This window comes from Indicator indicator, chromosome 27, assembly GCF_027791375.1.
Source record: "Indicator indicator isolate 239-I01 chromosome 27, UM_Iind_1.1, whole genome shotgun sequence".
Classification (NCBI taxonomy): domain Eukaryota; kingdom Metazoa; phylum Chordata; class Aves; order Piciformes; family Indicatoridae; genus Indicator; species Indicator indicator.
Genome location: NC_072036.1, coordinates 9,786,544 through 9,857,698, shown reverse-complemented (window position 1 = coordinate 9,857,698; position 71,155 = coordinate 9,786,544). Strand labels below are relative to the sequence as shown.

General features: G+C 43.3%; 2 protein-coding genes across 3 annotated transcripts; both read left to right on the top strand.

The window, feature by feature from the left end:
- Window positions 1-15,051: 15,051 nt before the first annotated feature.
- On the top strand, window positions 15,052-29,793 carry AMD1 (adenosylmethionine decarboxylase 1). 2 transcript variants are annotated; one of them, XM_054393010.1, is made up of 6 exons: window positions 24,596-24,731; window positions 25,287-25,329; window positions 25,423-25,567; window positions 26,567-26,659; window positions 26,743-26,898; window positions 27,664-29,793. In XM_054393010.1, exons 1-6 carry the CDS (start codon window positions 24,608-24,610, stop codon window positions 27,802-27,804), a joined length of 702 nt encoding a protein of 233 aa, XP_054248985.1. In that variant the 5' UTR covers window positions 24,596-24,607; the 3' UTR covers window positions 27,805-29,793. The 2 variants fall into 2 exon arrangements, with proteins under 2 accessions (XP_054248986.1, XP_054248985.1); XM_054393011.1 differs by lacking the exons at window positions 24,596-24,731; window positions 25,287-25,329 and adding an exon at window positions 15,052-15,226.
- Window positions 29,794-43,567: 13,774 nt separating this feature from the next.
- RPF2 (ribosome production factor 2 homolog) lies at window positions 43,568-56,225 on the top strand. The gene is made up of 11 exons (XM_054393067.1): window positions 43,568-43,604; window positions 44,576-44,718; window positions 47,068-47,200; window positions 47,991-48,028; window positions 48,811-48,850; window positions 49,397-49,478; window positions 49,580-49,656; window positions 51,161-51,260; window positions 53,942-54,044; window positions 55,434-55,578; window positions 55,855-56,225. The coding sequence occupies exons 1-11, from the start codon at window positions 43,599-43,601 to the stop codon at window positions 56,032-56,034; spliced, it is 1,047 nt and encodes a 348-aa protein (XP_054249042.1). The 5' UTR covers window positions 43,568-43,598; the 3' UTR covers window positions 56,035-56,225.
- Window positions 56,226-71,155: the final 14,930 nt, after the last annotated feature.

The window sequence follows — 71,155 nt, the reverse complement described above, 5'->3', positions numbered from 1 at the left end:
AAAATATACAATATTTACAGGTATTTACAATTGATAAACAACACAAGAACCCCCCTGGACAAAACCAGGGGGGCTAATAGCTTCCCCTTCCCTGCTCTCTACCCTCCCCCTGTACACAAGGGACAAGATAAAGAGCAGAGAGTTATTTGTTGAGATACTCATCCACAACAAAGAAAACAGCAGAAGGACAAGTTAGTATCTGCCAGAGCGAGGAAGCTGAAAAGAGAGCAAGAAAGTTAGTCTAAACCAACTTTGTTAGTAGCCTACCCAATGGGATTGTTATCATTCTTTTCCTTTTTACATCCAATGGTGACTTATTTACATTCTACCACTTTCTGCTGGAGATCTGTGGAAAATTTTCCAGGCACAGCCTGAAACCACCACAGATGGGGAAAGTGCACATCTTCTCAGCTCAGGAATCCAAAACCCACGAGAAGGACTCTGAAGACAAACTACCCCTGAGGCAAACCTCCAGTGCTTCCTGTTAGAAGCCAGGACACAAAGACGACTTGACTTCCACCCTGACTCGGAAAGGGTCTGACAAAACACATCTCCACGCTGGGCTGCAGCTCCCTGCAAGCAGAGCACTCGGTACCCTGGCTGGGTTAGGCTGCAGCAGATCCCATTGTTGCTCACTCACTTCCGGAGGAGAGGCCACCTTGCACCATCATCCTTGTTGATAGAAAATCAGGGAGTGGTATATCCCTCTTCTTCAAAACAGATGAGCTCAGCTCCTGGCACAGAGCGTTTCATCTGCGTTTCTCACTGCCCTGACTTCAAGCAGATCAGTATGTGGCTGTGCTGCGCCGGGGACCGCAGACCATCAGCCTTCACACCATCTGGGTGAGATGCCTGTCTGCTCCTGCTGCTGCATCGATGCAGGAAATGCAGGAATGCTCACTCAGCTGCTCCCAGGTGTGTCCCTGACAGATGTAAATACCTTGCAGCCATTTGCATAGAGCCTCCTATGCTGCCAGCACAGGGAGCTCCGTGCCCCAGGAGGGCTAAGCAAACCCTCTGCTCAGAGCATCGTATCTGGGCACAAGCTCTGCTGTTCCTTGAAAGAAGTTCTGTTGGAGGTAGGGTGTGACAGGAGGACTGACATTTAACTGACACACTTCAGGTGTTTGGCAGCCAGTTGTGAACTCCAGAGATTTAGCATGAGATCCAGAGAATAAAGAGTTTATTGTCTCTGTAGATTTTGGACCCAATGTGACACCTAAGATGTGGGCAGATGTGGTTTCAACCTTTGTATAGTCCCCTGTTACCAGCTGCAATTCTATGGTAAAATTAACCACTTTAGTCTCACAATAACAATGGTATTTGTATATTATGTTTATTCCACTGTCTTATGTACTAATAATCATCATAAGTGTGGTGTTTTGGGGTTTATTTTCTACTGGTGTTTTCCATGAGATGCATTTGTGTCATTTAAAAAAATCAACAGCTGTACAATCTTCAGATTGCCTCATCTGTTGCAGCACTGTAACACCAAACTAGGTGTTGGAAGTAAAATGTTAAGCCGCCCAAAGCCACCACAGTTAATCATATTTAACACCTGACTAAACTGGGCTCACCCAGAGCTTTTGGTAGGATTGGGAATAACCAATCCTGCTCAAGTATTTCTGTGGTAGTATGACAGAGGCCATTACTAGCTGCACTGTCTGTTAAAGCTGGAGGTAATTTCAGAAGCCAAAGGCCCTGTTCAAGTTTAGGAATATTTTGTGCCTCATTTTTTCCAGTGCAGCAGGTTTTGGAAGAGACTACCTTTTATTTATTTTTTTTTTAATTCTATGACCTACAGACAGACTGACTATTGATCATAAATCTATTTGCTTTAATTAATATATCCTCATGAGCAGCATGGAAGAGGAGACTGCAGAGAGCACGCTCTGCTGCTCAACCTTCAGAGTGATGCCACAGCCCTGAGTTGCTTTTTATTAATTCTCTTGAGCCTGTAAAGAAAATGTGCATCCTCTACCACAATTCAGGGGTTGCTTTTGTCATGTTTAACCCTATTTCCACTACCAGGCTGAGGTGAAAAAAAAACTCAGCTTGAGTGTTGCATGAAAAATATAATCTACCCCAAGCCACTCACACTTGAAATGGAACAAAAGGGCCACCTCTGAAGAGCAAGCAGAGAGCAGTGTGGAAATACAGGGGTTCTTTGAAACAGGGTGGAGGAGTACAGCAAGGAAAGGGCACAGGAGCTGAAGGATGTCCTACTCCATTTTTCTGTAGAAGCTGTGCTTTTCCCTTTGTGGCAGTACTTGAACTTGCTTTTTTCCCCCTTCCTTTTAAAAGGAACAGCCTTTTCTTCTGTGGCTTAGCATAACAAAGGAATAGGCTTTTAACTGTAGCTTGCTTTTCTTTGGCTTTAGGGCAAGGGAAAATTCTGATTTTCTCTGAGTGTATATTTTACCCATAGCAAAATGTTGGGGTTTTATTCCCCTGGTAACACTCCACATAACTTTCTCAGGTTTCCGTGCTTTCCTTGTCTTCACTCCATGAAGATGTGCCCTTGGATCTTCCCAGTATACATGGTTGGGAACCTGCAGCTGGGCCTTTGTCACTGCTGGAGACATTATGGTGGCATAGCCACTGCTTCCTGTACTCAGTTTCACTCTGACCATACTGTCCCAGTGCTCATACTTTAAGGTTCTCTCTATCAGTTTCCCCTTCCATAGGACTCACAGGCAATCCCTGGCAGGTTAGCATTGCTGCAGACATGCCAGTTACCTGAGCAAGCTGTCTGGAAGCAGACAGCCCCTTTGCCTGGTATCTGAAAGACCTTCCCGCAGTGAAAGAAATCTTAGGAATCTCCAAATTCCTTCTCCTTCCCATGACTGAGCCAATCTAACAATCTGTCCTTTCACAGAGGGTCCAGAAAAACACAGCCTGGTGAAGGACTGATGCAGATTAAGGAGGAAAAGGGATTTAACAAGGTGTAATACACTTCCAGAGACTCTTTATTCCACAGAGAGTGCTGACCAGCAGCATACACAGTAGAGGGACAACATCCTGGGGAGATCACAGGGAAAATCCTGTTGCTGAAAACCAATATTCCTCAAGAAAAACAGAAGGCAGATAGGTGCATCTGTTATCAATCAGCTCCTTAGAGAACAAGTTCAGGAGTCATGGAGGAACAGAAACAAGCCTTCCCTCAGGCTCAAATTCCTCCTTGGAATTTCTCAAATGTCCATGGCTGCAGAGCTGTAATTCCTGGTTCACCCTGTGAGCAGCAAGCTATTTCCAGCCTCTTCACCAGCTTGACAGCCCAGCAAAAATGTGACTACCTGTCCAAGAACCATACTGGCTAGCTAGGAAAGGACACACCTTAGCAGGACATTAACAGGTTTAGCCTATTAAGCTAACCAAACCACAAAGCATTGTTCAGTTCCTGCTCAGGGAGGTACTCAGGCATTCATTTTTGTTTGTTTGCTTTCAATAAGCATATTGGAATTACAGGATTAAATTCCTGCAGAGTTGTCTGTAGTACCAATTCAGCTTTTCTCCCTGAGACTGTGAAACTGCAGGGTACCTTACCATACACTGAGTGATTATATGCCAATGCTAATGCTAAAATCAAACCCCAGCAGTTTCCTTAATATAAGAGTGGGTCTGCTTTGTAGTGACAATGCTGACTGCATAGCAAAAGTTTCTGTAACAGCACTTGAATTTAAAGCTTGAGCACAAATCCTGCTACAACACTCCAGTCCTTAGGGTCCCCACTTCTGGCTCCCAGCTCCCTCCTTATTCCTAGCTGCCTCAGGTATCCAGGCACCTTATCTCTAATTCCAGGCAGCCCATTTGTCCTCCCTGAATTAAAGCAGGCAATGTGGTTCCTGGCACTTGCTGCTGTGACATCATGTTCCCCTGGCAGTTCTTGCAAGGACAGTGGGGCCTGAAGTGATAAACCACAGGGAGAATCCACATTACTATTCTGGTTTGGAAGGCCTTACGTTGTGCAGATCCATCCCCAGAGGTGTGCTTTGCAATCAAGAACAGGACCTTCCAGAAGTACCCTGCTGTATGTTCTCTTTGTTTTCAAAGTGTGCTCTTGTGCTCCTGGACGTTTCCAAGCTCTGCCTCCCCTTCTGGATTCTGACCTCCAGGGGAGGAGAATTCAGCAATGAATGTAGTTAATTTGAAACTGATCATTGTTTCTATGGTCAATAATGGGAAAAGTGACAATCAGCAAACAGCCCTCCTGAGAGCACAGCTCCAGAAGGACCTAATGCTTCCCTTAACCAAACAATGCATTGTAAGTAACTGGATGTTTGCCTACTCAACCTGCCACGCTGCTGCTAAGCTTTCCCTAACACTTAAAGCGGGGCTTAAAAACCCTGAATTAAAGCACACAGCAGGCAGTTACAAGAGGGTGCTTATTTCACTCAGACTAGGATTAATAGGATGTCTTACTTGTGGGGTTTAAGTAAGTTATCCCAAGTCACCTTGCATTTGCTGAACCAAATGCTGAATCTCTTCCTTTTGGTTTCTGCATTTGGGAAGCAAGAGCTAAATTTCGATATTCACACTTCAGTAAAACACAGTCAGAGAAAAATGTTTCCTGTAAGTCCCAAGTGCCTTCCTTCATCCAAGCTTTACACCATGGGCAAAAGTGCCCATTTGTATTCAGAGGATTATAGACTCAGGATGCATCCAACCTATTTCCCTACCACAACCTCGTCATCCCCTGCTTCAGATTCCTCTGTTCCCCAGGCACCACCCTGATTCATAATCTCAGGAAAGTAGGAGATGCTTGATGATCTTGCAGACCTGCATGACAACTGTTTTCCCTGTGGATTTTCCAGCACAGCTGACTGCCCACTCTCTGGTGTGGTGCAGGCCAGTGTTGCTCACTTCCAGAGTGTGAAAGTTATTTGCTTATCTGTCATCAGAGTGGCTCTCACTCTGGAGTCTCTTTGAAGAAGCCCAGAGCCAGTACGTCTTCAGCATGCAGTTTCATTTATGTGGCTTCCTTCACTCTGAATTTCTTCATCTGCTACTAGTCACCCAAACCCTTCAACACGCAATTTCACCTTCTGATGTGGCTTTTTAGCCCCAGAAACATTATTCCATAGCATGGAGTTATTTCTTCCTCCTCCCCAGAATGTCATCATTCTTGTCCTATTACTAATTAGCATTTTAGAAGGGCTTGCTTAAGTTCCCCATATATGAGAGATAGGTAAAGCAGAAATGTAAGGTGTGTTGCCTCTCTCAGCTCTCATGCCCATGGCAGAGAGAAAATTGCAAAGTGTGGAATTAAACGGGGGGAAAAAAGGAACTGTATTTTAGAATGTTCAATGGAGAACTGTGGGAAACTGATTCTGCTGTCTTGACACTTGGGGAAAAAAATCTGCAGAAGAGTGCAGTGCAAGCTAGCACAGAGAGACCTCCTCACATTTTGCTGTGGCTCCACCCAGTGCAACCACACTTGGTGAGGCTGGGTTGTGTCAGGCTGAGCAGGTCCACACCAATGTTGCAGAGTCAGCTGCTGCAGGCTGCCAGCATGCTTTCTCAGGTAGTCACATCTTTAAACCCTGGGCCTGCCAGTTGCTCTGCTTTGACTCCAAGTCTAGAGAAACCAGCTCAGATGCTTCACATCAGTGCTGCAGACATCTGAAGTTAGGTAGTAAAAATTCCAGTGATGATGCTGTAAAGATGGAAGACAAATGCTCTCAGATCAGTGTTCAGCAGGGGTCTTTGTTGCCAGTCCTTAAAAATTTTCCGAGAAACTTAATAATATTTTCCCTCCAGTAAAGATGCATCAATCTTTCAGTCCCTGAAACAGAAGGCCTGCTTTTGTGCAGCCATTTCATGCAGCATTCATGCACAATTCTTAGCAGTTTGAATAAATTATGTGAATAATTTAATATTCCATAGATTATGATTTATTACAACACAGTTTGTGATGTTCCTCAGAACGTGCCCTGGAACTGTTGCTGTTGCAGCACAGGCAGTTCAGTTCCCTGCTCACTCTTCCCAGACCTGCCATGGAGTTTCACTGTCACCCTTTTTCCTACTCTTCCAGTAGAACAAGAAGACTCTTTGGTGTACCCAGAAAATGTAATGAACCCTTGTCTAAAACAGTTCAGGTGATTCATGTCCCAAACCTACCAGTCCTCCTACACTGACCAAGGGAAGCCCTGGGTGACACATCTTAGTTATCAGCATCTGCATTGCACATGTAAAACTTACACAAGAGTAATTTCCCTGGTGGTGTCTGTCATTGCCTCAGACATTTCACAGCAAAAATGAAACATTACACCTTCCAGAGAGCTCAGATGCTTGGGTTTTGAAAGCCAAGAAAGAACCTGAAAGTTCTTTGACCAGAAGAAATTGTTGATCAGCCTTTTCATGAATCTTTTTGCCACAGAGTGATTAACATCTTAAAGCTGTCCACAAAGTAGATACACAGAGAAAGACTTTCGAAGTAGATGCACACAGGAAGAATTTAGAAGTAGATGCACACAGGAAGAAATTAGAAGAATGCACACAAAAGAATTCAGAAGGTGCTGAGATCTGGAGCAGATGATCTGAGGCAGAGGAACAGGCAAAACTTGGAGAGAACTTACTGAGGGTCTATAGAAGGAATATTTTCTAGTTTTCTGTGTAAAATTCAGTATGGAATGTTTCTCAGACTGAAACATATCCTGTTCTAGGCTAGACTATTAAACTGAGAAAGTAGTCAAACTTCCTCACTCTTGCAGTCCTGTCAAATGACACAGTGTCAGCATGCTGAACTCCATTATTTTCCTGACATAAACAGATCTGGATGTAAAGACAGGTAAACAAGTTCTTATATTACCTGTCTAAATCTGGCCATTTCCCTTCTAAAACTGGAGACTGAGGAGATTGTCTGAATTACCTTCTGGCTCTCAGTTACAGGCATCTAAAGGAATGTTTGTATATGATGCTTTACAGTTTGAAGAACTCATTTGAAGTTGTTAATCTTTTGCACTCCAACTATGAGTCAAGAAAATCGGTACTATTTCCTACCCTTGTTTATTTATGTCACCCTTACTACAGGTTTCTTGTCAGGGGCAAGTGTGGATATGGATTATCTGGATCAGAAGGGTCACACAGAATCACAGAATGTTAGGGTTTGGAAGCGACCTCCAGAGATCACCCAGTCCAACCCCCCCACCAAAGCAGGATCACCTAGAGTAGGTCACATAGGAGCACATCCAGATGGGTTTTGAATGTCTCCAGAGAAGGAGACTCCACAACCTCTCTGGGCAGCCTCTCCCAGTGCTCTGTCACCCTCACAGTGAAAAAGTTTTTCCTTATGTCCACATGGAACCTCCAAAGCTCCAGCTTGCACCCATTGCCCCCTGTCCTTCAGATGAAAAGCTTTGAACACCTTGCTGAAATAGGAATTAAAGAGAACAGAGAAACAGTAGGTAGGAAAAGAAGAGAGATTTCTTTTTTAATGTGTAATTAATTTATATTATACGTTGCAAGTAGTAAGCTAAAATAAACCATCCGATTATTGTGATTAAACTGTGCTTAAGAGGTGCCTTTTTTCACAACTCTGTAATTGCACACAGAAGGATATCACTTGTAAGAGATACTCTGGTGATCAAACAACAACCAGCTCCTGCACTATATGTGTATAAAAGTTCAGTGTATGTCTTCTGCCTCAGCTGGCCTAGCTGGTGCACAAATTCAAAGCTGCAATCAAAGACAGTTGTGCAATTTAGACCTTATCAAGTATTTTGAAAACACAGAGGGAGGGGTACTATTAAACTACTATAGAAATATTTGTGAAAAGCAAGGGCACAAAGTACACCCTGCTTTAATCAAGGACTACTGATCCATAGCAAAAGCAAAAAGTCATGAAGAGCTGACCTTTTTTTTTTTTTTTTGCCAGCAACTTGGATGTAATGATCAGCTCCACTTACAGTCTGTGTAAAAGCTTTGCCTTCCAGTCTCCAAAAGTGCCACATTGCTCTGTTGTATCATCCAAAAATGTGCTCTCTGTCACAATTTATCCTACAGCAACTGTAAGGAATGAGCCACCACCTTTGTTTAAAGGTTTTCTTTTTGAAATGCTGACACCAGCTTAGCTCCAGCATTGCCAACAGGGGATCACAGCATCAGAGAATGTTAGGGGTTGGAAGGCACCTCTGGAGGTCTTCGAGTCCAAGTCCCCTGCCAGAGCAGGACCATAGAACCTCGTGCAGGTCACACAGGAATGCATCCAGGTGGGTCTTGAAAGTCTCCAGAGAAGGAGACTCCACAACCTCTCTGGGCAACCTGTGGGGATGCTACTACAAAGAGACATAACCAGCTAATTATACATTAAATCTGGTACCTGCTCCTCTTTGGTAGAAGAAACCTTTTCTTCCTCCTACGGATGAAACGTAGCAGTGTGCATAAAGCCACATAAAGACTTATTTTGTTTCATCATCTCGGTGTGGCTCAGTGTCTCATTTTAAGATTTGTGTTTTTATTCATGAGATAGCCTTGTGTTTCCTCTTGGCTTTGGCTTCAGAGTTTTAAAATTTTGAATGTACACACTGGCAAATACCCCCCAGAGGCCAAATCCCAGTTTATTAATGCCTGCAATCTCATTACTTTTGAACAAATCTCATTAGTTTAAGACCTAACCAGTGATTTTTTTATGCTTAGGCTTATTAAAATTGATAAGAATATAACCAATGTAAATCCCTCCTTGACATAAATGAGCAATTAGAAACAATGTAAGCAATTACAAGCTGTGTAAGTATTTTACCACTACTTTTGTGATAAATGTAAGGAGATTTTCCCTGTGGAAGGCTGATTATAAATCAATCACAATCAAATGTCTCTGCAGAAGCGACCAGTACAAAGAGGACACAGCCTGGCTTTCTGCAGTACAGTCAATAAGAATCATAGAATGGTTTGGGTTGGAAGGGACCTCCAAAGGTTGTCTAGTCCAACTTCTCTGCAGTCAGCAGGGGCATCCTCCACCACATCAGGATGTCAGGTAGTGATAGGACTGGGGGGAATGGAGCAAAACTAGAAATGGGTATATTCAGATTGGATGTTAGAAAAAAAGTTCTTCCCCATGAGGGTGGTGAGACACTTTCACAGGTTGCCCAGGCAGGTGGTGGAAGCCTCATCCCTGGAGGTTTTTAAGGCCAGGTTTTGTGGCTGTGAGCAACCTGATCTAGTGTGAGGTGTCCCATGGCAGGGGGGTTGGAATTGGATGGTCCTTGAGGCTCCTTCCAACCCTAACAATTCTATGATTCTATGAAAAGTAAACAATGTTTTTTTAAAGCTTGTCCTTTTGAAATTGAGAGTATTGTTTACTTTTCATAGAATCATAGAATTGTTAGGGTTGGAAGGAGCCTCAAGGAGTACAAATATTGAGGATAATATGCTTATTTTAAGTGAAAGGGATGAAAGTATCTGGATTTTGTGTATCAAGAAAGTGGGAAAAGTTCCACTGAAGAGAGCTAATTGAATAAATAACCACAAGCAAAATCCAAAACATTTACAAAATAGCAAAGAGGATTAAGCACAAAGGAAACGTTATCTGAGGGATCAAGAAAAGGAAGGGCAAAGTGAGAATTGCCAAAAGTCAAGCTGAGTTAGGCTTCCAAGAAGATATGAAAAGCAAACAAGAAAGATTCTTCATCCCCATAAACAAAAGGCAATAAAGGTCTATAGTGCAATGAGATATGAAATGGAGAGAGATGGGAGATAATCTTGGCAAAAGATAAATTGCACTTCACTTCTGATCTGAAACAAATTCTCTGCCTTGGTTTTTAATGAGTGCAATAACTGATCATGGGAGCAAAGACAGTTTAGATAATGTGAAGAGTGTGTGGGAAAAGCATGGTTCAGAACTCAAGAAAATGAATGCAGCCTGTTCAAGAAACCACCTCTTCTCCACTCCATTCCTGATAGGAACTAACACATGACCTCATGGGGCTACTGCCAGGTGAGTGGAGAGGAACAAACATCACACCTATGACCAAAAAGGTGGTTATAGCCCATCACCATCACATCCAGGCCTGCAGAACACACACAAACTAGCAGAAATTACAATTTAGACCAAAAATTAAACTCTAACCTTTTTATTTCAGTCACCTTTTCCAAGGGATTATTCTGTTTGTCAAGTATTTGCTCCTGGTTGGATAAATTAATTTATTCTATAGGAAATAACCACCTGAGGTGCCTGCAATCACTATTTTGAGCTGAAAGTTGAGTTACTGAAAGATCACTGCTGCTTGGTTGCTATAATGACACAATTTAGGATTTCTCTCATGTGGAAGAACAGCCTAGATTTGCTGGGAAATTCTGTTCCATGACTCTCTGACGTGTGAAGCTGGCTGTGGTCACTGTCTTCTCTGCAAGCAGAAATCTGAGAAGTGGGGCAAGTAAATCAGAATGGGAATGAAGGAGTGGGGCCAGATTGGCCATATTAGAGATGAATAATTTTGGTTTTAAAAGAAGGGAAAAAAATGCCTTGAAAGTAATGCAGTCTCTGTACCCACACTGGCTCTATAGCAACTTACTTCTCTGCTCTTTTAGTAGCAATCTTCAGAGCAATAGAGCAAGACAGCAAAAGTGCTCCTCCTCACAGCATACAACAGTTTTCACTTCTCACAGTCACATACCAGGGTTGCACAGAATTAGTGTAACGTGACCTATACATAAATATTAACAATGAATGTTCTCCTTCACAAAGAGCAAGCACGATTCTTTCCTGCCCGTTGGGTGGAGGGCTGGTAAAGGCAGCTTTATTCCAGATTGGAATCTTCATTTTTCTTGGCAATGCCTCTCATGCAAGTTGGCAGCTCTAAATTACTTTGCTGCCACAGCCCCCTATGGATCATTGCAGCAGCTCAAAATAGCTGTTCAAAGTGAGGAAACCTCTACACAAGGAGTATTCCCTAGGGAGAAATGTTAAGAACTCTACAGCCCCTTTGTGCTAATGGGTAAGTGTAAAGAGACTGGATAAGAATACAGAATTCATCATTGCCCTTTCCACGCAATAAAAGATTAATACTTTCTCATCTTTCTTTCTGGACTTGATTATTTGTTGACCCCAAGCTTGCCCTGTACAAGAATATGGGTAAGAGCAAAGCTTGTTTCACGCTCCGAGAGCTCTGTGTCCTGCAGCTGGTTTAGTGATGGAAATAGGGAGCAGCTTCAGCACCATACAGGCTTGCATCCTCTTTCCAACTACCTCGAAGCTCTGTTTTTGGAATGCAGGAACTCTGAACCACTCTGGCTGTTTGGCTTGGTTACACAGCTAACATCAAACCACCCAAACAGCTACAAGAGTTTTTCACTCTCCTCCTGCACACAGAGCAATGTACCTGGCTGCTCATGGTCTGTTGTGCCAGCAGATTACTACAAAGGAACCATAAACGATTTTTGGTCCTGTGTCTCGCAATCATATGATGATGTGTGAACCTTCCTGTCTCTCCAAGCCTTCCTTCCCCCAGATTCAAATGTCTGATTAATGTCATTAAATAAATTTTAAAACTGCTCTAGTTAAACCAAGGCAAGCCTTTGAATGGATGTTTTCAGACCTGCTAGTCCTTCAGCTCCTGCTCTGCCCTTTATCTCTGGGTAATCTCAGTTGTAAACATGAATTCAGAGACCATCTTTCCAACCATGACTCACAGAACCTCCCTCTAACCCACAACAATCTCCTTCTGTCCTTCCTGAAACCTCAGCCTGTCTCTCAGACAATACTTTGTTCATGTCTAGTTGTCAGCCAAGTTCAAAAAAGAGCTTTCAGTGCTTTCCTCCTTTCCCTCCTCCACCTGTTTTCTGTGTATCTGTCAGCAATCCAACCTCTCATGAAGGAAGGTCTGCAGCCTTCTGTGTTAATATAAATCTTTTTTTAGGTGTTCATACCCATCACCCTGCTACTTTTCTATCACACTAGATACCTGTCTTTCTTTTTAAAATCTTTCACTGTTCCATCTTACTCAGCACTGAGATAATTTCCCTCCACATGTCAGCTGGTGATACTGAGCTGCACTGTCCCCTGGTAACTTTCAAATAAGTACTTCATGCTGTTTTGTAGGTTATCCTTTATACCAAGAAGCTCCTTGGAAATAAAGAATTTACTTCATTTTTCTGAACACTGTCCTCCTCTGAAGTGTCTTAGACACATTCTTATGGGTGATTGGTGTGCCTTAAAACCAAGGGACAGCAGTCACAGCTACTGGGTTTGGCCACTCAGGCTAGTGTCTGACAGCAGGTGAGAAGACATTGAAGTCCTGAATTTGAGAAGTCAGAGAAAGCACTAATTAAAGGGGGCAGATGTGCATGGTCAGACCAGGAACTGCTGATTTGCATTCATGTGGTCCAAGCCATGCCGTGAGACTACACTGCAGTCAAAGATCAGGAAGTCAGAGTCTCAGCACAAGATCGGATCCAAGACAAGAAGAAGACACATTTGTCTGGAGCAATGTCACACAGATCACTTGCAAACAGTAGACTGAAAGCCAGAGATTAACGTTCACCAGAAGAAAGGATTAGGCACTAGTATTATGGATTCAGAACCAAGGATGGGGGGACTGGTGCTAAAAATAAATGGAGAATATGGCTGGACAAAATCCATAAACTGTCAGCTGTAGTTTCACTAGCACTTTAAGCTGCTATAATCCATCATCAATACTAAAATATAGCCTAGAAGGCAAACTGTATCCTGGGCTGCATCAAAAGAAAGGTGGTCAGCAGATTAAGGGAGATGATTCTGCCCATCTACTCTGCTCTCCTCAACTCCCACTTTGAGTACCATGTCCAGCCTTGGATTCATTAGCACAAGAAAGGTATGCACATGATGGAACAGGTCCAGAGGAGGGCCACAAAAAGAAAGGCTGAGTAGGGCTTGTTCAGCCTAGGGAAAAAAAAAGCTCTAGGGAAATCTTACTGCAGTCTTTTGGTATTTAAAGGGAGTCTCTAAAAAAGATGGGGAGTCTTTTTAGCAGGATCTGTTCTGACAGGACAAGGGGGTGATGTTTTTTAAGTAAAAGAGGGTAGGTGCATAGTAGATATAGAGAAGAATTTTCATGATGAGGGTGGTGAAACACTGGACCAGGTTGTTTGTCCAGAGAGGTGGTAGATGCCCCATCTCTGTGAACATTCCAGGTCACGATTCTGAGCAACCTGATCTAGTCAAAGATGTTCCCACTCACTGCAGGGGAGTTGGACTAGATGACCTTTGAAAGTACCTTCCAACCCAGCTCATTCTATGATTCTATGAATCTATCAAGTAAGTAGTCCTACATTCCCCATCCATAATTTCTTGTGCATGTACAAGCACAATCTCTTACTTACACCAACACAAGCATTTATGTAGCTGAGTTGTGAACTGGCTTGGGAAACACAAGTTAAAGCTGATACACAATTAAAATCTATTATCCATAGTTTAAAACCAAGTAGTTAGCATCAAATCTGTTGCAGTCCACTTACATGGCCACACAAAGTGCTTGTGCCAGCAAAGGAGGAGGCAACGGGTAGACAGAAATAAATGCTTGAGACCTTCTATTTATGGTAGTAACAACTTACACGAAATTACTAAAACCCAGTGAAAGCCCAGCACTGGAGAACAAGTTTCTCTGGCAGCTCCACGGCTGTGTGAAGGGTGCACACGGTGGCGACCAGCCACCTCGGGGGTGATTCACATCCAGCTGCCTTGGGAATGACTCACTGGCTGCCTGAGTCACTGCTCCCATGGTGGACAGAGCCCACTGCCTATTATGTTGTATGATACTATCTCACTGTCTCCTAGTAAGGACTCATTCATCTGTCCTCAGCCATCTGCTGCTGCTTGTCCCACGGTTTACACTGGAAGCTCACTGGGGCAGAGTGTTTGCTGTTCTTCATTCGTTCAGTACGAGTGTTCCCTTGGGTTATGAAGGTTCCTTCCCTTGGGCAATACTGGACTAGAAGGTTGGTTGTAAGACCGATGACAAATGTTTCTACAACACGAAGCCGTTTAATTCTCAACGTTTCCAACATATGTATAAACAAGTCAATTGCAGGTACAGATATTGACAGAGAGGGCTGCAGCCGCTTTCTGCGGCGTGGGGCACAGGAGCTGCAAAGCCCTCCCCACACGAACTAACTTTGCCTCCTGCTCACACACGCAGCTCCTGGAAGGGAAGGGAGCGCCGCTTCGTGAAGCCGCCTCCTTACGAGCTGCAGTCACGCTAAAGCAAGCGCGGAAAAGGAGAAGCCTTCGGTGCAGAGGCAGCGGAACAACCGGGGCCTGGGCAGACGCTTTCTTCCTGGGCTCGCCCCTCGCTACGCACGTAGTTCTTCGGGGGTTCGCTCCCCGCCGTCTCTCGGCCATGTTCCGCCCCGCTCCCCCCCGCAGCGCCCCCCCAGCCCCCGATCACTTTCCGCCGACCACAGGCCGCGCTCCCCCTGAAACCCCCTGACCTCGGTGCGGCGGGCACACCGCGGCACCAGGCACGGCCCCTGACGCTGCCCCGTCACTGTCCCCATCCCCGCCACCGCCCGCGCTCCCCGCTCCCGCTCCCTGCAGGCTGGCGGGCGGGCTGCAGTGGGTTGGGCCACAGGAACCGGCATATTTCTTGACAGGCATCAGCGTCGTCCTATGGAAAGCGTGGAAGGGCGGGCCTGGGAGGCAGGGGTCCAATGGCGGGCGCGATCCTACGTGATGCGGTTACCTGCGAGGTATAAAGACGGCTGCGTGCGCACTAGCCGCTCGCTTACACAGTATGGCCGGCGACATTAGCTAGCGCTCGCTCAACGCTCTTCTCTGTAACAGGGGAACACACGGACTACAAGGAACCGAACCGCATCGCCTGCCTGCCTGCCCGCCCGCACCCCCGCTCGGACTGTAACCCTCTCACACACGCTCACGCCGCATTCGCCGCTGCGCACTCCGGGTGGTTTTCGCTGGTTAAAAAAAAAAAAAAAGCCTTTTTCTTATTATTTTTTTTCTAAATTAATATTAAAAAAAATTCCTTGGAAGGTGAAACCCGCCCACGACGAACTGGGACCCGGCGGCGGCAGCGCGGCCCGTGCAGCAGCAAACGGTAGCGGCCGGGGGCGGTAGTTTGGTTGTCGTTAATTTCTGTGGTTGTTGGTTGCCGAGTTGTCTCACCATGAAGGAGAACGGTGCACACTTCTTCGAAGGGACCGAGAAGCTGTTGGAGGTGTGGTTCGCCCGGCAGCAGCCCGCGCAGCAGGAGCCGCACCAGAGCAAGGGGTCCGGCGATCTTCGCACCATACCCAGGTCCGTTAACGGCCGGGTTTGGGGGTGGGAGGCAGTAGTTGGGAGGGCTGCACTTAACGGCCGGCGGGCGGGAGGAGACGGTGAGTGGCTGGCGCACGCGGGGTCCGGGTGTGGTGGTGGTGGCGGCGGCGATACGGGGTCGGGTGGGAGCTGGCGGGGCTGAGAGGGGTAATGGCCGTGCGTGGACTGGCGGCAGGCGGGTTCCGGGGTGCCTCGGGGTAGCCGTTAGCGGTAACGGCCGCGCGCGGATTTCGTCCCCCGCCCTCGATGACAGCCCCGGCCTCTGCCGCCTGTCGTGGGAGAGCAGGGGTTGACCTTCCCTTGCCCTCTAGAGACCCCCGCCCCATCCTCAAGGCCGTGGCGCCGGCCCGCGGAGGCAGGGAACCTCCCCTCATCTCGGCCGGGGCGGGAGGCGTGGGGGGAGGTGGCAGTCCCGGGGACGGTGCGGCGCGGAAGCCATTCCGTTCCGCCACCTCGTGCAGCCCCGTGCGGTCCCTGCTGGCAACATGTGGCGGCGAGGAGAGGAGAGCCGGGCGTGTGCCGCGCCGACCGGGAGTGCCTGCGGGGAGGGGTGGATGGCGGAGTGTCGCAGTGCTGCTGGCTGCCGGGGCCGTGGCAGCGGCCCCCACCCCTCTGCGCCAAGCCCCCGCGCACGTTGGCAGCTCCCGGTAGCTGCTGGCCCCGCTCGCAGGCAGAGCCATGGAAACCCTTTTACGGTGGGGCTCTTGTCCCTGCCAGCTTCCGGAGGGAAAGGCTGTGAAAATCCCAGCCCGTCGGGACTGGGACCGGCAGTGCTGTGCTGCGGGAACAAGGGGATAGGAGTCTTGTTCCCAGTTCATGGAAGCGGGAAAAGAGATCCCTCTTGCTGTCGCGACAAGTATTGATGGTTCCCCCACATGGCCGGTTTCGTAGCGACCTCCGGCACTGTGCTTCTGCTGGGCAGGCTTATCCAGCGGGCGGTACGCGGGGACCCTTCCGTGCCTCTCTATGGCGTGGCAGGCACCGGGTATGCCCCCCCCACCCCCTCAGAAGTGTGGCTGGAGCCACGGTTTACACGTGAGGCTCTTGGCTCGGCTCCCAGGCCGCGCTGCCTCCTTTTTTTCCCCCCCATTGACAAGTTGAGGCCAATGGGAGCTGGTTGCCGCCGAGGGGTGGGCCCGTGTCTGTCACCCAATGGGCATGTGAAGAATGTGCTGGCGCTCCTGCCTCTGCCACCCAGCGAGCGGGGGAGAAAGGCGCGGGGCCCGCACGGCTCCTGCCGCACACGTGTTTCGCTGGGCCCTCGCTGGGAGGGGACAGCTCTGCCTCCCAGGGCTGAGGTGTGCCCGGCCGGGGCCTGGCCTTTGTTAGTGCGGGAGCTGGTGGCCACCTGCCGGCACGCAGCTCATCGCTGGAGATTGCCGGCAGGGTATTTCGTAGGGAGGCAGGCTTAAAGACTGCAAGACCTATGCATCTTACTTGCTATAATAAGGGCTCCAACTGTGGGTCTGCAAGTTACATTGTCATAGGTGTCCTGGAAGCGTCAGAAAATGGAAGCTCTGAGCTTGAAGTACAAAGCAGAAACCTGCTTATGTGCTCTGGAATGGACCCAGAACTCTGTACAGGTTTGCAAGGACTACAGGGTTAGTATGTAGCCACATCAGGTGATGTAGCTGAAAAAAGCAGGCTCACACCGAGCAAATCTGAAGGTTATACTTATGCCAGTAGTTTAGTATGGTAAACTGGTCAACTTCTCAGGTTCTGATGGTGCCTGGAGCTTCTAGGTGTTTTCAGTGTATCCAGATCTGCTTGTGCATGTCACTGTTACCCAGTGGGTGTCAGGGAGCTTGTCTTGATGTATATACTGTGTGCTTGGAATATGTTAATGATGGTAGCATCTCCATTCAGAGGCATACTTAGAACACACCTTGTCTTCGCCTTTGGTATTTCTCAGCAGATTTCTTATGCACATGTATCAGTAGGGTTGCCTGTCCAAAGGTCTGAATTGCCACTGGGCAGGTACTGCTGTTCCTGAAATAATGAATAGTCCAAATGTGCCTGTGTGTAGAGACACACCACTAGCTCATGGATAGTGGAAATTTAATTTCTGCTGTGCTAGAAGCTCTGCAGAATGCATATTTAGCTTCACATCAGAAAGTTACACTGACCAACTATTACACCTATGGGTCAGAGCTGTTTACACTTTTTTTAAGAAGTTACTTAAAGTGGAAGTCTTCAGATCTGGTTACATAGGTCCTCGAGATTTAGTGTAGCAGATAGCACAAGGTAACAATTTGTATAGTTAGTGTCCAGATGATCAGAGTTAAATGTAGGCACTTCAGGATTCCTGTTACATTTGACTTCAAATGTGAAAGATTCCAAAACCAATCTTTTGACTTTGCATTAATATACTGGTGTTGGAATATACAGGTGTGGTTTGGAGATGGCATTCTGCAAACACTGTCCTCATTTACACAATCATGCTCTCTGGTGTTCTGTCAGCTCAGGCTCATGTTTACAAAACTGCTCAAGATCATTTAATGTAGCTGCAAGGCAGGTGCTGTTACTGGTCCTTCATATGGTTCAGTTACAACTGTAAACTTCTAAGAGAGTAGATACAAACTGTTGTGTGTTGTCTTTAATACAATTTCAGAACTGTGAGCAAGCTTTAAAGGCCTTTGTGTTAATTAGCTCTTAATACAAATTAACTGAAGCTGTGTACTTTTTTGGTAGGAAGCTGTGACATGTCTGAATTGCTGTTAACCTGTGTCCAGGAGTATCAGTGATATTCTTGCTAGCCTGAAATTAAGTTTTAAAAGCATATTGGATTTTAGAAAATGGTTGGCATTAAATAATGTATTACCATTTAAAAAAATCCAGATACTATGTATACTAATTTAAAGGCAATTAAATCAGCTAGTTTGTACAGAACTTGAAATCAAAGCTGAAACTTGTAGAACAATAGCTAAATTAGAATCAAGTTGCAAACCAGTTGAGCTTGCCTTTTGTATTGTAGTACCTACTTAGTAGTGAAATGTGAGCCATTCATCTACTGAATGACTAAGCTGGTGTTCAGACTGAACACCATGTTGCATATGCTTGCTAGGGATTAAATATTTTAAAGTCTTCACTGGATGTCACCAGTGTGAACAAGAAAAAAGTTTCAAGAACTGATGCAGTTGCATTTTGGTATCTTTTCCTCCTATGGGCAAGCCTGCTTCCTAGAGAAGAGTTTGGATGGGTAGGTGGGAACTATCTCAGAAAAAATCTTTACTTACTGTTTTAATACAGTCAGCTTTAAATTACGTGTAAAAAAGGAGCATTTGAAAATGATGAACAAGCTGTGAGCCCTGGAATTGTGGTGACGGAGTAGTGCATTCACCATCCTCACAGTAATCTGTTTATTCCTTCAGATGATGTGCAGCTCTGCATTCCTCATCTCGAGGCTTGTGGTCTTCAATGTATAGAACCTTGAAACTACAGGGTAATGATGGAAGTATTAGGAGTGTGTATCTCAAGGATTCAACCCTGGACTACTCTGAAATGAAACTGTCTGCACTGTGGACACACAAGAGGTTGGAGGGGGGAAAAATGCAGTCATGAGCAGTATGGAATGACACTGATAAGAGATTCGTGCTGTGCTACATGAGAACTTGTAAGCACCGGTACAGCTAAGGATCTGCTGGGAGTCCTGTAAATACTTGCTTTATGCTGCTCCCTGTGGCCTGAGTCAAGTCACTGCTGCAGTGCTGCTGCACCTCTACCCTTTCCCCCAGTCCTCAGGACCAACAGCAGCGCTATCTGCTTGTGTTCTCAAACAAGGAAGGCACAAGGAGGGTGGGCCATCAGCTCCATTCTATTCTTCCTCCTGCAGCGCTTCAGAACAAAACAGCGTAGAGCTGCTCTGGAGACCTGGAAGAAAGGATAGGCAGGGTTGAGCCAGAATAAGGGCTCCTATTACTCTGTACTTACTGAGCTTTTTTACATGGAAATGAGTCATTTGGAGAGCTTGAAGAATTCAGCCTGCCCCTCATCAGGATGAATATTCATAGACTAGATTTCAGCTAACAAGCTCAAAATTACTCGGTTGTATTCGAAGAGTGATTTCACCTTTGGGAATAATTCTTTAGTAGCTGGCTCAGGGTGTTCTAGGTAAGAAATATTTTGTGAGGAGTGCTGCTTGGAATCACTTCCAATGTGGATGCAATTTTCTGTTGGGGTGTCTGTCTTTCATTCAAGATGAAGTGAATGTGTCTGGAGAGTTTAAGTTGAAGATAAGGGAGATGCAGACAGTCTTCCTGTATCTGTTCAGAACACAGAGAGGGTGTGTGGGTTTTGCACACTCCAAGATAGTGCCCAAGTAAAACTATCAAGTTGCCAGTGCTTTGTGTCTAAACTGAGTGTGAACATAGGTCAAGATAATCTCTTAAACAGCAAATTATAAACTGGAGTTCAATTCTAGAAGGAAATGGATTCACATGCAGCTGTTGGCAGAGAAATGCACCAGCCTGAAAAAGCTTGTGATTTTTGTGTACTGTATTGGGCTGTACTTTACCACTTTCAGAGTGCTTGATAGTGAATGTTGCAATGCTGCTGCCATTGCTATTTTGAACCAGCTTCCATGCACCTCAGCCACATCTTGTCTGCACAGGCACTTCAGACAAAGCATTAGGTTTGACTGTTCTGGATTGTGGCATCAGTAGGAATTTGCTTACTTACCAGTTACCTCATTAGCAGGCTATGGTTATTTCTCTTGGCTACTAAAAATACTTAGGAGGTAACAGGTGAGGGAATAAAAATCGCTCTGCAGTTAAGTGCTGACTTTTAGAACATGATGAAAATGCTTACTTTGAGTAGTGCAGACTTGTCAGCTGCTCTGTGTTAATGAGAAGCTGTACAGGAGTATGCATACAGCTTAAGCTCCCTTTAAGAGTATCATAGGATTTATTTCCTTAGTATTCCTGCCCTACTGCAAAGCAGTGCTCCCAGTGCTATCTGGGCTGCATTAGCAAGGTCCTTTTACTGGGGTGGTGGGCTGGTATGCTTGTAGAGTATATTAATTGCTGATAGGAACAAGTTCTTGATGTAGTTCTTCCTCCTTACATTGCTGTTACCACATTCTCACTTTGCCTGAACCAGCAGTATTCTGCTGTCTCATGCTTGACTCTTGTGTCTAAAGCCTGTTTTATCCTTGAAAGGAAAGGGTCAGAATAGGCCAGTAACTTGCATTTGTAAGTATGGCTTTATCTGGCAAGGAAAACTTGATTCATATTCCTCAGAAATGAAGAATGAATGAACTATGAAATAAAGGAGCAAACATGATGGTTTGGAACTGGCTTGAGAGGGACTGATGGCTCTTTTCATTACACACTTAAAGCATGCTTCCTAAAAATGAATTCTACTGCTCAGTTCTGATAGTTTTTTCCATACTGATGTACCTGGGTGGCAGTTTGGAAGTGATTTGCACATTGGTAACAAGGCACTCAATATTGGCACTCAGTATTGCAACACAGCTATAGTAGATTGCAAAACTTCATTTATTCTCTTGGTGTGTTCTGTTAGTCAAGTGTAGAACAAAGAGCTTTCTACCGTTCAAGAACGGACATTTTTCCATGCTTAAATAGATATATTCCATTTTTGTTTGGTGTTCTGAGCAGCACATGTAACCTTACTGGAGAAACTGGACTTTCAGTAGGTGGCAGTTATCTGATGTTTCAGGAACAAGATCTTAGGGCTTTGGAATGAAGTTGGTAACAAGTCTATATAACAGCAAGGAGTTGGTCTCAAATGTGCTCTGAGTTTGGAGTTCAAATGGATGTAGGTCTGCCACAGAATTTAGCTGTTGATTATTGCTATGTATGATTGGCTGGAGTATAGGAAAGGCATTTCCAAAGTGTTTGGGGTTGTCCCGATATCTGGCTATGGGAAGTAATTTAGGAAATCATAATATCATCTACGTAATCCCTATTGAAAGGGGGATTTTGAAGAGTGTAAGTCCATGATAGCATTTAGAGTAAGTTTCTATGGTTTCCTTTTTTCAGTTGGAGACTTTGCTTCCCAGTGAAAACTTCACTCAGTTATGAAACAATGTTCTCAAGTATTTGAGCTATGGACTTGGAGGATTTTTACATGACAAAAATCAAACTATTGGCTGAAATGCATGGAATGAACCATAGCAATCTATTTTTAATGTAGATTTTTTCTAAGTGGCACTGGACATTACTTGTCTCTAGTAACAAAGAATTAAACAGATTGCAGAAAAAGAAATGTGAAAGCTAGGCTTCTAGTAAACTTGGTCTACCTGGTACAGAGTAGTCCTAAATGGTCTTAGTTCTGTTTAAACAATGGAAAATGTCAAATACTAAGGTTGTCTTGTTTAAATGCATTATGTTCAGTGACCTTTCTGTAGTTTCCTGTGCTTCACTTTAAAATGCATGTAGGTACAGACCAGTACCTCCACAAAACTCCCTTATGTGGCCAAGTCTCACCCTGGATGCTGCAAACCTTTGCCTTTTAAGGCTTTGGCTCACTCTGTTTGACACTGTTTCTCAAGTTGTAAACTTTTACTGTAATCAGATCAAATGATGAACTTTTTTTCCCTTGTAAAGGCTGAACAGGTGACCATTTAGCATATGCTTAGCTCTGGTTTCTGTAGTGGCAAAGAATTGATCAGAGTTGTAATTCAAAGGTCTTGTGCCACTGCAGATTTCATCCCTAGTAACTGAATATGAACTATAGTGCTAACATGTAACTAGGGACTTGTTGGGAATCCTTCATTGTTGGGTGACTTGACCACCAAAACTGTTACATCTTTCTCTATTATGGTATGATTGAGACTTTAAGCTGTTTTCTTGGAGTGTCTGCATGCAACTGCACTGTTACTTAAAACTGTCTTGTCTACATAAAGCTCAGGTTTTGGACTGTCTGAGAAGGTAAGAAGCTTGTGAAGGCTGAGATGTATGCTCTTGAAAAGCCTAAGATAGGCATATACCCATTAATACTTAGAGAAGTAGAGATCAGATTTGTAGTAATGTACAAATGGGATTAGTGAGGCTGAGCATCAGGCAGTGTAAGGGAACTCTCAGCTTTCATAAAGGCTGTCAGATGCTGGGTGTTTTTCTTAATGGCAGATGAAATATTGTCAGTAGTGGTGTTGCCATTATTGGAATGAATTACACACTACCTACTTCAGTTTACAGGAGAAATAAAAGGATGTTAGAGGGGAAAATAGCAAGGCCATACCTGAGCATTAAAAACAAGGTGGTGTTTTTTTTAATTTGACATGCAGATTTGAGTGGTCTATAGCTGAAGAAAATTTCATCAAGGTTCACTCACTGGGGTGGTAGGGCAAACTTCACTTGGATTTTAAGTGTCCAGTTACACCACTGAGTGCATGAACCTGTCCAGATATGCACTTACAAGGGATTTTTAAGATGCAGAGGATTCTCAAACTCATTTTTAGGGAGGCGAAGTATGTTCCTGTTTGTGTGAATACATTGAAGGACAGGGAGATTCAACCCAAAGCATCCCTTAAGGTACACTATGAATTTTATCTTGACACATGTGGGGTGCAAGGTTTAAGGTTATCCTGACCCCCTCTAGCAGGTTGGATCTGGCTGTGCAGCAGATTGCACTTAACAGATCTTGATGAATACTTAGCCATTGGGAGGTTTGGATGTTACTGTGCTGTCATAATTCCTGTGTTGAAAGTCTTCACCTTTCTTTCATGGTCTTGAATCCAGAAACTTGAGACAAGCCACAGTCTTGGCTGGGCTGTACTTTTTGCTCAGGGTTCCACAAAACTTCTGCTTAACATGTTTGTGCTTTTCTATCATTTCTTCCCAGGATTGAGTGGGACAAACTTCTGGAGAATGTGCATTGTTTGATCATAAGTGTGACAAAAACTGACAAGCAGGAAGCTTATGTACTCAGGTAAGCCACTAGCTTACTCTTCTAGTTACCAAGAGCTAAAAAAGTTCAAGCTGTCATGTGGCATCCTCTTGGCTGGGTTAAGATCCTGCTGTTCATGACTAACTGATCATAGTACTGTCATGCTCTTCCAGTAGCAGAAGTGCCTTCATAGTTACCAGTGCTTGTCTTTTACAACCAAAAGGATTAAGGACAGAGCTATGGTGTCTCTGCACCTGATCACTGAATTTTGTCCAGGGTTAAATGAGTGTCCCCAGCTAAGAGGTTTAGGATTACTGCATGGTGCATGTAGGTGTCACTTTTACATCAGCAAAAACTATCAGTAGATTGGCTTTAACTCCAGGTAGTGCAATCAAGTGCAACAACTCTTAGAGCTGAGCTAAGGACATTTGTGGAAATCAAGTGTTCCTGAAATTTTGGAATTTTTCTGTTGTACAGCAGTTGGTTAAGGATGCTACTTTTGCCATGTGTTTTTCATCCTGCAAAATACTTTCATGCTTAATCTACATGAACTTTACAGACTGACATTGTTTTACATCAGATTACAAAAACTGAAGCTTTTGTACTGAGAGACTGCCTTGAGGGCAAGGCTGGGCTAAGAGCAAGCCACTCAAACTGTGCTGAAATCTTGTTTCCCTAATGCTTCACGTTTAAAACAGAATTCTGAAATAAATGTGACCAGGTACAACTCTCCTGGATGAAATAGAACCTGACTTGGAATTCTTACACAGCGTTCCAAACTGAATTAGTTAAGCTACACTTCTATTGCCATTGTTCAGTTGTCACATGAAGTGTTCTGGAAGCTTGCTGAAATCCATTGGTTTGAACCATTTACCAGGCATGTTGATGTACCATATGCTGAATGTCCACTTACAGTAATACGTTTGGTTGGGCTAAAAACCAAGATGTAACCATTCTCTCCTGGCTTGTTTTATATGAAGCACTACATACACTTTAACTTCTTTTTCAGTGAGAGTAGCATGTTTGTCTCCAAGAGACGTTTCATTTTGAAGACGTGTGGTACCACCCTCTTACTGCAAGCACTGGTTCCCCTGTTGGAGCTTGCTAGGGAGTACAGTGGGTTTGACTCAATTCAGGTAAGGTGCAAGAAATGCTGCACACTTGCAGTGTACAAAAAAAGCTTTTGACTAATATTGCTGATTCACTGATTGTATTAAATATGCCAAAACTTCCATTGGCATTTCTGCATGCTTCCCATGGGAAGATTGTCATGTAAGGTTACTTGCTCTGCTGTAGGATTTAGCCTGCTATTTGCTAACTCATAAATGCTGTTATGCTGAGTTCAGGTCACTCCTGTGGCTTACAAATTAAGCTAGGAATGACCATATGCCTCTGAAGTGGAAATACAGGTATCAGCTCTTCGAGAAGGAAAAGTTAATTCCTGTGAAAGCTTAGTACTTGATTTTTCCAAATACTTAGGTTGAAGTTGGACAGATCTAATCAATATCTAAGATGCACCTTTATTTTTTTCAGAGCTTCTTTTATTCACGTAAGAATTTCATGAAGCCTTCCCACCAGGAGTACCCACATAGGAATTTCCAGGAAGAAGTTGAGTTTCTAAATGAAATTTTCCCAAGTAAGTCCATGAAACTTCAGTGAAGTTGTGGAGCTTACGTGAAGAGCAGATGGGAAATGACAAATGGAACAGTACGTGCAGGCTGGCAGCCCCTTCCTTCAGCAGTTCCGTTCTGCAGGTGGCACAAGCTTTGTCTGCAGGAAAAAAACAAAAGCTATAAATACTCCATTTTTTCACTGATTTGCCAAGATAAAATATTTAAGTCATACTAATCTTAACACTTAGCACCCTGTATTAACTGAGGTCTTCTTCAGACTTCAAGACATAGTAAGTCAGTCTGTAGAATTCAGCTCTCACTAACTAGAAGCCTCATTTAAGAGGTAGGATGGTGATTGAGGGACACCATCTGAATGGCCTTTTAGTAGGCTCTGAAGTATCCAGAGCATCTTCTGTGAGGGAGATAGTTTTTTCTGATGGTAAATGCCTTGGTTTTGACATAGTGTTCCTTAGTGTTTGCTGAATGGCTTCTTGTGTCTTTAAATATGAAATGAAGCCAATCTTCCACATAAAGGATCAGCTGTGCTGCATTAACTGGAGATGTCTTCTCTTGTCTAGATGGAGCAGCCTATTGCATGGGGCGTATGAACTCTGATTGCTGGTATGTATGCGAAAGCTTGGGATTTCTTTTGGGCTTACAGTAGAACTTAGTGGTGCTAACATTTATTACATACATGATCTGTGTTTTCTATAGGTACCTGTACACCCTGGATTTCCCAGAGAGTCGGATATCCAATCAGCCTGATCAGACACTGGAAATTCTGATGAGTGAGCTTGACCCAGTAGTGATGGACCAGTTCTACATGAAAGATGGTGTTACTGCAAATGATGTCACTCGTGTAAGTTGGCTTGAAAACAGCATTTTGGGGAACAGGGGAAATGGGCCACAATGTTTTACTTAATATTTAAAACAAGGTTTATTTTGTGGTAGAAAAGATCTCATACAATGTCAGGCTTATGATTCGTGGGTAAAATGGATTTAACCCCAGAATGTCTTGGAATATAACTTCACACTTTCAATGAACCCTGCTTTATTAAAAGGAGCAATTTGCAGTGCTTTGGGTTGATTGGAACCTTATTCTCTGAAAAATTAATAGCATTAAAACCACAATGGAGTAACTTCGAAGGATGTAGATTGAATAGAGAGACTTAAACTGAAGATAATACCAAGGGGTAATCTAGGTATCAAAACTCATGTTAAATCATGGAGCTGCTTGGGTAGTTGGGGGCAGATTTAAAGTAAAAGCATAATTTGGTGGGTTTGCCTCCTTTTCTCTTTTCCAAATGGGAAAGTCCTGTGAGTGTCAAGGTGTAAGGCTGGGCCAGCCATTAGACAGTCTGTTTGACAACCACTTTGACTTCATCTATTTTTCCATCTTGGGCTTTGATTCTCCCACTGTACTTCCTACTGAGAGTTGGCTGTCTCTCAAGTATTGTGTGGGAAATCCAAGTGGTTGTGACTACATTTCATTCTAGAATATAAAGTATATTCTCACTCGAGAGTTAATGTATAACAGCCTTCACAATGTGGGTACTGCTTGGACAGGAGCTCCATTTCCTGTTCTGGTTGCAGAAGAAATTATGTTCTAGAATTCTAAGCTGTTATGTTGTCATGGAGCTATGCAGCTTCTGTATCTGGTAACTTGCATGCAGCTTGGCACTCAGTTGCTGGCTTGGTAAGTGACAGGATGCAAAGCAAGTGCATGCATAGTGGAACAAATCAAGTGACTTGTTACTGGGAGAGTTCTGGTGTCCTGTCCCCTAAATTTATGTTCGTTCTGCCTTTCAGTTAAGCATGTATGATAAGCTGAGTGGTGTGACTTTAACTTCTATTTCAGATGAGTGGAATTCGTGACCTGATACCAGGTTCTGTTATTGATGCTACAATGTTCAATCCTTGTGGGTATTCAATGAATGGGATGAAATCGGATGTAAGTATTGCACTTAATGACAACTGATGTTAAAATAAATACTAATTATTTATCAGTGGTGGTAATATTATTTTTATTTTCAGGGAACTTACTGGACTATTCACATCACTCCAGAACCAGAGTTTTCTTATGTTAGTTTTGAAACAAACATAAGTCAGACCTCTTATGATGACCTGATTAGAAAAGTCGTGGAGGTTTTCAAGCCAGGAAAATTTGTGACAACCCTCTTTGTTAATCAGGTGAGTTTTCTTGAGCTTGTTGGCTCCTGAAATGCATCTAGACAAATTAAGGCCAGGAATTTTTTTACTGGAGTGTTATTAGTTCCCAGTTTGCCTATATATTTAGATGGCAGATTCATTGAAAAGTAAAAATACTGTTTAGTATTGACATGTACTAAATTTGATCTCCAGAAAATGTAAATACTAAGCTAATGCAGCCCTCTTTTGGTTTTCTCTGAAGAAAATGCTTTGAGTTGGACAGGACCTTTAAAGGTCATCTTGTCCACTCCCTGCAGTAAGCACAGACACCTTTAGCTAGATCTGTTGTTCAGAGCCCTGACCAACCTGACCTGGATTGTTCCCAGGGGTAGAGCATCTACCCCCTCTCTAGGCCATATGTATGAGTGTTTCCCTTCTCTAATTGTAAAAAATTTCTCCCTCTTTTAGTCTAAATCTACCATCCTTTGCTTGAAAACCATCACCCCTTGTTCTGTTGCAACAGGCCCTGCTAAAAAGATTTTTCCCTATATCGTTTACAGGCCCCTTTAGTAAGGCTGCTGTAAGGTCTCCTTGGAGCCTTTTGTTCTCCAGGCTGAACAGCTCCACCTCTCTGAGGTGTTCCAGCCCCCATAATGGTTTATTGAGAAGTGTCCATGCAGAGCTGCAGTGCTGTTGGGCAGGGGTTTGAAGTCTGTTGTTCACAACATCACAAGCAGCACACATACTCTCCTAGTCCCTCTCTACATGCTGACTTTCCTAACACGAACTTCCCTTTTTGTTTTCTAGAGCTCTAAATGTCGTACAGTGTTTTCTTCTGCCCAGAAGATTGAAGGGTTTAAACGTCTCGATCACCAAATTGCCCAATTCAGTGATTATAATTTTGTTTTTACCAGTTTCACAAAAAATCGCCAGCAGCAGCACAGTTGATTAATAATGAAGAAAAAGCGCAAAAAGAAATCCCATAGAGAAGGTGGTGGTTGCTTTCTAGTTAATGATTCAGGGGGCCATGCTTTCCACTCCCACCACCTTGTAGTTGTGGAAAGCCCTAGGTGTAATCATAGTATAACCATTTTGAATTGTATGCATTATTATATCAAGGAGTTAGATATCTTGCATGAATGCTCTCTTCTGTGTTTAGGTACTCTATGCCACTCTTGCTGTGAAATTGAAGTGCATGTAGAAAAATCTTACTGTATGGAACTTTACAACACGTGTAAAAAGGATTCAGGTAGAATTACACACAGTATAGTTTTTCTCCAGGTATCACCAAAAATTCCCCACAGACAAGGCTTTCGTCCTCATTAGACTTAGCCTCAACCTACTCACTAGGGGCAGTTCTGTGTTAAATCGTCACTTTCTTTTCATGTATGTTGTGATTTCAGTCTAAACCAGTTTTTGACAAACTTTTATGATTTCTAATGAAACTGATTCCTAATGAACACTTTAATGTTCAGAGAAAATTCTGAAAACAGTTACAAATTGTTTTGCTACTACAGGTGGTGGATTTATTTTTAAATTGGACTGATTTTTTTTTTTCATGCTCTAATAAAAGCTTCTAGAAATTTGCTCAGCTATACTATGGCCCTAGGCTAATGCATTGCTCTTTCACCCTCAGAAACCTGAGTATCAATACTAATGCAGGTTAAATTTCATCCTAATGCTCATTTATCTGTCCTCATCCCCAAGCTGTCACACTTTGTTACACAATGACAGAATTTGAAGAAGGTCCAAGACTCAGTAGGAGGAGAGCTGAGTCAGGATGCAATTGCTTTGGCACAGTGGTCTGACAGCTTTGCAAAGTGCAAGTTCATATTGGCACGAGGCATTTTCTTTCCTAGTCACCAATTATGTCAGACTAAGAAGCTGGTGCTCTTGGGTACTAGCAGGTAGATCTAGTGAAGGAGTGGAATTTGCCAGTCTGGGTGTGTTGACTGATGGATTGGTTTGGGTTACTCTCAGTGAAACCTGTGACCTACCACTTCTAACTGTAAAGAGTGCTTCTAAACTGGTCCAGTGTCACCTCATTTTGTTGTTCCAAGCAAAGCTAATGCCTCTATCTTGTGACAGTCCTGTGACATTGTTGTGCATGTGACTTATGTTGTATTTGAGTGTTGTGACTTCATCTGTTTTTTCCTCTGAATTAAGGTGGTTCCTCTTACTGTGACTTGAGGGCATTAAGTGAAGGCATAGAACAAGAACTGTCTAGGACACCTGGACAGCAGTGAAGTAGAATGCTATTCATAGAGCATTGAATGTGTAATTCAAAGTCACTTTAATGGGTATTGACTAAAATGCAGGCTTTAAAATGCTGGCACACTTTCAGCTATGTTTGCAAATACTGGGATTTTAACAGCTGTGAGACCAGCATGGTAATGACAAAATTGAGATGATTTTCCCCTTCTTGTCCTTGCAGTGTTTTTGATTTTTCTGGTTTGACACAATGGTTTTTTTGTTCCTTCTATATTTATGAATGAAGCACTTTTTCAGTGCTTACAAACTGAAGTCTGCTTGGTTAGAAATCAAGTGGTTAGAACGTTAAGCATTTTGTTGATGTTCTTTACCAATGCTATCAATGACATGTGTAAATGGCACTAAGGCTTTTTGGTGTTAATATTGAGGACCAAGATTTCAGTTTATTTGGTGGGTTTTTTTGTTCTTAAACATTGTCCCAACTGACCTGACATTTGTTGGCTTGAGGTCCTTTAGACTGAAGATCCCTTTTCAAGTAATACTGGAATACACATTTTTACTAATAGAAGCATAAGCGTCGGCTATAAAAATGAAAGCTGTTGAATGGATTATTGGACTATCTAGGGTGACCAGGATGGGGGGGGAGTATGGTGTTTATCATTTCTGTGGTGTTAGACTTTGATCATTTAAAATTATCTGTACCACAACTTAATGCTTCAATAAAAGTTCGCTTAAATTGTTTCTAGTGATGATCCAGCAATTCTACCGTTCACATTTTGTGCTTTCTGGTACCAAACGTTTAATTCTGAAGTAGATTCATTTCTTGTCCTAAATTACTTTCAATTCACTTTACCCTGAAGGGATGCATCCCAACTCTTAACATGTTGGTAGTTTAAAATGAGACAGTATTTCAAAAGAAGACAATGTTGCTGTTGAGGCTAAAAATGTTTGTCTAAACTAACACACAAAGATTAGATATTTACTGTTTTCATCTAGCCTGCTTTTTTCTTCAGCATTTAGTATTTTAAGTATTTCTCTGAATTAACTCCTGCTTCTACCAGTCTTAAGTAACAAACTCTGGCATACATTTATGCTACTTAAGCTTAGATTGACTTTGAGAGTTACAGATGAGACTAGAACCTTTGAGACAAACAGTAAACCAGACCAGAAGCTAGGGGCTAGGAGTGTTGGTACTAAGCTGCTACAATAACCATAACTGAAACTTCCTTGATTCCATGGGATCAGTCCTGCAGGAACAGCTGCAGCTTAACCATACCTGCATAATACCAAAGGATGAATTTGCTCTGGTACTTGGATCTGAGTTGAGGGTGACTCAGAGCAGATACTGGTCATTAGTTTGGCTGCTGCTTCGGTGGGGCAGGAATGGGTATTGGCAGAGAAATGCTGTAGCTTCCCAAGTGGTGTAATGTGAATTTTGGCTTCCCTGGTGACAGTCCTAAAAGCTGTTGCCACCAGTAACTAAAGGCACAATGCCTGGAACCAGTACTTAGGATATGCTCCAGCAATGTAGTTGTCCTAAGCTGTACAGCCAAAACTGTGGAAGTACTTCATGTACAAACTGAAGCCTGTTAGAATGTTAAAACACAGCCTGTGGCCAAAGCCTAGAAAGAACAGGGTAATTGTGCTGGCCTGTTAAGCTCCCATGCTACTGCAGTATGACAATTAAGTGGAAAAGTTCATGAAGAGCTGAGGGAACTGCTCTGAGTGGGCTACATGGAGTTAAACAGGATTGAAATGCAAATGAATGCAGGGAATCATCTGCGTGTTCTTAAATGCACTCTAACATATTCCAGTTTCAAATGCTTTCACAGCCATGCTGTGAATGTACCTACAGACAAGCAGTTGAAAGAGAACTCTGCCATTAGAAAGCTGCTGAGACAGGCATTTCCTGACAATTTGTTCCATTTGACTTTCAATTGCATGTTTAACTTCAGGTTGAGTTATGCTTGCACGTTTTTTACCCTGCATCATTCTACACCAGTGGTGTGCTCTGTGGTGTAAGCTGCATATTGCCTACAGAGAGTGCACAGTTGATATGCAATTGCATGTTGTATCTCCCTGAGAAGAGCTTTTCTATTTGGTTACAATGGGATTGTGTTCTTATTTCACAATCAAAAGGAAGTTCTTGTGTGAATGGATCACTATAGGAGCACTGCTTTATAGCTACAGGTAGCTCAGTGTGTGTGTCTGCATTAGGAAGGTGCAGAGTAACCACAGCAAGGAAAATTCTGACTCCACTGGTCTAATTTCCAGCTTTTAAATTTGTCCTACTTCATGGGCAAAATAAGGACTTGGTACTTGTTCTACACTGTTAAAAGTGCTGCACCAACAAAGCTACAGGAAGCCAAGCATAGGATTCAATGTTGTGGTTATGGAGCTAAATGCATCCTTGGATGCTGTTCCAAAGCAAAGGTAGTGCTGCTGCATTAGAGGGGAGGGAAGGATGTGTTTTTGCTTGGCCATTAAAACATTCCCAATGCAGTTAAGAGATCCTGCAAGGCTGTATCATATGGAATACTCAATGTATGCTAATTTGATTAGACTTCAGGATTTGTTGTTCATATGCTGTGTATTGCCTAAAATCACATTACTAGCTAGACTATAGAGGGGATACTCTGTCCACACCATCTCACAGCACACATTTGCCAGTTTTAAGGGTTCTTACAGACATGCATTTTACAGACACATTCAAATAGTGCAGAAACTGGGGGGGTATTTGAAGATCTAATGTTTCATAGTTCCTAATTATCAAATTTTACTGAAAGTGAAAACCTGATACAAAACAAAGTGTTGATAGAATTACTGATTTAAATAAAGATTTGTGAAATACAGTAGGGGGGGAAGAAGATAAAAGAAAATTGTACATTGCTGTTACAGAGAATATATTTTACCTAGTGTGCTGTAATGACAGCTGGCATATATAAAACAAGACAAAGCTCCAAAGGCTTCAGGGTGTAATTGCTGAAGTTACAGTACTTACAGCTGAAGAGTAATATGCATGAAGCTGACAGGTCTAATGGAAACACTGAAACAAAAAGTAATTGTCTGCTCTTCTAGGACTGAGTTTAATGTTAGTATTTAATTTGTTCAGCTGTGCTTTCACTGTCTTTAGGCAGCTAATCAACTAATAGCTTTAATATTCTAGGTTTAAGCGTAGTTAAAAAGTTTCTCTGCAGCTTTCTCATAAGTGCCATGACATGAAAAAGCTGAATAATTTCTGTTTGTGCCTTTCAACTCTTCCTGTTTATTGTGCTGCTACATAACAGGGAGATATGTTTTCTGATTACCTGCTTTCTTAACATTGTAATCTCTTAAATACTTCATTCCTGAAATATTTAAACTATGCAGACCACCCAGAAGGGCTCAGCAGACAAGAAGTTAAAAACTTAGTTCTATTTTCTCTTCTATTCCTCATGTTACTACATCAAACAGTAGATTTGATGGATCAGGGAAAAGCCCTAATTTTTTTTTTTTGGTAGAAAAAAGTAGTAGAGGCACAAAGAGCTCCCATTTTAAAGCAGCTTTCATAAAACTGCCCAAACCCCTTTTAAAAGAATTGTTAATCCTAGTTACTGACTAAATTTGGACAACTGCCAACACATTGAGCACTTCTCAGTTTCTTACAGCAATAAAGCTCAACTCTAGGATTTTAATGTAAAAGCTGACATATAGATTGTGTTTGGTTCCTGATCCTAGAGGCCTCAGTCAAGCAAAGGCAGGATAGCACACATACAACATAAACATACTTCATTATAGCCTAGAGAAACATGCTAATAGTATCTTTAAGCAAAGCATGTATTATACTTTTGGCTAACCTGTGTATAATTACAACCCCTGCCTCTCCAGGTCAAGAGTTCTTCAAGTTTGCCTAAAATGTACATCAATCTGTTCAGAAATGAGAAGGGTGTGAGTGAAGGGTACTGCTTGGTATGACTGTACATATTAAAGGGAAGAACTAGCATAGGAACAAAGTAACACAGTCATACAGGGGCTCACAATGTGACTCTCACAAGCATATTGTTAACTATTGAGTGCAATGTAAAAAGAATAGGAGCTCTGGGCACGGTAGGTCTCTGCTTGATTCCTCCTCTGTTAGAGAAGCAGGCCTCTCAACACTTTTGCAGTATTGTATACAAATCCCTGGGAAATTCAGAAGATTTGGTGGGAGGGAAAGGAATTCAGAAGATTTTTACAGAAACTAATGGTCAGTCTGGTGTCAGCAGACTCTATCTGGATTGCTCCCAAAATAAAGATGACAGAAGGGTATTAGTAATGCTTTGCCCTGCTTTTTCTGGTTTCCAGACCAGTGATGGCTGAATGAGCTTGAAGAAGCTGAGATGGTGCCAGTTACACATCACTTTGTGTGTTAATACACTGAATATAAGGGAGAGCAAGTCTAAGGTGATACTCTACCTTCTACAGTGGTATAAACTTTTCTGCTTCTAAGTGGCCGGGCATACTTTCATGCACAATACAGGTGTACTACATTACCTAACCATTACTTAGAACATCTTGGGGTTTACCATATCTTTTAAAAACTGTCCTCTTCAAAACTACTTTGGTATCTTAAAACTAGCACCTGATGGTTTGTCTTGGGCTTTTTTTTTTGTTTGTTTGAATATACGTATCTAAATGCCAACACAAACCTCTGTATATTAAAGCAGACATTTCTTTGCAGGGGAAATCCTGATTCCATGATAGATAATAATGATGGACGTTACAGCTAAGATGTTCAAGACTGACATTTGGAGTGCCATGGTCAGTCCTTTAAGGAGTTTATGAGTAGTATGTATTTAAGCAATGATATCAGATCAAAATACAGATATCACAGTATAAACTATAGGCATCTTGTCTCCTATAATTCTGTTGCTTACTTACAGTGTGAAGGCCCTGGCAGATAAAGCAGTATTTAATAGCAATATTTTTTTTAAACTCATGTAACACATGTTCAGATGAATGTACTTCAGCATCAGTCACCACTCAGTGAGTACTATTTTATTCAGTACAAACTACTTAGAATGCAAGAACTGCAATAAAAAGTTATGAAATTAGTTATAAAATATTAGGAGCTGTTCCATGGGGATCTAGTACAAACACATGCCTGTAAGAAGAGAAACAAGGAAGTCCCAAATTAATTGTGGGAAAGGCATAATGTGCATTGCTGCCAACTGTAAAAGATGATCCTAAGTGTAAACAACATGCCTTCAGAATCTCCAACAGAGCAAATAAAGAGAGCTATCAAGGCCAAGAATTCAATATTCTCCATTTTCATTATTGGCTTGTATAGAGAGGCTCAAATCTATCCACTATTCAGAAATCCGTAAGATAGAAACTTCTCAGAGCAGATCTCTACTGAAAAAAATTAATAACTAGAATCAGCAGTAAGTCCCATTGAGGCATTGCAGGCAGCTAATAACTCCCTCCAGAGCTGCCTAGGTCCACCTTGGAAACCGAGCTGATAATTCTATCTCCCCCTCTCAGTTGCTTGCTGGGAAAAAACAGCTATGCTTCCTTGCAAATGTGAGTAATAAATGATGGTAAGGATTTCAAGCCATAAGGCTAAGAGATCTTGGGTTTTCAAAAACAATCTGCTACAGTTTAGAAAACAAAAGTCTACATTCTTAAATACTGAAAATACCATGAGCTGACTGTAAACTAAATGAGGCAATTTTCAGCATTGATTTTTTTTTTTTTTTTTTAGGGCAAAAATCTCATGACAGCAGCTATAGAAATTTAGGTAAATTCTCTCAAACTTCGTCTCCTGACCTACATTTCTGACTAGCTTACAAACAGTCTTTTGCTCTTCAGGCTCTGAGCCAGCTGGACATAAGGCCAGCCTCTTTCCAGAAATCATGTGGCCACAGGAGCACAGATCTGAGCCCAGGCTCCTAGATCCCACCTTGCAGCCAGCCTTGCTAGCACAGCTGCTACAGGGGAGCTGGCTTCCAGCTGGCTGCTTCAGGGCACAGGTAGAGTGAACCTGTCACCATCTGCAGCCATCCATGCAGATACACCCTCCAATGACCCTGGGCATTCTGTACTGTAACAAAAGCTACTTTTAGAATTGATTCTCCAAATAATTGTTCTTTAATTACATAATACAAACCATACTGAAAACGAAGCTGTTTGTTCAACTACTCTTCACTATTTCCTACCTCATTTTTGTTAGTTCTTTGAGGACAACAGAATGTGTTTATGATTTCTCCCACACAGTATGAACTAACATTGAAAAAGCAACATTCTAACACCTTGTACTAATAGAACCTTAATGAAAACAAATTCATATGGCATTTACCCTTGGGACTCAGCAATATGAGTCTACATTTTATACTGGGTATATGTAAGTCCGTGAGCAGACCTACAAACAAACAAAAAAAAAAGTACTGCAGTACCTGGAATTCCAAATTGTTGCAAAGTTACACCTCAATAAAAGCCTGAATTCTCGTGCAGGTTGACTAATAAGTATGTTTTATTTCCTGTACTGCAAGCCACATGGCAGTTCTTGAGGTGTGTAAAAAAATGCTTTCAACAGCACTTCAATAACAAGCAAAGTGGTGTTCATGTACAAGGAGAAGAAAACACATTTCAGTCAAAGTATTTCACTTCAATAAAAATTAAGCCCTGGGAGCACTGATCAAAATCAGTAAATAAATATGAAACACAAATAACCTTCTGCTTTTACATAAGTGAAAGGGGGGGAAAAAATCCAAGTGACTTTTATCAGTTTGCTTTAAACAAATACAGACAGGCTAGATGAAATTAAATTAGAGCTTAGCCCTGGAAAGTAATGGGTATTCCCAGTGACCTTTGAAGTCAAGGGCATTCAACTGCTTTCAGCCCACCAGGAGTAAGGATTTACGTCTTCGTATCTCAACTAATGCCAAATCATACGGTCTCATGTAAAAGATTCCAAACACTAACATCTCATAAATTAGCAGATGAAGTCTGTAGATAGACATCTTCTCATTCGGCTGGGTAACATAGCTTACTGCCTATTTGTTACTGTCTGCTTCAGAAGATTGTCACATGCTGAGTTTTACTGGGGGGGATCCCAGTTTTAGGACTCTCTGCAGGCCACTGAAGCAGTTCTCAGCTCTGCTACACCACTGTCCTGCCCCATCACTCATAGACACGAAGCTGTCCTCCTCCCACATGGAGAAAGTACTGAGTTCCCTCAGGATGCTGCCATTGCACTTCCCCTTATGTGCTCCATGACATAATACTGGCAGGAGACAGCTCCTCACTGGAAGGAAGGAGGAGTTGAAGCTTTTAGCCTGCTGCGTGAAGAAGCAGCATTTGTTACATTTAACAGCTAAGCTCTTTATCCCTGAGGAAAAGACAAGAAAACAAAGCAAGCCTCTTCATGAGGCAGCACAAAACAGCTGGGCCCAGAAGAGAGCCCTTTCCAACTGAGCACACCAACTTCAGCTCAAAGCCATCGAGTGCAGTAAGACAAAGAACTGCACAGTGAAATCCACTGCTAAGATACACGAGCTTTCATTCAAGCTTGCTTCTGCATCTCTGTGCACATTGCAACACTATTGGTTGCATTTAGCCATTTCACACGGTAACGTTTTACTGAAGAGCCTCTTTTAATCACCTTTTGTCACATCACCAAGTTTAGTTACACTTCCAATTTAAACGAAGCCCAGAAACTGCAACACTCTTCTCCCGAGGCAGTCAATTCAGCAAACAGTACAGGTATCTAGACCATATCTAGTGTGTCTACATGCACACATTAGCATTTTTTACATACTAAATTCTGTGGAGTTCCACTATATAATACATAAAGTTTTCAAGCTGAGGCACTCACAGTCTAAATAGACAAATCTAAAAAACTTAAACAAAGCCTCTATCTTACCCTGTGTTTTCACAAAGAATTTAACCTTTCAGTTAGAGTACCAGGGCCTCACACAGAGACTAAGTGTTCAGGAGGAAATGGAAAAGGGCAATTATCTTCTGCAAAAGGACTGAGAAGGAATTCCAAGCTTGAAGATAAAAATCAAAAGAACATGGAAAGAATGAGACAAAATAGAAAGCCAGTGTTTATTCATTATGTGTTTCAGTGAACTTTCTCCAATTTCCTGTAACGTACCTTAACTGCAATAATGTTTCTTTGCTATGTTTGCTAAACTAGTCCAAGTCTTTAATCTATGAACTGCCACAACTAAAATTTGAGAACTGCAGGGCCCAAAATTGCAGATGCATTAGCATGTCTAAATGGCAAGTGAACCCACTGAAATGCTTGCATACATATTATGGATGTAGATCTCAAACACTGCCACTTATTTTAAAATTATCATTTGGTTGTCATTAAACTCAAACTAACCTAAGTGCCACCTAGGTATTTGCCCCTGGCAGCATGCACCCACAAATCTGTTCAAGCACTCACAGGATTGTAAGCTGAGGCCTCAGAAATGTAAACTTGGCTCCTCAAAACATGCATTTCTATATTTATCTCATCAAGTGGTTCAGTCTCCCTGGCAGACTGAGGAGAGTCTCTTTCAAGAGGTAAGTTGTAGAAATACTCTTGCCAGGATATGCAAGACCAAGGCAAAGCAGTAATGCCCATGGCATGCTTAGCCTGAGCATGAGGTAGTCTCTTTCAAAATACATTTGGCACCAATGCACCAACTATTTCCCACCATCCACCTGCACACTTGGGCTCATAAAAAAGCAAACAAATGTCCTGGTCCCTTCATCAGCAGTCCATGCCAGTCTATGATTTACACAGACTGATCTGGCACATATTTATATTCTTGTAAGGGCCTTCTGTAGTTCTAGTACAGTCACTTAACCTCCTCCCATCTATAAAAAGTGAATGATTATATTAATGTAACATAAGCACTGTCAGTTCTGACAATTTAAAAATATATATTCAAAACAGAGAGTTTACTCTGCTTTTGCAGGCAGATTTTTTTAAAAACAAGAAAAAAATTATCTAAAGAAAGGAAGACCTGGTGCAAAAATGTAATTGCCCAATACAGGGCTTTAATAAATAGACACCAGTAGGCAAGAAGTATTGAAAGACTGGTTTAAGACACATGTATTCATATAAAACACATGTACTCATATCATAGAGCATAAGATTAACTGAAGTTACCAACATTTACATACAGCTTTAAAAGTTAGAAGCTCATTACAAACCTCTATCAGAAAAGTTGAACAAGCTATCGATGCAAAATTTTCTTTATCTATCTCCTTCTAGTGGCAGAACATAAAATCAGACACACAGAAAATTATTTTTGTCATTTTCTAAAACCCTTAAATAAAGCAGCCCACTGTAAGCAAATAACACAACCATTATTTTTAAATATCTGATAATTAACACTTGTAATATACCAAACATCTCTTTCACAGTTATTACCCCCTAAGGTCAAAATTCAAGCCCTAGCAATTTGCCTAATGGAAAGGTTAATGTGCTCCAAGCATCTTTTTCTGTCTGTAGGACCAATCCAAGTGTATAGGCTGCTCTTGCCACAACAGAATATGATATTCTAAATAAAGATCCAAGAAAAGAATAATTAAAAACATGAAGCTTAACAGAAAACGAGATGAAGCCTAACACTGGGCTTCAGTGAAAAGGTCTCCTAAAGTTCAGTGATTTTTACTAGGAAAATGAGAATGCATTAGGTGACACAAATCTGGACATTAATAAACACTTGATACAGTGATGTGCTGACATTTATGTTTATCTCACAGAGGTTAAGTAGAGGCTGGAAGAACATCCACAGTGAACTCCCTTGGGATCAGTTTTAATTTAACATTTTAATTAATGACAGACACGATGAGAAGGAAGGTTTTTGTTTTTTTTTTGGTGCAAAATCTGAAGCATATTAAAAGGAAATCAAGGGAGAATTATATTACAAAACCGGGTATGAGACTGAGGAGTCTCATGGAGTGCAACGTCCTGCACTTAAAAAGAAATAAATTAAAATGTTATCTCAGAAATCCTTGTCAAATGGAAATCAGACAGGAGTGTATTCGAACCTAACAAGACAACCAGAAAGCTTCAGGCAAAGGACATGAAAATAGCACCTACAACTGAGCCTTGCACAAAGCAAAACGCTTCCTTTTCTTCCACCCAAGAAGGGTCTGGCAAGATTTAGTCTGCAGTGGTGCACATAAGGCTAGCACACGAAAAGGGAGCTGGGTAGCTCAGGTGCAGAGACAGGATACTGGGATGACGTGGGAAACCAGGCATCTGTCTAGGAGGGATGATGCGCCTTGTTGAACCCGGCAAAGGAGGACTGAGCAACTCTGACCTCCCTCAGGCTAGGTGCTGGGGAAACCTCCCACAGTGGTGTGGGAAGCTCGCGCCCTGGCGACGCGGCGTTGGCAGGAGGGCAGCGGGATAGGGCACAGCTCACGACGGGCGGGCAGGAACACGAAACCCGTTCTAAACCAAGCTGCTGCGGCCCAGTTTCCCAACGGAGCCGCTACGCCCGCCAGGGAGCCTTGCTCTCTCCGAGCTGCTTCTCCTCTCTTCACCTAGTGCCGCTCCCTCTGGCTCCCACAACCCTGCCAGGGCTTACCCTCGACACGCACTGCGACCTTGAGCTGCTCCCTACCCGAGCTGCGCCTTCCTTCCCCAGACACCGCCACCCACCCGGGGCTGCCTAGGGACGGCTCCTCAACTCCTGTCGCTTAGCGGTGCCGGAGGCCCGCGCCTCACACGCGTCCTCTGCTGGCGGCGATCGTCGGCGCCGTTTCCAGCCGCCGCGGGGAACGAGGCGGGAGCGGTCTGCCTCTAAGATGGCGGCGGCGGGCACAGGTAGTGTGTGCTGAGGCGAGGGGGCGGGAAGTGGGGCGACATGGCGGCGGTAACGGCAGCAGCGCGGCCCACCGAGGAAAGAGAGAAGGAAGATGGAACAGAGGAAGACGACGTAGAGGTTGGTGGATGCTGGCCGTGCTACCCTGGAGTTCCCCTTTTTCAGCAGCGTAAGGGGAAGGGATGAGGCCTGGCCGAGCCGGTTCCCCTCGGGGCGTATCCTGCCTGCAGACGCGGCCCGGCCCCCCTCTTCTTCCGCCAGTGCGGAGCGGGCTGAGAAGGGCTGCCGAGCGGGGGCAGCTGAGGGCCTTGTTTCTGCCTTCCTGTGGGCTGCTAAGGCCAAGAACCTGCTCCAGGACCCCGGTGAAGGGAGGGATGCTGTTTCTCCCCTCCGCTCAAGATCTCTTCCGATCTTCGCCCTCTCCGAACCCCAGCAGCCGGTGCCTGTGGTCCACCGTCGTGCCGCTGCTCAGAGGAGGACGAGCGGGGCCGGCCGGACGCGTAGGGAGAGCCGGGCGCGGCGGCCACCATGGCACCACAGAATCTTTGAATTGTTTCGGTTGAAATTTGGCCCTGGTAGAGTAGATAACGGTTGGACTTGATGATCTTAACGACCTTTTCCAACCATTGTGGTTCTGTGATTGTGCTTGCCCGTGGGCTGGCGGTGGGGTTGGGCACAGACCAAGCACGTTTCCCTAGGCCTGTGGGATTTCTCTGCCCCACAGCTGCTGGGTTGGAAGGGGCCTTAAAGATCGTGTAGTTCTAACCCTGCTGTTAGAGGCAAGGACGCCTACCTCGGGTTCCTCAAAGCATTGTCCAAGCTGGCCTTGAACACTTCGGGGGATCGCACATCCGTGCCTGTGGGCAACTTGTTCCAGTGTCTCACCACCCTCACAGTGAAGAGCAGAATTCTTCCTAGTCTTAATCTACCCTGTTTTCAGTTTAAAGCCATTACCCCATGTCCTATCACTACATGTCAATAAAAAAATCCCTCTCCAGCTGTCCTATAGTCCCCTTTTAGGTGCTGGAAGGCTGCAGTAAGGTTTTCCCCAGAGTCTTCTGCAGGCTCAACACCTCCAGCTTTTTCAGCCTGGCCTTGTAGAGGAGGTGCTCCTGCTCATCTTCCATCTTCAAGGCCTTCCTCTGGACTTGCTCAAGCGAGTCTGTCTTTCTTACGTTGAGGGCCCTATAGCTGAACACAGTACTCCCATGTAGGATCTCAGTGGAGTAGAGGGGGAGAATCACCTTACTCGATCTGCTCAGTGCAGCCAAGCATATGACTGGATTTGTGGGCTGCAAATGAGTCTTAAAAGCTGTACTGGTTTGGCTGTTCTGCTTTAGGTTTTCTGGGAAATATTATCAGAAAGCACTCTTAGTTTCAGTTGCTTCCTACCCCCATAACATCAGAAAATACAAACTATTATGCTTTTATTGTTACCTGTATTCATTGATGCCTAGTAGTTGAGGATTCTTGAAAACTCTTGCTTTCCTTGAACAAAAGATTTTTCAAGGTGGCTGTTTTGTTTTGGTTTTGTATTTTCTTCACCTCAAATTGTAGTATGGAATTGCTTTTTAATTTTTTTTTCCTCAGTTTAGCTGCATCAATTACAGGTGCACCTTATACACTTGCCTTGTAGGAGCAACTGGTCATGGTGGAACTATCAGGAATTATTGATTCAGACTTCTTAGAAAAATGTGAAAACAAATGCAAGATTTTGGTGAGTGATTACAGCACAATAGGAAAGGGGTAAGTCAGTATGCATGGGAAGAAGGGGCTGAGGCTGTTTCTGAATTCCATGAAGTCCATAACACTTTGATCAAATAGACAATTATGTTCACTATCTTGGTCATATTTGGCTGGATATTACAGGCTCTCTCTATTTAAGAAATGGCATATGGGCTTTGAATATAGTACTACGTAAATAGAAGGAGGGATTTTCTGAAGTATTTAGCAACCAAGACCATTATCCCCTTTGATTTCAAGCTCAAAGTTCAGTTTTTTTAAACTTCATATTTTACCCATTAAAAAAATACTTAATCAGACTTCTGCAAATAACTTCTGGTGATTGGTAAAGCCAAAATCTTTCTGAACTGCACTGCATTTACAATGGGGTTTTGTTTGTTTTTGCAGACACTGCCTGGCAAGTTCAGGTGTTGTAAAGGATAACTGGGACTGGGTATTGGGTAAACAGTTTTGGATGTTGTTTTTTTTCACTGTAATGTTGTAAGAATCTGGTTTGTCTTCTTCCCTCTTGAGCTGTTTAACCATATTCTCAGTATGGGACAAACATAATTTGCCCTTCAAAACCTACATGGTCTCTGAGAGCTGTATATATAGTACAAGTACTATTGATTTGCAAATACTTCCTGGAACTAGATCCTGATTACAGACTGAAAAGATGGAAGAGACTATCTCAGAGTACGCCACTGATCAGAATATATGTGAAGTGGTAAAGTCAGTTTTAAAAATCTCAACGGTAGAAATACAGTCACAATTCATAAATCATCCATCATTGGATGGATGTGCTTTTATAAGCAGATTTGCTTCCTGGATCTGACCTAAATCACTTGAACTGTATTACATAGATGGTTCATTACAGATTTATTAATTAATTTCCTGTAGTAACAAAACTCAGCTAAAAGATGTTCTATGTATTAACTTAATGCTATTGGTGTTCTCAACTTACGCAGCAGAAGGAGAATGCCACAGCTTAAATCTTGCTGATCTCAGATACTTCTGGTTTTTTTCTGGTTTTCTGTCTCCTTTAATCTTACAGCAATAAATTTGCCTCGGCTAATAGAGACCTGACACCTGTGCCATTTTGTCCTTCTTTTCATAGGGAATAGAGACAGAGAGGCCCATTTTACAAGTGGACAGATACGTATTTGCAGGAGAATATGAAGGTAGGAAAAGTGGTGTGGATACAATCTCTCCTTTTTCATGCGATCCAAAGAACTTTCTTAATGTCAGTTGATTGTACTGTGAATGGAGAATATGATCCTGAGAGGTGCTGAAGTTCTGAGTACTGTTTGTGTAACACTGGATAGAGCAACAGTGTGAGTTCATCGCTGAATCAGCTATGCATCCATGTTCCTTACTGGGAAGTACACCTGGAAGCTGACTCCAGGGGTGCACCAGTTAGTATTTCTGTAGGGAAAAATGTGAGACATAAAATACCTTAAAGTAAGTGCTTGTTCTGCTGTATAAGCAGGACTGACATATGCAATCCATACTTCTGTTTGCCTTATGGTGACAACATTGGTCTGAAAGAAAATTACCTGGAATCCTCCCTTGTAGTGACATTCAGTGGCTGTGGTGCTCCTCTTGGCTCATGAGTGGTTACCCTTTTGCAAGGGACTGGAAGTCAGAGCAGTCCCAGAGCTGTGACAGTGGGTGCAGTGTCTACAACTGATAGAAATTAGTCTCCTAAGATTTTCTCACTTTGTTTTCCGTAGATACCTTGGGAACCTGTGTGGTTTTTGAAGAGAACACAGAGCATGGTAATTGTGATTTGATGCCCTATTCCCTGTGGGAGCCTGGGAGGTTAAAAGTACTTCTGTTTTCAGCTGATAGTGGAACTCACTATAATGATTGGGGTTTGGGTATTGTTTTTTTCTCCTCTCTTCATAGTAGATGCAGAAGGCAACCAAAAAGTACACCTGAAATACAAGTGCCACACAATGAAGAAGCTGAACATGACACGGACACTTCTGACAGAAAAGAAGGAGGGAGAGGAGAATGTTGGTCAGTACCTCTGCTCTTATGTATGGGGACATGGAGGGATGATGTTCAGGAGTGTCAGCCTTGGTCAAGTGTTTGATTCAAGAGCATGCAGGAAGTTAGTGGAACTTTAGGCAACAAATGCGTGTATATAAATACAAACCAAAACACATAAAAAATAAAGGGAGAGATTCCCTCTCGAAAGTGCTGCCTCTGGAAGTGGCTATTAGGAGACTCCTGAAGAGGAGTGAGCAGAGCAAACATGTGCTGATGTTCCCTGATATGTTTTTATGTCATCCAAAGGTCTTGGCACTATTTTTTCATGGATTTTTCTTTTTTAATATATTTTTTCAGCTCAAGTTTTCTGATGACTCTGAGTCTCTGTAATTGTTGGAAATCTGTATTATCCCCAGTCAGAAGTTCCATATTGTATACATTACAGAGGAATTGTTTTTATTGAATTTAGGGTTAACTGTAAATGAATTCCCCTTACAAAATTCTTACACTGTCTCTCATGTCATTCCCTATCATATTGCCAGATATTCTAAGATTTGGGTGAACAAACATTCTCTTTATTGCATTTGTAAAATACTTTCTCAGTGGTGTCATGACATCTAAATAAAACAGGAACTGCCATATTAGACTGGACAAAAGGTGTTTTAGTCCTGTAATGATATTTCTGACTATGGACAGTAGTAACTGGGTATGTGGAAAGGAGGAGGAGGAGGACATCTAGATAAGTAATGCTTTCTTTTGGTTATCAGCAGTGAGAGCAGTTCATTATCCTGACAAGGTTTTCATGTGGATTGCTATGTCTTTAGTCCATAAAGGCTCTGCCATCTTTCCTTGCTCTTGACTTCTGCTGGTTGGAAGATATCTTTCTGTCCTGAGTTTCTTTTCATGTTTTGGTAGCACTGAACCTAAACTAAGAAAAAGCTGCTGTTAACTCTTAACTCCTGTTGTCACCAATATGAATTTTTCCTTCTTTGCATCAGGTGGAGTGGAGTGGTTACAGATCAAGGACAGAGATTTTTCCCATAGCCGGCTCAATACAATTTGCAGTTTTTTGCGTGAAAAAGAAGATTCTGAGGAGTCAGCTCAGGCCCAAGACAAAATGGCTGAAGAGTCAGAAGGAGAGGTGAGTGGTGGAGGAAATTCTGACGTGAATTGTGACCTGGAGAAGCAGCACAGCTTGGAAATTGATGCCTCTGTTCCTCTGCCTGACAGCCCTGCTTCTGGGGCAGAGGATTCTCCTTCTGCAAGTGTTGCCTTAGACAATGCCCCTCCATGATATCAGCTCTGACCTTCTGAGGATGCTTTTTGTGGAGTTAATGGGCCAGATTTTATAGGACATGATTTCCAATTGATCTGAGGAGTTAATAGTTCAAATAATGGACATTATGTTCTCGTGCATTGCTTTTATGTTTGCCTTATAGTGGGGAGGGCTTAAGTGTTTCCTAAAAGTGCTGATTGGAAATGTTTGTCTCTCTACCTCAAAACTCAAGCAGAGGAGATGGTTACATAATTAAAAATCCCCAAACCCTACCTTAGAAAAAAAAGTCTGAAACATTTTGTAAAGAGAGGGGGGAAAAATGTATAAAATAAAGTCCTGGGATTTTTTAAGCACAGCTTCTCCTGTGTGTCATATTCAGCTGCATTCTGTTCTTGCACTGCAGTTATGGAAAGAAAACATTCGAGTAACTTTCCTTTGTGTCTCTTAATTTTTGCCTCTTTCCTTCCTTTCCCTTCCTCGGTATCTCCTTGGCTCTGATCTTCTCCTCTGGCGTTTTCCTAAAGGTTTTTATATTTAAGATCCTGTCCCCAAGCTTCAGTGGTTCCCAAACTGATCCACGTGGCCCCTAGTTATTACATAGGTTGATACTGTTACATCGTTTATCTCATCACAGAGTGTTTCATATAAAAGTGGAGTGGGGGTTACATTCATGAATATGTTTTTAAAAGCAGAGCATTTTTTATACCTTTCTTCCTTGTGACCTTTCTCTGCCTCCCTCAAAATTGTTTAATTGGAACAATGCTATAAGGATGGGAACACCTACTTAATTCCAGCATAATTATGTTAATTCTTTGAGTAATGCTTAGAGGAAATGTTCACCACCAGCATTGTTCACAGCACAAGATCAGTAAAGATAATTTATCAAAACTCCTAACAGCTTTAAACTGTCAGTTCTTCTGTTGCCTTTTTCTGGGTAGAGGCAGCTTGAATGCTGGGGGAAGGAGAGGAAGGTGAGGAAGAGGAGACACGTTCTCTGTGACTTCAGCCCTGTGTTGGGTCTGTGCTTCAGGCTTCAGGAAGACCACTGAGTCTCCCCTCTGGATTTAACTTAAAAGCGGTTTTCAAATTTGATTTGCGTGGTGCAGAGCCAGAGTGCTGCCACCTCAGGGATTTTAGGTGGAAGTATCTCGGGAATTTGGTTTCTATTGGGTATAGGGTCTGTTCCCCACTCCAAAATAGCTACATCGGTCTTTTCAAATAAGCAAACCGTAAGGTAATTCGGGGTTAAATGGCAGCTTTGTTTGTACAACTTCACTGTGGTTCTCAACGCAGAGCTCAAAGGAGGGTAAGCGGAAGGTCAGACGGATCGATCAGCAGCCGCTGCCGTCACCTACAGCTGCCTACCATCCTTCCTCACTTGGCTGTCCATCCATTCGCAGCCGCTGCTTAGCGGCGACCCTCGTTCGGGTACGGGAGAGCCGCACGCAACTCAAACATAACGGCCACAACGGGAAGAACGAGTTTTAAACGGCAGAGGAGCGGGCAGCGCCGGGCTGAGAGACAGAAACAAACACGCTCGCAACGAAGGAAGCCCGCAGCAGATACCTTCCCGGCGCAGACTGCAGCCAGCCCCGGTTCCGACCCGCCCGGCGCGGCGGATGTGACGAAGCAGCTGTGCCGGACCGGATGTGCCTGCCCGGGGGCGGTGCGCACGTGAAGCGGCTGGGTAGCGATGGAGGCGCTGGACCGGGTGGTGTGAGTGTAGCGGGGTAGCAGGGGGGCCTGTCGTTCTTTACTGGCCTGCGAGAGGTCCAGGCCCGCGGGGCGCGGGGGTGGTAGCGGGTGGGGTGTGCTGCACTGCACTGCACGGGCCCTGGGAAGTGCCATGTGGGGAGCCGGGCGACACCGCTCTCGATCTGGAGAGACCGGCAGAGAGGAAAGGCCCACGGAGAACGTCCGGGGAGGGGGAAAACCGAACGTTGCTGCTGTTCTATTGGTAGCAAGAAGCTGAAAAACCGAGGACTGTAAAATCACCTTTGCTAGCTTGGGGAGGCAGTGAGGAAGTGTGGCAATAAAACACATTCGCCGGAGGTGGTGTTTAGCATTTACTGTAATTCTGCGGGTTGGGATTAGTTTGAGGATCTGAGACATGTTACTTGAACACAGCTTGTTCCAATTTTTTTTTTACCGTTTTCTGCAGTCCCAGGTGCTGCTACCAGTACTATTTTTTTAACTGTTAATTCCTTGTTACAGAAAGCCTAAAACTAAGAGAGCAAAAAGGTTTCTTGAGAAGAGAGAACCCAAACTTAAAGAAAATACAAAAAATGCTATGCTGATAAAAGGAGGAAATGCAAACTCTACAGTAACTGAAGTGCTAAAAGACATTGTAAGTTGTTGGACATATGTGTGCAGCCTTTTGTGCTACACCAAGGGTATCTCCCATTGTCTTTTTCTCACATTTTGCATGTTGTCTGTTGCAAAAAATATACTCTCTGTACCCCAAATTTCATCTTGACTGGTATTCCAAAGGTGTCATTATCTACTCCTTGATGGAGATTATTTTCTTCATTGCCAGAAGTCTTTAGCTTATTCCCTTCATTATTATTTTGTCTATGAAAAATAATCTCCTTCAACTTGCTGGCCACACTCTTAATGCTCTTTGAGGTGGCCTTCTTGGCCACAAGGGCACATTAGGGGCTTGTGGTTAACTTGGTATCCATGGAGGATAACATACTCATGAAGGACTCCCTGGTCCTCCACAAAGCTGCTTTCCAGCAGGTCAACCCCTCAGCTGTACTGGTGCATGGATTTATTCCTCCCCAGGTGCAGGACCCTACACTTGGCCCTGTTGAACTTCATTAGGTTCCCCTCTGCCCAACTCTCCAGCCTGTCCAGGTCTCACTGACTGGCCTGAGGGTGTCAGCCATTCTTCCCACTTTGCTATCATCAGCAAATGTTCAGCTGTTTGTCAGTTATTTTGTTATTTATTAGTTTCTAGAAAGAAGTCCTTCTGCAAGTAATTGGGAACCCAGCTCGAAGGGTATTATTATGAGCAGGCCTTTTGAGGTGCATTCCAGGCTGGTTTGCAGTTACTCTGTTTCATGGTGTAGGGTTTTGGAAAAAACAGTGCTGTGTGCTTCCAGGTGTTAGAGATAACACATGTTTGTCTTTTGCAGTATGCTGTGAAGAAGCCTTTTGCTATACTGTATAAAAAGTAAGTGGTCTTACTTTGGCATCTTTAAGTCTTTTGGCAGGATCGGTTTTTGGTAAAGTCAAAACATGACTGGAGATCCTGGTCATGTAGGGGCTTGGACAGTGGAAAGGTTTGCAGAAGGTGACTGTGGTTCATGATGAATTTCAGTAGACTGGAAGCAAGCTACACACGATCATTGTTGGTGCGGGGCCTGGTTCTGTGCCAAATGTTCAGGAGCAGGTTTCAGCAAACTTGGAAGAGTTTGCTTCTCTGAGAAAACAGCTAGTGAGGTTCTCTGTCAGGTGGGCAGGCTGGAGTTCTTGTATCTGAACTGTTACAAATTGGAGTTACAGAGTATAATGCTAGATACATCTTGCTCACAGTAGGAACCCAGTGTCTGTATGGATGTAGTGCAGAGACATTAATGGTAAGAGCTACATTTGACGTTGGGATGCACAGGGAAAGGCAGGTGTTTAGGAGGTGTCAGTAGTGGCTGTCGGGAATTCTGACCTCAGGAGACAAGAAGCACGAAGGAAAATACTAAAAATGGCAACAGGGGCTCTAAGGAACTCTTGACAGTATTAATATGGCTTATGGTTTGATCTGAAATAAGGCCTCTGCTGATGGAGTTTCCAGTAGAATGCAGAACTTCAGTGGTATCAGAGAACTAAATAAAAGTGCACAGAATTATTTTGGTTGAAAGAGACTTTAAGATCAATCCAACCCTTAATACTGCCAAGTCACAGGCTTATATGGGCCTCTTTTTTTTTTTTGGTGATCTTTCTTTTTTTCTCTTTCCTCAGGAAAAATATTACCAGGCCTTTTGAGGATCAAACATCATTGGTGAGTATAAGCCATGTCTTCTCTTCTTACATTTTACAGCCTTAAAATTGCAAAAGACTTTATTGGAGAGTAATCTGCAGTATATAAAAAGGGTTTGGAGTTGGACAACCTCAGAATTTCTGTCAGTGTTGGCTCTGAGCATAATACCATAATAGGTTCTCTATCTATTCCACCTGGAGAAAAGGTCTTCTCTATGTTAGTCACCACTGGCTTGACTTTAAGTAGCATATGAGTCTTAAATGGACATGAAGTTGCTCTGTAGTAGGACTCTTGTTCCCAAGTGTGACAATGTTAGACATTTGCAGATGTTCCTAGGCTTGATATTGTCTGGCTTGATCTTTAAGACTGAATTGGGAAATAAAAACAGCAAGGAACTGTTTGAAGCTTGAGTCCCGCTGTCAGGTTTAGCTTCTGTGGACCTGGACATGCTCAAAACTCTTCTAAGTGCATCTCCTTAACTGTCTTGCTTGTGACTTGTACCTTCATCAAGTACTTGAAGCACTGCAAACTGCAACTCATGAATTTTCTTCTTTTCCTCAACTGCAGGAATTTTTTTCCAAGAAGTCAGATTGTTCTTTGTTTCTGTTTGGCTCTCATAACAAGAAGCGACCTAACAACCTGGTGATAGGTAATGTGCCTCATTATGATTTTCTTTGGGTGCAAGCTCTAGTTTTTATTACATATTTCAAGAGCTGAATTTTCTCTTTTTTTTTTTTTTTACTTTCACAGGTCGCATGTTTGACTATCATGTGCTAGACATGATTGAGCTGGGCGTTGAGAAGTTCGTGTCCCTCAAGGATGTCAAGGTATGGAGTGACTCTCTCAGTCTCTCAGTGACATCTGCTGGTGCCTTTCATTGCTGCATTATTTCCATGCTTTGGAGTAGGGACAAGAGTTGTTTTATGCTCTGCTTTTTAGTCTGTTTTGGTTGTTCTGAGCAAGCTTGCAATTTTCTGTGCAAATTCTTTCTTTAGGCTTGATATATTCCTCGTATTTCCTTTTTCATTAAAGGGTTATATTTACAAAATTCTTTCATCAGGTCCTGCTTGTGGTAGGTTCCTAAATGAACTGTCACAGGCTTTGGAAACTGAAACCCTTCTTCTCAGATGATAACCAAAGAGATGATTCTGAAACTTTCTTTAGTAGCACATAAATATCAGTTTCCAGGGAACTCAATTAGTTACCTGTGGAGGAAACTCACCTTTTGTGGCCGTGTCAGGCTGGTTTTGGAAAGATTAAAATATATTTCACATGTGTGTACTTCTGTATCAAGCTGTTCATACACTGCAGAAAACCAAGGGATTGTTAGGGTGCTTACTCTCATTGAAGTATAAATTGGCAGGGCATCCTAGAGGGATGGTGAAGAAATAATGGCTTACAAAGGGAGAAGACTCCTTTGATGTCAGACTGCAGTGTGTATCTTCATCAAACTATTGCTGGCTGGGAGTTTACAGTTAAGTAAATGTATTTGTGGGCCAGAATTCAAATTAGGGGTTTGTCTAAACTATTCTTTTAGCCTTCTTTTAGTGTCAGAAGTACAATAGACTTGTCTGCCTCTAATTTTAGTTTTCTTGTTAGTAGCTGCAGTCGAATTCACTGATTTTCACTGGAAGGTGAAAATGCACATTTTATAGTAAAGAATCTCTTTTTCAATCCAGCACAAAAAACAACACAAATTACTCTTACAAAACCAGAGTCATTCCCTACACATACAGTGTTGTTGACTGGAAAGAAAAGTATCTGTTCTATCCATATTGCTCCTCTCCTAAGAAGCCAGGTCCTCTCCTAAGAAGCCAGGCTGAAAGAGTTGGGGCTGTTCAGCCTGGAGAAAAGAAGGCTCCAGGAAGAGCTTAGAGTTACATTTCAGTATGTGAAGGGCACCTATAAGAAGGCAGGGGGGGCTGTTTAGAAGGGCCTGTGGTGATAGGATGAGGAGCAAAGGTTTGGAACTGGAGCAGGGTAGATTTAGGTTGGACATCAGGAGGAAGTTCTTCACAAGGAGGGTGATGAAACACCGAAACAGGTTGCCCAGGGTTGTGGCTGATGCCCTGTCCATGGAGGCGTTCAAGATGAGACTCCATGTGGCCCTGGGCAGCCTGATCTAGCTGGAGGTGTCCCTGCTGACTGCAGGGGGGTTGGACAAGATGACCTCTGAGGGTTCCTTCCAAACCAAACCAATCTGTAACTCTGTGAATATTTCTCTCAGGTCACAACAATTTTCCATTCACAGTTGAATGGCTTAACCACCTATTGAGTCCAGAACACATTCCCTGACATGATCTGGATTTTTGTTCTGTTTTAATTCTGCAGAACAGTAAATGCCCTGAAGGAACAAAACCTATGTTAATATTTGCTGGTGACATGTTTGATGTAAATGAAGAATACAGAAGACTGAAGAGCCTTCTGATTGGTCAGTATCTGGATTATTTGAGCTGCAGAATGGCATAAATCCCTGGTAGTGCTGATCTGTTGGGAAAGGCTGGTTTGTCAAGAAATGTTTGCTTCTGTTCAGTACTGAAGAAAGCAAGAACAGGTGTTAGTAAGTTTCATGTCACTTGGAATTAAAAGTTAACTACTCATCATGAAGATAGCTTGAGGGATCTGGGGTTGTTCAGTCTGGAGGAGAGAAGACTCCAGGGCAATCTTAAAGGGATCCTACAGGAAGGCTGCAGGGGGACTTTTCATAAGAATGTTGAACAAACAGGACAAGGGGGAATGGTTTGGAGCTGAGGGAGAGTAGTCTAGACCTACTCCAAAACTGCCCTTTGTTGATGGAGAAGAACTGATTCTTTCTCTTCCTGCAGAAGATGGTGCTTTTAAGATGCCACTAAAATAGATACAAAAATGTCTTTAGAACAACAACAGCAAATATTTTGTTACTGTAGCAGTCTTGTTGGAATCCCAGAGGGAATATGAGGTCACTAGCAGCTTCTTGTTGCCAGAGCAGTGTGATGCCAGTGATGCTGTGAACAGCCACACTCCCAGTGGCTTTTGTGCTGTCAGAAGGGTTTATGTGTGTTTGCAATATCATTTTACAGCAGTTTCTGTGTAAAATTAAAGGCAAGAGGGAATTACTGTCTTCATGGTAACCAAACCCTATGGCCTGTTGAGATTGTGAAGTGGAAGAAGTTATTTAGGAGAAAAAAATGTCATTTTTCTTTAGAGACCTGGGAGACAAAGACATCCTCCTGTTCTTTCTCCTTTGGGTTTTGTTACCTGCAGATGTGGTAGTGCAGGAATTCAGTGATGCTGTAAGTCCTTGGAATGCAGTTCATTAAATTCTAGCAAGCTTTTATGTTCCTACTTATCAAATTTCTCATCTCTTCCAACACTGCCTGCTTGTTAGTTCAGTTATTGCACACTCATATCATCCTAGAAGCAACTAAGCACTATGTCACTTCCTTAAACACTTTCTGATATGTTGGTTTCCAGAACAGTTCTACAATTTTAGATTGACCATCAGACTGTTCTTCATGCAGCTTTCCTCACACAGCCTGCTCTTGAATGTCTGAAAAGGTTTGTGGGTTCCTTCTGGCCAAGAAAGGGGATGGCTGGGAAATACCTGGCATGGAGTTTGACCTCTGCTAATGCTAACCATAGCTATGTAGGCTACAGTGTTACCAGCTTTTGGATAGGAGGTCATACAAGAAGAAGTGTAGAGACTCATGTGCCAAAGTAATTCAGGAGTTTAATCTGGAAATGGAAAGGTCCTGAGAAGCTCTTTTCAGGAAAAAGTAAGTTAGAAGTTCTGAAAAGATGTTGAAGACAAGGGGGAGAAAGAACTAGGAATGGAAAGAAAGGAGAAAGCAAATCTCTAGTCCAACCAAAGCAAGACTTGCAAATTAAAAGTATATTGAAAACCTTCAGCTCTCTGGCTATGCTGAAGTGTAAGGTTTCTGTAGTTGTTCAGCATTGCCAGGAAACAGAAATTCCTGACCACCTGCATTTGCTGGACGAGATCACCCTGTGGGTAAAATTTCCCATAGGAAAATGGGAAAGGGAGACACTGCCAATAAAACCACTGTAAATGTAGACTTGTGTACCCACAGAGCTAGTCAAAGGGAAAGTACATGCCAGAAGTGAACAAAATATTTTATTTGCAACTTTAACTACAAGCTCAACCCCCAAAAGGAGGAGAAAGAGAGCATTTAATTGACCAAGGAAATTTCCTGCCTAGACTCCAGCTGATACCTGCCAGAACAGCTTTGTTTTGGATGTCACTCAAGTGCTGATACTCTTGAAAAAGGTAGTGAAGGAAAAGACAACAAGCTGAGGGGTCTGAGAATGGGGCAGAAGGGAAGAGACTGATGTGTTTTGCATCTGTTAGCAGTTCTCCTATGCTTCAGCCTTGCCTTGTTATGTTTTATTAGCACACCTTGTTCCTTTAGTCAAGGTCACATTCTTTCTCCACCCTCTGCATATGTTGGGCAGATTGCTGTGCTTGTTGCAGGCTCTTGAACTGCACAGTGTGTTTTTCACAGCCTGATAGAAGAACCTTGCTAGAGGTGGCTCGTTCTGAATTTAACCTGTTTAGCTTCAATCCTGTCTTGTGGCAGGCCTGCAGTTTTCAGCAGCAGTTATTGAGATTCTCATTAACCATACAGATTTGGCTTTTCTAGAGCCATCCCATGCATAGCCTTGCCTAGTTAGATGCCTTCCAACACCTACAGGGATCCTACAGGAAGGCTGCAGAGGGACTTTTCATCAGGGTGTCTGGCAATAGGACAAGGGGAATGGTCTGAAACTGAGGGAGAGTAGATTTCGGCTGGATCTTAGGAAGATGTTTTTCAGTACAAGGGTGGTGAGACTCTAGAATAGGCTGCCCAAGGAGGTTGTTCCCTAGGAGTGTTCAAGGCCAGGCTGAATGAGGCCTTGAGCAGCTGAATCTATTTGAGAGGCATCCTTGCACATGATGGGGAGGTTGGAGTAGATGAGCTCTGAGGTCTCTTCCAACCTAAGCCATTCTGTGGGCAAGGAGTGCACATAAGTGATGTGGGTCAGTTATGAAATAAAATGATTTATTACAGTCATCTGTTGGTTTGATTTTCAGCCAAGAGACATGGCTTGTCTTCTCTTTAAATCTCCTTTCAGACTTCTTCAGAGGTCCCAGCGTGCCCAGCATTCGCCTGGCTGGCTTAGAGTGCGTTCTGCATTTCACAGCTGTGGATGGGAAGATTTACATGAGAAGCTATAAGTGAGTGTGTGTTTTACCTATGGCTTTGCTTTTTGCTACAGTTGTCAGTTTCTCCCCAAATTTAGCCTGTGGTTGTGTAACTGAGCTGGCCTGAGCAGTAGTTTGTGGCATATGAAACATGTAGTGTGTAGAGATGTTCAGCATAACACAGAGTGGCTTGGACAGCAGAAGGAAAACATGCAAGCCCTAAACATGCTGCTTGCTTCCTTGCTGAGCTCCCTCTTCTAGTAAGGAGAATCACCCTCTCTGTGGTTGGGTTAGTAAGGTAGTGCAAGTTGACTTGGGGGATTCAGAGTGCTCTTAGATTGACAGTATTACAGACTACATCTGGTTGGAAGAGACATCAAAGCTCATCTGGTCCAACCCTTGACCCAGCACTGAAGAGTCAACACTAAACCATGTCCCTAAGAGCCAGGTCCACACACTGCTTGAACACCTCCAGAGACAGTGACTCCACCACTGCCCTGGGCAGACTATTCCAATACCTGAGAACCCTCTCTGTGAAGAAATATATCCTAATACCCAGCTTGAACCTCCCCTGGGGCAGCTTGAAACCATTTCCTCAAGTCCTGCCTCTTGCCACTAAAAGAGGCTGCCCCCTCCTCGCTCCAACCTCCAGTTGTAGAGAGCAATGAGGTCTCCCCTCAGCCTCCTCTTCTCCAGACTGAGCAACCCCAGCTCCCTCACATACTTTATGTAGGCCATGTGCTCCAGGCCCTTCACAAGCCTCACTGCCCTTCTCAACATGACCCAGCACCTCAATGTCCCTCTTGCAGTGAGATTCTGTAGGCTGATCAGGCTGGGGCTATTTTCTAAGATTCTGCTCACTCAGGTGTTTGTCAGAGGTGGTAGGCTGCAGCCAGCAGTGCACAAGGGGAAACAAAGGCAGGATAAGACATTTTTTTTCTTGCTGCCGTTAGTGGTCACCTTCACAACTTATGGTCTTGCTTTGAGCATTCACAGCTGGTGTTCCATATGGTTTTGATTTGGCTTATGGCAAAATCCCTTTTAGCACTCTCTTTCTTCAAAACAAACAAACTTTGGTGGTTAGTGCTCAGGTTATTTTGCTGTAAACAGCAGTACATATTTGTCATGTCTATTAGTACCCAGGGTACTGTTTTGAACCTGAGCAGTGATGTGGCTTTCAGGGTGCTGGGACTGAATTTTAAAAGTAAAAAACAAAGAGTTACATTAGCCAGGTTATATTTTGGGTGTGCTCAGATTGTGGTGGGGCAGATTTAATGTTGCCACTGACAGAGATCTTTCTCAACAACAGAATTAGCAGCAGCAATGTTTTTAGTAGTCTTGTGAATAACGAGATTGAGCCTGCCTGGAAAAAATCTTAATCACAGGGGACAATGTTGATTTTTGGTTGCTTTTTCCTTCTAGGGTGCTTCTGAAGAAGTCTGGCTGTAAAATACCAAGAATTGAACTGGAAGAGATGGGACTTTCCCTAGATTTGGTTATGAGGAGGACACATTTAGCCTCAGATGACCTTTATAAGCTATCTTTAAAACAACCAAAAGCCCTGAAGGTATGTGTATTACTTCTACATCTATCTATGAAGAAGAGCAAAAGCTAAAAATAGCAATTATGCTATGACCAAAGTTTGCTTTTATGTAGTCCTACTGAGATTTCTGGGGCCACAGCACTTCTGTGGTGATGAGCTGGCATCCAAGTTCTCCTCTGGAAGCTTATAGAACACACAGAACAAATTTTAAATCGCTAAGCTCCAGTGCATGCACTTGATTCTGCCAGAGCTCCTGGCACTCTCTGCTCACAAACAACTGATGTTGTGCTTCCCTTACAGCCTAAGAAGAAAAAGAATATCTCCCATGATGTGTTGGGAACAACTTATGGTCGAATCCACATGCAGAAGCAAGATCTGAGCAAACTGCAGACACGGAAAATGAAAGGGTTAAAAAAGAGGCCAGCAGAGAAGTCTGCTGAAGATGGTGGGAGCAGGCCCAAGAAGTCAAAATCAGCTTGATAGCCTGGCACAGCTACAAAAACTTTGTACCTTCTAACTGAGCATCTATCTTGTAATATAAACATTGGACACAAGCTAAAAGCAGCTCTATCTTTTTACTTTTATAAAAGGATCTTTTTCCTGGTTTGTCATTTTGAAGGGAACACAGGGAAGGGTATTGAGCTTTAATGGGAGACTTGATTATTTAAAATAAAAACTGTGGTCTAACTTGCTTAGTTTTCCAGAGCTGGGTATTTGTTCTCCTGCTGTCAGCAAACACAGACCAGTCACGCAGGTGCCTCATTCCCTGAACAGTTATTGGCTGTTATTTTGTGAGCCCTTGATCAATCAACTCCTCTTACAAACTCTGCACAGGACCAGGGTAGTGTAGATGCCTAACACAAGCAGCACAACTTTGTTCATTTATTGCCTCTGTGTCTCAGGTTTTGCACAGCTGCAGTGTTCTGTAAACCATCTTCTAAAGTGTCAACTCCCAAGCTGTGTCTGATGCCAGGTTGTGTGTTTAACTCTTGCTCCAAGCCCTACTTCATACTTGCAGAATCAGGAGTGATTAAGGTGCTTTTACTGTGTTCATCACCATGGTAGCAAAATACCTGATGTTTGCTTTAGGCATAAATGAAATCTTTACAGTTGGAATTTCAATCTTTGCTGCTTGATTTGTGCCTGGAATGGATGTGAAGCCGCCCTGAAAGGTACAAGTCTTTTCTTCTTGCCCTGCTTTCCTCTAGCTTTGTGCTCATGAGTTAGTAAAGACTTGGTGAAAGGCTTGGGTAAAGGGGATGAGAGTTTAATTAAGAGCTTAGGGAGACTTTGGATTGGTGTTCTATGTTTTGGAACACATCAAAAAGCCTTGCATTTTTTTTCCTTCTGCTTGCCTCTTGGGAAGCTATTGGTCAGTCCTTTAGCATAAGCAGGCTAAAGGTGTGCACACTTAACCATCCACACAAACATGCTCATCCTGGTGATGTTTTGAATACCTTTCCTGTTCCTTTTCTCCATGAAATCAGCTGAAGTGTCACATTATAAATAGGCAGCTGCTTAGTTCCATTTGTCTCCTCCCTCCTGGATAGAAGCTGTTGGGCAGCTTTGCTCTCCTTTGTGAGAGCTGAGCTGTAGCTGGCTGTGCAGATGCCACACAACATGTTCTCATTCTGCTCATCTGATAAAACTTGTAGTGTGACAAAGGGCTTTAAAAAGTTTGGGATCCCTTTTAGGGCACAAACTTTCATCTTCAACGTATTACCTACATTTTTTATTATTTTTTTTCTTTATCATTCCACAAAATAAATTGCATGGCTCTCTAACATAATTTTCTCCAACCTATGTATGTTTGATAATTGATAATTCTGTAAGCTATTTCAGATTTCTTTTTCTCCTCATCTTTCTGAAGTACAAATTCCTCTTCTTTTGGCTGAAAATTCATAAAAGACAGTGTGTCCTTAGCCAGAAAAGACTCCTAAGTTGTATTTTCCTAATTGGGAAGCTAATTTTGGTGCTTTGGTGTTTAAAAACTGAATTTCGTAGCAGTAATGTAGATCATCTACCACTCTGTTAGTCTTGATGTAAAAAGTGAGGCAGTTGTTCAGCAGCAGCCCTCAGAAATAAGCTGTTGCCTGCTGGCACTGGTTTTGTTTAATGCTGGTGCTTTGCTCCTTGCAATGAAGAGGAAGCTCAGACAGGAGAGGGCTGCTGCACCTTCTGACCACGGAGCATCAGAAGGATGCAAAGTCCTTGAGCACAGGAAGCTGGTCGATGGGGAGGTGCATTTGATCACCCTTTGCAGAGTCTTTTGTCTGCTGACTAGAGGTGGAACCTGCAGTGCCTGCTGCCCCACTCCCGTGGCCGATTGTGTGAATGCTCTTATTCTGAGGTTTTGTACTGGTGACACACAGCCACAGGGTGGACAAAACACGTGAGGCAAAGAGAAACTATCCTGAATATACTGTAAGGATATTTAAGCTGTGCTTTTCAATGCTAATCCCTTTTCAAGTTATGTTATCAAGGATTCAAATATGCTTCATGTCTGCTAAGCACTTTGGGCTACTCAGACTGCTGCCCTCTTGGTGCAAGCTGGGCAGCAAGTGGAAATGCTCTCCTGTTTTTCATGGCAAGAATGGTGAGATATGATGAAGCCAAATTAGCAACTGAGTTCACTGTTTCTTTCTGAGGAGTTTTCAGCCTTGCTGTGAAGCAATGATGGAGCCACAAGACTGGGGGCTAAGGTGATTTCAGACCTACGGCATGTGCAACTGCACCTCTGCGTGGCAGGCAATTGCTGCGTTCTGAGTGTCTTGCTCAACTCCGGGTGAATGGAGACAGGAGGGCTAAAAATAACCTTTCTAGTGGCCTGTTTTTACTTCCCAGAGTCTCTGAAAGTGTGAGAAAAGCTGTGAGGTGCTGCAGTGTAGCTGTGTGCGTGGGGAACAGAACATACGGTGCTCTAAGGGCAGCTGATGAAAGGGGCTTGCCTCGCCTTGTTTGCTCCTTGCTTCCAGAGTTCACCGGGCTCTGAAAACACAAACACGGCCCCAGGGGCTGCGTGCCACGGGCAAGGCATTGCTGGCATGTTCACCCCTTTCCTCTGGCTTTCATCTTCTTATCTCCCAGCGCTCTGGAGATAACTTTGTTTATGGGTTGAGCTTAGAAAGAAAACCCCCGTGGGCAGAGCAGGGGTCCCAGGGCTGTGCCTGCGTGGTAAAGCAGAGGCAGAGCTGCAAAGCAGCAGCCAAGCCTGTGCTGTTCTCAGCCTAGCTGGCAGGATGGCAGAGGCAGGGAGAGTACAGGTTGTGCCTTCTGTGGACCCTCAATTTTTGCTGATGCCCACCTGTGCTGCTGGCATCCCGGCTGCTGTTAACTGAGCCACTCATAGCTAACTAAGGGTAGAGACAGAATTTATAGCCAATAACCTTCCTTGGCTCTTTTTGTGTGGGGTGTAACTAAAAAAAAAGAAGGAAGAAAGGTGGATACTGGTGGGTGGGACATTGTACTAAGTTCTTGGGATTCCAGCATTTTTGGGGATGAGTCCTGAGCCTCAGCTCTGTGCTAGTTTAATGGGACAGACTGAGCACTGAGAGCAGTGCTTGAAAAGAGCAAATGGAGTCCTTTCTGTTTCCTGGATTCTGTGTGTTTGAGTTTATCTTTATGGTTCCTTAGCAACCTTATTTGTTTTCACTAAGTGCTTTCTGGGTTTGACTGTGAGGCTTTTCCTCCTCCTCCTCCAGCGGCTTGGTTGCAGCTGGAGAGGGTTAGAAAGGAGCCCAAAGGGAGGACATCACAGATACACTGACTGCTGAATCCCCCCAGCCAGGGGCAAAAAGTCTGCCCTTTGCTTGTTCCAGATGCTATCAAAGATAAGCAGGCTGACAGGGAGATAAGGAGGCTGAAGCAGAACTTTTAATTTGTTTTTCCTGTTTCTTTTTTTCCTTTTCCTTTTTTTTTCCCTTTTCCTTCTCTGAACATACCTGACCTAAGGGCTTCCAGGATATTGTAGGCAAACAGCTCTTCGGCTCAAGTGTGCTCTGTAGTTGCTGAACAAAGGATTTCTGTTCCAGATGCCCATCTCTGCAGGGTTAAGCAGAGTACAGAGAGCTGGTAACTGTTGAACATTTCCTTCTTGCTTTCCTTCCAGAGAGAGAGGGATACCCACCCTTCCTGCCATTAGCTTTCTCCAGTTTCTCAGAGGCAGCAGGTCACACATAATGACATTTCTTACAAAAACCCAAACAGACTCAGCTCAGCACTTTACTGTGAGCACCATGTGGGGAGCTCAGCTGCAGTGCTGACCTACAGAGTTCTGAAGGTGCAGCCGTTTGTGGGACAGGCAGCCAGATCAGAGGGTTGAACTGGCTTTGAAAGGCAGGGGGTAGGGGAAGAAAAGTGGGAGCTCTTTATCTTGAGGCTGAATCAGCTCCCTGATCTGGCTCCCGGCACAGCTGGGTGGTTCACTGCCATGCTGGGGAGGAAGAAAAAGGCTGGGAGTGGGATGGGAGACATGAAGGAGCTCCTGCCACTTGTCTTGCAACTTGCAGTGATGTCTGTAAGATGGTGCCTGAGTTTCAGCATTGCTGTGGTTTTGAATCTGTTCTTAATGGAACCAATGGGTTCTGAGACCTACATTTGGGACCTACATATTGCATCATCACAGCTTTCCCTGTGAAGAAGATCACCATTTTGCAGCTGTGACAGCAGAAGTTAACTGACTTTTTGCTTTGGGAACAAAGGTAAAATGTGAAAGCTGTGAGTTCCCTGTCAGTGTGGTCCCTGTTGGTGCCTTTCATGTACCTTCCTGTGGCCACAGTCTGTGCTGTGGTGGAGCTGAGCAGCTGTCAATAGTTCTTGGACAGAAAAAAAAGTTGACTCAAGTAGAACCACTGACAATTTGTAATGTTCTTTGCAAAGAAAACCTCTCAGAAATGTTGAAGTTTGTCAACAAAGACCAACACCACCCAGCCCTGGTCAGTAGTAAGAGAAACACAACTTCATCTGTGTGCCACTTAGCAAAACACAAAAGAAATCTGTTCAGACTGGTTTTAAGGCAACCTTCAAAATTACATTCAGGAAACTTCTCCTTTCCATCAGGAATATCCTTCTGACAAAACTCCTTGTGGTTTAGCTGGAAGGATTGAAGATTTTTTGGACTTGCTTCTTTCCCCTCTGATGCTGTGGAGCTATGACCATGAAAAAGCCTTTCTAAGCTGCACTGAATGCTTTTGTTTAGTGAACTTGAATAAAAGATTAAATTGTGCTTGTTCTAGTCCGAGCATGATAAGAAAGACTGCATGGTGGTATCTTGGTCTGGGAAGTTTAACACAACATGGCCCTCAAATCTTTTGAAGACAGATTTAGTTCTTTTCTCCAGCTATGAATAAATATTTTACATTTCATCTGAATTCCATCAGACCTGTGTTGCTGTTTTCAGGAGGGAATAGCTTATTAGGTTCTCAGTTAGTTTTCTTTCAATTCCTGGAAGGAAATCTGTTCTGTGGCTTACGTGGTAAAGTGACTGAAGAGCTTAAGTGCGTATAGACAAAGCTGTCTCTGATATGAAAAAAAAAAAAAAAGAAGTATAGTTAAGGGAATGTTATGAAAAGGTGGAAGAGGAAAAGCTTTTTCAGCTTGTGGGCTGCAGAGGACATGATAAATCTATCCTAAAGATAGTCTCATGCATAAGACTCTATCTAAGGTAAATCTTATTCCTTTAAAGACTCATGCTTGTGGCAGGAGATTTATGTTACTTGACCAGGCTGCCTGGATTTAAAAAAAATATATTAAGTGCTAGCGGAGAAGAAGGAAAAAACTTGTCCAAATTTATGGTTTATTAAAATGATGCCAGCATTTGGTCAGAGCCAGCTCCACTGGACTCGTAATCGATTCTGGGAGCTGAGCTTACAGGAAAGTTTTGTTGTTCAGTTAAAAAGTAGAACAGGATGAACTTTTCAACCTAGTAGGTAAAGAGCTGGTTTCCATGAGCCTAGCTGTCAGCAAAACAAATGAGTGTTAAGAAAGAACAGGCAAACTACTAAGACAAGGCAATAGCGGAGATGTTTTCTCACAGTCAAAGTCAGATGACTGAAGTCAGAAACTTTCTGGTCTTCTAAATCCCTTCTTGGATGTAGAACTAGACATCTGACTTGGAAGATAGGGTAAGGAGAGACAAAAAGTTCTATGCTACTTATTCTTATCTGCAAAACCAGTTTTGAAACCTGTACAAAGAGTGTTTCTTTGCAGGGGTGAAAGAATCACCAATTACGAAAGGAGAGCTGGAGCAAAATCTCTGAGACCTTTACCCCAATGTCACACAGAGAAAACTCTCCCCACTCACATATAGCTGCAGAACTCTCTGCAGCTCCATCACACTGTCAAGTGACAGCCATATCATTTCTACCTAAGTATCATGAATCATGTCCCATTTGTTGAAAGTCTTAGGTCTGACTGAAACCTATGAAAACAAACAAACAAACCACAACTTTCCAGCTTTATATTTACTTGACACAGGCTGTTCTCTATCAGACTTGAGAGAAGAAGGAGAAATTTGTCTTAATTCTTGTTCTAGTCTTCGCCAAATCACAGCCCAGCCTTCAAGAAGGACAAATTTTGAATGCTTAAAATTATTTCTTTGTTGTAGGGCTGTAACACCCAGATTCCTCTGAGAAGGATCCCAGGACCTTGTTGTGCTAAGCAGAGTGAAGAACACAGTGTAAAGAAATAGTCCTCACCAAGCTACTGAAGTAGCATACGGCTCCCAAGAGACTGAACATAGCTATGCTGCAGTGTGCTAGCTTCTCCTCAAAAAGCAAAACCCAAGTGCCTTAAGATCTTATCCTTTGAGGGCTCCAGTTTGCTTCCCATCACACACCACAGAGGAGTGTTGAGCACAGTCTGCACGGCGTTTGGGCGTTACCGCCTCTTCCTTTGGTGGATTTTCTATTGGTTTGTTAAGCACATAATTCTGACCTCTTAAACCTTGTATTGATTGGTTCCATCATTCAGTTCTGTTGAATGAAATAGTAACCATTGGGTTAAACTTTAAGCCTGATCATATTCTTGGATCTCCTTTGGGTCTTTTATCTGAGAGTTAGCAGAAGAACATTTCCCTTCACCTGTCTCATGCCGGTCATGGCTTTACAGGTTTCCTTCCAGAGTTCTTTCTCAAGCCGAAGAGTCCTGATCAGCTTGAATGCTTTTCACCACACAGAAGCTGGATCGTGTTGCTAATTTGTCCTTTGTGCTTTTTTCAGTGCTCTTGTATTCTTTCTGAGAACAGACTTGTGTGTGGTATCAAAGGCATTGTTGCATGACTAGTTCTGACATGGGCAACACTTCCTTTTTGGTTTTTCTCTTCTTAATAATAATTGATGTTTTATGTGCCTGATAGATATTATTGTTTAGAGAATTATTACAGCCAGAAAAGGAGCCAAAATAAGTCCAAGATTTCCCTAATGAACTTTCTAATGATAATAACATCCTAGAAACCTTTATTTTATGTACCTAGAAAAGGTTGTTGTTTTTTTTTTTTCCCACATTTATGTTTCTCAGTGTTGAATTCAACCTGCTATTTTGCTTCTCAGTTACTGGCTATACTCAAATTCTTCCACAGCTTGTAGTTTGCTACCATGATATGACAAAGTTTGCTGTTGATGTTGGATAAGTTGGTGTTGTAAAGATGAATGCCACCTGCAAAGATATTCAGGAGGCTTTTCTGAGGGTGTCATTTTAGTGCCACTCAAATTAAATTCAGTGTTGGTGTGCACAGGTGCTGAGCAAACCTGACATCAGCTTAAGAGCTCAGTGTTCTGAGCTAACCATGGCTACTTGGAGACCTTGAGATGCTATTAGGGAGTGGAAAAGTCACTCTGACAGTCAAAAAAGCAAAGGAAATGTTAAGAATTAGTATGGGGAAATAAGAATTGGTAGGAGGAAAATGAAAGAGGGTTACAAGCATTTGCTGCTGTATGAACTCAAAATGTTGCTGTGTGCAGTTCAGCTGTCCCCATCCTCCACCTTGAAAGGGGCTGTAACAGAACTAGTTCAGAGGAAGGCAAAGAGAATCAGAAGACATGGAAGAAGGACTGAATCAGCTCTTCTGCCTGGGAAGGATACAACTGAAGGGACGTATCCCAAAGATAAATGAATTCATGGGTGACATGGAGATGGTTGGTAGAGAAAGGTTGTTCTCATCTGGGAAGGGGCAGTTAATTTGGGACTTCCCAATGAAGGTTACTGGAAACAGGTGGCACATAAAAGGATTCATTTTTTCACACATGCAATTAAGATATGGAAGTCTAGCCAGAAAATATTATGAGTGATAGAGCAAGTCCATTTATGATGGTATGAAATGGTTTGGGTGGGTTGCAAAATAAATTTGGAGGCAGAAAGGCATGGGAGATCAAGAGTCACAGCTGGGAAAAGGTGGATGAGGGGAGAGTCAGAAGGTGAGCCTGCTGTGCTGCACTGCATTTTGGGTGAGAATAGACAGGGATTACTCTGGTGCTTGCCTGCTGGCTTTGATCAGCTCTGATCTGGAGACAGAAATTTGCAGAGGGCAAGCCTCCCTCTCCCAGCAGCACAGGGTTTGCCTGCCCTACATTCTCTTTTTGTCACTTAAAAGTATAAAATCTCAAGTTTAATTAGAAGAAAACAATTTGTCTGGCTCTCTCCAGATCTCAGCAAATCATAGTAATGTCAAGGCCCCCCAAACCCATCTCCTCCTCCTCTACGGTTTTTCTCCTCCCTTTCCAGAGTGAAGCTGGGAAGTTCGGGCACGCTTTTGTCCCAGCGTGCAGGCTCAGCTCCCACGTTGCACTCTCTGCTTTGCTCAAATCCACTTCCAAATTTAGCCAGACAGAGGAGAAGCGATCGCTTGTGGCCGGAGCCCGTTCCCTGCGTGGCCGGCAGATGGCAATTGCTGCTCTCTGACAGATCCCTGCGCAGCCTCTACAGAGCTCGGAGAAACCTCTTCGCAGTAGATGAGTTACTGCAATATTATTTTGAGTGTAAAAACGCTTCTGGAAATGGAGTTCGGCTTTCCTGCTATCCACTAACAGAGCAGATACCAGAGGTGTGAGATCAGTGCTGTCATACACGGAGGAGAAAAGCACTTCCACGTTCTTCTGAGCTGATCACTCAGCACTGAGCTCTGTTACACCTTCATGACCGGCAGGGCAGCAGCTTCTGCTCCCTTTTGACAAGCATTGTAAAGTCTGCATCGCTGCTGGGATGCTTCCTGCCACACCAAAGGGTCTTGATATGCATTAACATGGAGAGCTAAAATTAAATCAATATGTGTGTTTGCCATTATTGTTACAGATCTACAGAGCAGAGCTGTTTAATTTCAGAGGGAGGAAACCAGCAGAGCACGCAGGTATGGATAATATATGTAATAAATGACAACTTCTGGGTAGCAGGGAAGGCTGCTGCAGGAAAATAATGTAAACTTGAGGTAAATTCTTTGCTGAATAAGGAGAATGTTTCAGGGATGATGTAAAAAGCCAGCAAGAGGGAACTATGCTTAATGGATAAATACAGCCACATTAACCTGAATTTCTCTTTCATCTTCACAGTGAAATGGCTCTGCAGAGACAGCCAAAATGTGGCATTTAAGGGACTGCTGTGAGTTTCTGTGTCTCAGGAGGGGTAACTCCCAATATGGGGAGGAGGAAACTGCCATTACAGTTTGGTTCCTAGCTGACAGGGCCAGAAAGGAGTAGAGAAGTCTTCAGTAGGTGTGGGGGGAAATGATTCTAAAATCATTCTCTGGTGACCTTTTCACCACAAGATGCATAAATAGGACACCAGGCAAGCTTTATCAAGCTTTGTGTGGCTCAAAGTTTCATTGCCCTCACATGAGACTGAGAGCTGAAACGGAGCAAAGAAGGAAAATTAGCAGGAGGAGGAACTCAGGATCCTGCCAAAAAAAAAAAAAAAAAAAAAAAAAGAGCTGGTTTGCTTTTAAAAACTCAGTATTTCAGACTGACTGAAATGCTCTGTTTTACTTTCCAGCCATACTATACAATCAGATGAGAGCATGAACTCCTGGGCTGATGGTGTGATTAGCAGTTTTTGGCTCAAAATTCTTTCCCCAGCCATTGCAGACAAACCAGAAGCGTGTGAGGTCCACCCTTGTACTTCTATCACTAGGAGCTAGTGCTCTGTGAAACTCCAGGTTAGAAGCCCTCTCATTGTCAGAAAAAAAAGTGCTGCCTTCAGTTAAAGAGGATCTGCCCCACCAGATACAGTCAGAAAAGTGCTGCCTCAAGTTAAAGAGGATCTGCACCACCAGATACTGTCAGAAAAGAGCTGCCTCGACTTAAAGAGGATCTGCACCACAGATACAGTCAGAAAAGTGCTGCCTTCAGTTAGAGAAGGATCTGCATCACAGATACAGTCAGAAAAGTGCTGCCTCAAGTTAAAGAGGATCTGCACCACAGATACAGTCAGAAAAGTGCTGCCTCAAGTTAAAGAGGATCTGCACCACAGATACAGTCAGAAAAGCGCTGCCTTCAGTTAGAGAGGATCTGCACCACAGATACAGTCAGAAAAGTGCTGCCTCAAGTTAAAGAGGATCTGCACCACAGATACAGTCAGAAAAGCACTGCCTTCAGTTAGAGAGGATCTGCACCACAGATACAGTCAGAAAAGCACTGCCTTCAGTTAGAGAGGATCTGCATCACAGATACAGTCAGAAAAGTGCTGCCTCAAGTTAAAGAGGATCTGCACCACAGATACAGTCAGAAAAGCGCTGCCTTCAGTTAGAGAGGATCTGCACCACAGATACAGTCAGAAAAGCACTGCCTTCAGTTAGAGAGGATCTGCACCACAGATACAGTCAGAAAAGCGCTGCCTTCAGTTAGAGAGGATCTGCATCACAGATACAGTCAGAAAAGTGCTGCCTCAAGTTAAAGAGGATCTGCACCACAGATACAGTCAGAAAAGCGCTGCCTTCAGTTAGAGAAGGATCTGCATCACAGATACAGTCAGAAAAGTGCTGCCTCAAGTTAAAGAGGATCTGCACCACAGATACAGTCAGAAAAGCGCTGCCTTCAGTTAGAGAGGATCTGCATCACAGATACAGTCAGAAAAGTGCTGCCTCAAGTTAAAGAGGATCTGCACCACAGATACAGTCAGAAAAGTGCTGCCTCAAGTTAAAGAGGATCTGCACCACAGATACAGTCAGAAAAGCGCTGCCTTCAGTTAGAGAGGATCTGCATCACAGATACAGTCAGAAAAGTGCTGCCTCAAGTTAAAGAGGATCTGCACCACAGATACAGTCAGAAAAGCACTGCCTTCAGTTAGAGAGGATCTGCACCACAGATACAGTCAGAAAAGCACTGCCTTCAGTTAGAGAGGATCTGCACCACAGATACAGTCAGAAAAGCACTGCCTTCAGTTAGAGAGGATCTGCACCACAGATACAGTCAGAAAAGCGCTGCCTTCAGTTAGAGAGGATCTGCATCACAGATACAGTCAGAAAAGTGCTGCCTCAAGTTAAAGAGGATCTGCACCACAGATACAGTCAGAAAAGTGCTGCCTTCAGTTAGAGAAGGATCTGCATCACAGATACAGTCAGAAAAGTGCTGCCTCAAGTTAAAGAGGATCTGTACCACAGATACAGTCAGAAAAGTGCTGCCTCAAGTTAAAGAGGATCTGCACCACAGATACAGTCAGAAAAGCGCTGCCTTCAGTTAGAGAGGATCTGCATCACAGATACAGTCAGAAAAGTGCTGCCTCAAGTTAAAGAGGATCTGCACCACAGATACAGTCAGAAAAGCACTGCCTTCAGTTAGAGAGGATCTGCACCACAGATACAGTCAGAAAAGCACTGCCTTCAGTTAGAGAGGATCTGCATCACAGATACAGTCAGAAAAGCGCTGCCTTCAGTTAGAGAGGATCTGCATCACAGATACAGTCAGAAAAGCACTGCCTTCAGTTAGAGAGGATCTGCATCACAGATACAGTCAGAAAAGTGCTGCCTTCAGTTAGAGAGGATCTGCATCACAGATACAGTCAGAAAAGTGCTGCCTCAAGTTAAAGAGGATCTGCACCACAGATACAGTCAGAAAAGTGCTGCCTTCAGTTAGAGAGGATCTGCATCACAGATACAGTCAGAAAAGTGCTGCCTCAAGTTAAAGAGGATCTGCATCACAGATACAGTCAGAAAAGTGCTGCCTCAAGTTAAAGAGGATCTGCACCACAGATACAGTCAGAAAAGCGCTGCCTTCAGTTAGAGAGGATCTGCACCACAGATACAGTCAGAAAAGCACTGCCTTCAGTTAGAGAGGATCTGCACCACAGATACAGTCAGAAAAGCGCTGCCTTCAGTTAGAGAGGATCTGCATCACAGATACAGTCAGAAAAGTGCTGCCTCAAGTTAAAGAGGATCTGCACCACAGATACAGTCAGAAAAGCGCTGCCTTCAGTTAGAGAAGGATCTGCATCACAGATACAGTCAGAAAAGTGCTGCCTCAAGTTAAAGAGGATCTGCACCACAGATACAGTCAGAAAAGTGCTGCCTCAAGTTAAAGAGGATCTGCACCACAGATACAGTCAGAAAAGCGCTGCCTTCAGTTAGAGAGGATCTGCATCACGGATACAGTCAGAAAAGTGCTGCCTCAAGTTAAAGAGGATCTGCACCACAGATACAGTCAGAAAAGCACTGCCTTCAGTTAGAGAGGATCTGCACCACAGATACAGTCAGAAAAGCACTGCCTTCAGTTAGAGAGGATCTGCATCACAGATACAGTCAGAAAAGCGCTGCCTTCAGTTAGAGAGGATCTGCATCACAGATACAGTCAGAAAAGTGCTGCCTCAAGTTAAAGAGGATCTGCACCACAGATACAGTCAGAAAAGCGCTGCCTTCAGTTAGAGAGGATCTGCACCACAGATACAGTCAGAAAAGCACTGCCTTCAGTTAGAGAGGATCTGCACCACAGATACAGTCAGAAAAGTGCTGCCTTCAGTTAGAGAGGATCTGCATCACAGATACAGTCAGAAAAGTGCTGCCTCAAGTTAAAGAGGATCTGCACCACAGATACAGTCAGAAAAGCGCTGCCTCAAGTTAAAGAGGATCTGCATCACAGATACAGTCAGAAAAGTGCTGCCTCAAGTTAAAGAGGATCTGCACCACAGATACAGTCAGAAAAGTGCTGCCTTCAGTTAGAGAAGGATCTGCATCACAGATACAGTCAGAAAAGCACTGCCTTCAGTTAGAGAGGATCTGCACCACAGATACAGTCAGAAAAGCGCTGCCTTCAGTTAGAGAGGATCTGCATCACAGATACAGTCAGAAAAGTGCTGCCTCAAGTTAAAGAGGATCTGCATCACAGATACAGTCAGAAAAGCGCTGCCTTCAGTTAGAGAGGATCTGCATCACAGATACAGTCAGAAAAGTGCTGCCTCAAGTTAAAGAGGATCTGCACCACAGATACAGTCAGAAAAGCGCTGCCTTCAGTTAGAGAGGATCTGCACCACCAGAAACAGGCCAGTCAAAGCGGAAGCCTGGAGGGGCTGTCTGACCTCAGGCTTCAAAGGGAGCCCAGGATTTGCTGATGCTGAATAGTTTAAGCAGTCTGCAGGGACTATATTCAAAAGTTTGTTTAAAAAGAAACCAACCTGTAACTCTTACATGTTCACAGGTAAGAATTTTCTGTATTAAGCCTGTGCCCCTTGCTTTAACCCCAAAGTTGTTTCGGAAAATTGTTCTTAGAAAACTATGCTATTAGGAAACAGAAAGGCACAGTCAGAAGTAATTTCTCCCAATAATTGGGAGGGTTTAAGAGTAAAACACAGATGGGCTTCACAGTGGCAAGAATGGGGTTAAACGTGGGATCTGTACCTGGCAATCTGCTTGAGAAATCTAGAGTTGGAACATCATCTCCAGGTCCATCTGCATCATGGGAGGTTGAGGCTGGACACAATCACAACACATCTATGTCCCACCAGAGAACAGACTTAAACCCACCAGGTCAATTAGGGCTCTCAGGTAATATCTCACACCTCTGTTCCTCCCCAAAATGAGCCTGACATCTTGTCTTTATAAGAAGCACACATCTTGGCTGGAAAAAAAAAATCAGAAGTTCAGCTCTCTTACACTGCTCCTGCACAGCAGGAAAACCAAAATGAGTGAAAAATGGCACTCCAATCCCCTTGTAAGTTACCCTGGAGGACCAGTGCTACTGTGAAAGCTGAAGTCGAACACAAGGTTGAGGTTTTATGTTTGTGTCTTTTAATTCCTGGCTACAATTGGGATTCATTGCACAACCAGAAACTTGCTTTTTCCAACTGATAGCCTTGCAAAGTCATACTGGGAACAGCAAATGCTGTGTACTTTGGCTGAGGTATTGGCAGCTGTAAAGATCTGGCAACTGCAGCATGTGTAACAATTTTGGTAATTGTATTTAAATTGGAGTGGATCAACCCTTCTAGCACTGGATAAAGAACAATGTTATTTTTCTCAAGGAGAAAAGCAGGCAGGAGGCTGGATGCACTCAAGTGAACAGGTTTTTAACAAGTGCTAAGATTTAACACCACTTTTACTATGCCCATTTCTTAGGCTGGTGCAAGTTATTACACTCTAAGAAGAATGCTCTGGAGTTAAAGCCCTGTAGTTACTCCACAACAATTCATATGTGAGCAGTCTTCTATCAGAATATTTTTTTTCTTCTTGTTGTTCAAAAATTTCCATGATCTATTAAGCTAATTAATGAAAAAACCAAACAACCCTCAACCTTCTTCTACATGTGGTATGTATAAGAAAGTTCTTTAGCTTCTACTTTTCTACTGACTGGTGGCAGTACATCAGGTATCCTGCAGAAGTACAATTAGTAAAATGCCTTAAGATCAAAGGAGCTGCAGAATTACAAAGTGGGAACAAGTTGTCTGGGAACAAAATGGGTCACAAAAGGTCTCAAAGCATCCCTTCTGTAAAAATAAGGGTCCTGGGTTATGTTTAAGATCAGCTTCTTATGTCAGTGGTGACTTTCTTAGCAAGAAAGTCCTCATTAATGTTTATAAAGATGTGCAGGGTGAGTGCCAAGAGGATGGAGCCAGGCTCTGCTCAGTGATGCCCAATAACAGAAGAAGGGACAATGGTGGAAGTTGAGGCATAGGAAGCTCCATGGAAACATGAGGAAAACTTTTTTCACTGTAAGGGTGACAGAACGCAGGAACCTGCTGCCCAGGAAGGTTATGGAGTCTCCCTCTCTGGGGATATTCAAGACCTGTCTGGATGTGTTCCTGTGTGATCAGCTCCAGGTGATCCTGCTCTGGCAGGGGGGTTGGACTGGATAACCTTTCTGTGATTCTGTGAGGAATGGTAGGTGTGTTTAGATATAGAAATCTGGAAGACTTCATGATTAATAATGCTGTTTTCCACAGACAATTTACCTCAAATAAAAGAAATGCACATAGCAGCACACAGTTTTCATGCCCACTTAACAGCATTATTAATGGTTGAATTCTGTTAGTCCTACCCTGCAGTAAATTCCAGCAAAGAGAATTTTGGAACTCGGATATTGCTGCTTGGGTATGGTTATAAATAAGATTCCTAAGTGGTTAGGAATCATTCATGTGGTTTGACTGGCTTGGGTTTATACCATCTTATTGCTTATTTGGCCCAGTTTGAGCA

Coding starts and splice junctions, on each gene's coding strand:
- AMD1 (XM_054393010.1), top strand. CDS start 24,608: ATGCACCTTTATTTTTTTCAGAGCTTCTTTTATTCACGTAAGAATTTC. Junction 24,732..25,286: donor TCTAAATGAAATTTTCCCAA/GTAAGTCCATGA, acceptor TCTCTTGTCTAG/ATGGAGCAGCCTATTGCATG. Junction 25,330..25,422: donor CGTATGAACTCTGATTGCTG/GTATGTATGCGA, acceptor TGTTTTCTATAG/GTACCTGTACACCCTGGATT.
- RPF2 (XM_054393067.1), top strand. Junction 48,029..48,810: donor TTTGCTATACTGTATAAAAA/GTAAGTGGTCTT, acceptor CTCTTTCCTCAG/GAAAAATATTACCAGGCCTT. Junction 48,851..49,396: donor TTGAGGATCAAACATCATTG/GTGAGTATAAGC, acceptor CCTCAACTGCAG/GAATTTTTTTCCAAGAAGTC.